This window comes from Ovis aries, chromosome 26 (assembly GCF_016772045.2).
Source record: "Ovis aries strain OAR_USU_Benz2616 breed Rambouillet chromosome 26, ARS-UI_Ramb_v3.0, whole genome shotgun sequence".
NCBI classification, from domain to species: Eukaryota; Metazoa; Chordata; class Mammalia; order Artiodactyla; family Bovidae; genus Ovis; species Ovis aries.
The window spans coordinates 35,766,954-35,831,823 of NC_056079.1; the positions used below are offsets into that span (position 1 = coordinate 35,766,954).

Here is a 64,870-nt window from a genome sequence, read left to right on the forward strand (position 1 = left end):
TGGGTGTGGAGCTGTGAAGTGCTGGCCGTGGAGTGGGTAGGTGTCGATGAGTATGTGCTGGAGCGATGTGCAGCAGTCATTTAAAATTAGCTTGTGGGGTGGTAGGTCGTTCTACCTGATTGCCAAGGCGGGATAATCAACAAAGATCAATGACAGTGCGCTTTGGCTTGATTTCGAACCCTCAGCAGGTTAGTGGCCCAAGTATGTTTCTTTAAATGCAAATTAAGGCCCCAACACACCTTATAAAGATGATTCCTAGATTAGTTTGTTTGTGAAATATCCTGTAATTGTTGCAGTTTGTTGTCGCCAAGTTATGAGATAACTCAGCCTGACACTAGATGGACACCTCCATGGTGGTTTGAGAAGATAGAAATTGAGCAAGTTGCCTGTTGGCTAGAGCTACTGAATGTGGTTTTTAAAATAATTTAGCATTACAGTTAACAGGCTTTTTTAGTACTTATATGAAATAGATCAAATGTTTCACTTTTAAGTCTCTTAGGGAAACTGACTTAATACTGTTTATGTGCTTTCGGATCAGAATGTAAACAGCTCTTTTGCCCCACACTCATTTGGATGTCACTTGATGCTTTGTTTAAAGGATTTAAAAGTCAAACTTCCAGCTCATAATTGAGCCAAGTCTATTTATGCAGAATCAGACATGAGCCTTCAACTCTGTGTGTGGTGGAACCTTTATTTTATAGTCTGAATACAGAAACGGTGCAGTTACAGTACTCCATGGATGGCTATAGGAAGTTGCTCTTGGCAAATTCTGGAGTCCCTTTCGTTTCTCTGACTTCGTGTAGCCCAGCACCACTTGTGATTCTTAGTACTATGTGTGTGTGTGCTTAGTCGCTCAGTCAGACTCTTTGCGACCCCATGGATTATAACCCGCCAGGCTCCTCTGTCCATGGGGATTCTCCAGGCAGGAATACTGGTGTGGGTTACCATTTCCTTCTCCAGAGACTCTTCCCAACCCAGGGATTGAACCCAGGTCTCCCACATTGCAGGCAGATTCATCTGAGCCACTAGGGAATCCCAAGAATACTGGGGTGGGTAGCCTATCCCTTCTCCAGGGGATCTTTCCGATCCAGGAATTGAACCGAGATCTCCTGCATTACAGGCAGATTCTTTATCAGCTGAGCTACCCTTGAAGTTTTTTTTTTTTTCTTTTTAAATGTTTGTGTTAAAACACTAGCTTATACTTGAAACTGTTTGAGAAAGCTTTGATTTTTTTTTAAGTGTGTTGAGATTAAATTTAAATTACAGGTTTAAATTTTCCTTGCTTTGTTTGATGGAAAATTGAAAGGTTTCTTACTTTGTTTCTCTACTGCTTAACCTAGAAATTGTACTGATTGCGCTGCCACTGAGGCTGAGTTTCCCTTTGTGAGAACGTCGTACTTGGCAATGTAATAGAGGGAGAAATAAACATCCAGCTGTTTTGTATGACTTTAAAGCATTAAACACACACACATTTGTACCCTTTAATTTGGGAGTAAGAACAAGTTCTGTGTGTTAACAAGTTTACTTTCTCACTGCCTCTGAGAACATAATACTTTGATGTGTAAGCTCTTTGTCGCCAGGACATTTCTTTAAAGCTTGATTCTTAACTTTAGCCAGCATACGGACATCTTAGGAACCCTTGGTGTGGGCAGAAAGAGAATTGAGTGAGCTATAATTGAGGCATTTGTTCCCTGCATCCCTTTAAAACTGTGTCTCTACAGCCGGTCAGTAGAAATTACCTTTGACTCATTACCTTTGATAAGCTTCAGCCTGATGCTTTCGGCAGGTGGTTCAACATGAAACAAAAATTCTGGGAGATGAGCCTGACTCCTATTTCCATTTAGACCGCCACTGTTTATTGGTCCAAATAGCTCTAACTTGACAAACCTCCAGATGTCAGGATAGCTGCTGTGTCGGTGTCCAGGCACCCAGAGGGGCTCGCTGACAGCCGTGCTTCATAAAGCCTGCAGGGCGTGGAAGCAAGGCCGGCGGTTGCCCTGCAGAGCCCTTAGTTTTGTGTGTCCTTGCCTTTACTGCTGCCTGTCATGCTTTTTTTAAACCTTTCTAAGATACTCTTTTTTTTTTTTGGCTGTGCTGCACGGCATGCAGGATCTTAGTTCCCTGACCAGGGATTGAACTGGGGCCCTCGGCAGTGAAAGTGCCAAAACCTAACCACTGGACTGCCAAGGAACTCCCATCTTTTTGGTTTTTTAATTAAACTGTTTTTTTTTTTAATCTTCACTTTGGATTTTAAAAAAAATTTTTTAATGGTTTATGACTTGCTTCCATCCTGTAAAGCATTGCAGTCGTGGAATAACTTTTAAGAATTAGTGTTTCTGGTAGGATCTGTAATTCCAAATCAGAAAGAAATCAAATATTTCTGGGTTGGGGACTTCCTGGCAGTCTGGTGGTTAAGACTCAGCACTTCCAAGGCAGGGGACGCAGGTTCAGTCCCTGGTCCGGAAACTGAGATCACATAGACCACCTGGTGTGGCTAAAAAAAAAAAGTTTCTGGGTTGAAACACCTAGTTTTTAATCATTCTATCCAAAGAAACATAAATAATTCAGAGAAGTTTCTTTTTCAGATCATAACACTGTAGATAAATCCAAGTGCGAGTGTTTGTAATTATTTGGACTTTCATGGTTTTACTGATGAATAAACAGAAGACCTTAAGTTTGACAGAACCAGGTAGAGATAACAATTTACCATCAACACTTGTTCACTGAGCAGGTCTCCTCTAAGTGTGTTCTGGGAATGGTGACAGGTTGCCCAGGTGACCGTTAGTGACACAGCACATCTTCAAGTGGGGGCCCTGGCTCCCACCTCTGTCCCCACTTTCCCAGCCCCCTTTAGAAACACTGCTGTTCTGGGAAATTTAAAGTAGCTCCTCTTAAAAGGCAGGTTGAGTCACTGCCACTTTAAGGTTTTCATGCCTTTGGCTCATTGAATCTTCACCATTTTCCACGTGAAGGACAAGGCAGCTGCCTCTTACCTAAAGGTTTTTTTAATAGCTTAAGGTTGATAATCTGTTAAGAAAGAATTATGTTCTTGGAGCATAATTTTGGAAATTTGGAAATGTTCTGTCTCAAAGTGTATATTAAGGTTCTTGGAGTTTCTTTCTGAGTCTGTTGCTGTGTAAAGCCTTCATAAAGGAAAGAATTAATATGTAAGTGGGTATTGGTTTTAGGAATAAGGGGGGTACAGTGTGAGAGCAGGCTGAGGATAAGGACAGATAGGTTGGGCTCTGTTACCTCCTGAGAATGATAGAATTGGGTGAGATGCTCTAGCTTGGGCCTTAAATTCCCATGGAGATTTGAAATTGACAAAGTACTGTTAAGGAAGGAAGGAAGGAAAGGGATACTGGAAGAAGAAAGGGAAAGCGGGTGATTAGAGAAAAGCAGATACGTCGGTCGTGTTAGCACACGTGTTAGGTGATGGCGTCACTGACTAGAAAAAGGTCATAGGCGCCCCTGGTAAGAAGAGCCCCGCGGTAGTGGGAGGTTTTGCCTTGTCTAGTGTGAGCTCTTAGTAACCAAGTAGTCACTGTAAAAGAGATGGGAAAGCATACAGAGTTTGCCCCTGTTGATCTGCAGGCAGAGTCCTTACTCCCTTTTTGGGCCTCAGTCGCTGCCAGCATTTAGCGACCTCGATTTAAGGTCGCCTGCCCTTTCCAGGTAAGGCAGCGTGCCGCCCCTCCTCGGGCGCCCCACGCTCTTCACGCACGCCTCAGTTGCACTGTTCAGTCGGCTTCTTGTGTTTTCACTGTTACGTGTCTGTTACACTCATGACTGTGAATGCCGTGAGGACAAGTCAGTGTCTTACTCATCTCTCTCCAAGGCCTGCCTGTGGTGATACCCGAAGGTACGAGCTCTGTAAATGTGAGTGTGGGAGAATGCGGGGCTGGAAGGACTGTGTTCTTTAATTAAGTTACTTGTGATTCAGCACAGAGGATCGGGCGACACCCTTTTCAGCCTGGACATAACACAGTGTCCAAAAGAAAGATGAAACGAAACAAGCACTGACCAGTTTCAGCAACTTAGATCCAGTTTGAATCACCTAAAAATTTGTTTGCCAACAGATAAAATGTTGACAAGACGGTGACCTAATTAGGGATCGCAAGCAGGAGTGACGTGGTCATCTTTTTTTTTTTTTTTTTTCAAAACTGATTTTAAAATTCTTTTCTCTGTACAGATTGATCGGCAGCAATTTGAAGAAACAGTACGGACCCTAAATAACCTTTATGCCGAGGCCGAGAAGCTTGGGGGCCAGTCATATCTGGAAGGCTGCCTGGCTTGTCTAACAGCGTACACCATCTTCTTGTGCATGGAAACTCATTATGAGAAGGTTAGCCTGCCCGTGTTTTCCGAATCTCTTACAAGCATTAAAAAAAAAAAAAGTTGGGTTTGTTACAGGTTATGTTTACATGGTGACGCTTGCTATAAAATTTAAAGGGCCTTTTAAAATAATAATAATTCAGATTTTATTGTTGCCTCTATGACCAGACACGCAGAAGAGTGCTGAGTTTTTATTTCCCCAAATTTGTACCCTCCATCTCCTCCTCCCACCTGAGTCCTTGTCTCCCCTCTGAACTGTCCACTGGAGACAAAGATGCTGGCTCCTCAACTCAGGGGTCCGAAAGTCAAGCCTCCCATTCCCCAGTTGGCTCAGCGGCACCCTGTCTTTTTCGCCCAGCATCTTCAGGTGGGGGTCGAGAAGAGCGAAATTGTATCAGTAGTCAGACCGAGCTGTCTTCCAATTGCCCATTCATTAACTTTATGACACCCTCTGCCTCCCCCTGATTTATGCCCTTGTGACGTCTCTCCTAGACCAATACCGCAGCCACAGAGCCTCTTTCCTGCCTTTCTCTTCCATTTCCAAACAGCTGCTGTGTCGTGAAACACAGCCATGCCTCTCCTGCAGCGTGAGGGGCTGTCGCAAGCCCTCCCCCAGCTCGCCTCCCCCAGCCCTGTCTCCCCCGTCCTCACTTTATCTTTTAGCCAGGTGCACCCTTTGAGAAGCCTTCCTCCCCCTGAGATGCCCTTTCCATGTCCGAATGGCCTCAGTCCTTCAGTCCTGCTCTCAGCTGACTTTTCACCCTGTCTTCTGATTGGATTCCTTCTCTCCCCTCTGTCCCCACAGCGCTTTACTGGAATCTGTTTTCTGGTACTTAAGCGCTCTTTGCTGAGGAATGTAGCATTTATATTCCTGTCTTACTTGCCCATCAAGTATGTGTTTTTCTTGTGATCAAGGACAGTGTGTCCCTCTTGATGCCTAGCACGAGGCCTTGGGCATAGGAGGCACCCCACTGGCCAAAGTCTCCTGGAGGCTGTCTTGTACTCCATGTGGTGGAGAGCGGACACAGGTGTGGCTCCAGCGTTTTGAGCCGTTGGCTGAACGTGCCACCGTGTTCTTCCTTACCATCCTGGTGTGAGTCCCCTGGTAAGCATTTAAAGAGCGACACAGGCAGTTTATGCCCTTCTCCTCGTCACACACTTTCTTTCCTGCTTAATGTTCGGCATCAGAAGTCACAGAGGATCCGTATCCACTTTCAGTCTGTTCTGTCTTAGCAGCTCCTCTTTAGTGATACATTTCGTGAGTGAAGGGACACGGGATCCATTCGATTAATTTTATTGAACACCTACTATGTGCTAAGCACTGTGCAGAGGATATAACTGAATGGGCAGACGTGGTTACTGACGTTGTGGAGTTTATAAGTCTGGTAAAAACTGATACTAAGGAACAAAACCCACAGAATTGTAAGTTGTGATAAATGCCTTAGAAAAAACCAAACTTCCCGAGGATAGACCAGAACCAGAGAGACTAATTTAGATGGGGTGGTCAGAAAGGGTCTCTGGGGTGCTAGCGTTCAGCTGCCACGTGAAAGATGGGGAGCCTGGGGCCTTTCAGAAGGCTGGAGGAGGATGTGCAGAGCGTGGGCCCCCTGTGCAGAGGAGGAGAGGGCAGAGGTGACAGGAGAGGTGAGGGGACCTGCGTTCTGCCCCATGGAGTGTGTGCTCCGTGGAGAGAGGCTTAGATTTTATTTCCATGCAGGGTAGGATCACTGAAGCTTTTCAAGCAGGAGAGTGGCAGGATCCGATTTTCATTTTAAACAGATTTCTTGGCTCTGAGGAAGAAAGGTATAAAAGTGCAAGTAAGACGCTTCGTAGAAGTCCGGGCAGGAGACAAGGAGAGCCTGGGCGGGGAGGGAGCGGCAGGGACGGCAGGAGGTGAGCGGATTCAAGGGGCGAGGTGGTGGAGGAGGAGGCACGCTAGGGAGCCACTGACCACAGGAGGGGGTGGGTGGGGAGGGCTGGGCCTGTGCAGGTAAGATACTCATGCCACGTGGCCGTAGAAGACGTGTAATATAGCCAATTTAAGGCAGAAATATGTCCTCCAGAGTGTTTTATTCACGCCTCATGGAATATTGCATGCTTGAATTGTTATTTCACTGTAGTTTTTAAATTTGTTGATGAAATTTTAATCAACTTATTTTTTCATGTGTCTTTGCTAAAATAGATACAGATACCTGCCTCTGGCATCAGTTATAGAGAGACTGATCACTGGGTGCCAGCCAGGTCATTTCCTAGTTATGAGTCATGGACAAGTTCATCTCTCCAAATCTGAGTTCTCAGTTGTAAGCGGGTCTTAGATTGGTAGTTACCAAGGAGTGGGGATGGGTGTTAGCAGATGCAGATGAGGAGACATAGGAAAGAAACCATCCTGGAACAGAATATGAAAGAGAACGTAGGTACATGTGCAACTGAGTCACTTGGCTGTATATCAGTGATTAGGACACGTTTGTTTAAAAAAACAAAAAAGGTAAATCCAAAAAAGAAATATAATGGATCTTTGAATTAATAAATTGCCTTACATATGGCAGGTGCTAAATAAAGTTTTCTTAAGATAGACTTAAAAATCGAGTTAGTGTGTGTGTGTATATATATGTTTTAATCAGATATGTGTGCACTTACATGTACAGGTTTTTTTTTACCTTGAGTGTATAAGTGTATAAGTCATCTTTTTTTAGCAGCTGCTGGTTTCTTTACCTACTAAAACATTTAGCAACTCTTAATTAAAGTCTTTTTTGATTAGTATTTGATTATTTTGATGATCAATTTCAGAAGGCACGTCTCAAATTATATCAGAAAATAATGGACTTGAGTTCATAAATAACATATAAGGTATTACTTTACAAGTCTAATTAAAGTCTCTTTTACAGAGTAAGTATTATAAAGCAAATAAAGACCCAATAAAATTAGTCAAGAAACCCAAATTTATGGCACATTTTATAAATGTGATTTTATATAAGAAATTTGGACATGAATTAACTAGATCATGCAAAGTACATAACTGGAATGGTCATAATAAAGATATAATCTCCATGTACTTTTAAAAGGAAACATTGTAAATGTGTATTTGTATTTTTGATAAGATGATAAAAATGTTAGAGTGCTCAGCCACTCCCTCTCTCCAGTTTGCCCCTTAGGAATTCCTGTGCTATTATTTTCTCCTTTATGAAGGGACAAAATTGAGTCATTTAGTCTTTATTGTGTTAAACACTAAAACTTCCAGTCTACAAACAGTAAGCCACGCATAGTGACACTTACACTTTGTCCTGTGGGTTAAATTTTTTGAGATTGTAAATAGGCCTTTTAAAACCCACTAGAACAATCGTGCTTTTTTTTTTTTTTCTATAATGTGCTATTTATTGATTTACAATGAAGATAAAGGCTTCAGTGTTATTCCCCTCCATTGCTGCCCATTATAATCAGGGAACAAATGGGCCTGTGGAACGTTCTTCTTTCAGGAGCAGTTGCTGTGTTCGTCCACCAGAGACGTCCCTGCTGCCCATGGGCTGTGATGTGAAAAGAGCGCAGTCAGAGAACTCAGATCTTTCTGGAAACACTAAGCCCCTGGGCCTCTCACTCAACCCCACTTCGGTTATCTTTCCTCAAGGGCTTTGAGAGGCTTATTCTCAAAGAGGACAATAGCCTTTCCTGAGGTCTGAGTGTTTAACTTTGTAAATACTATACAAACTGAGGTTTTTATTGCGGGTTTGAGGATAACAGATAATTTTGTTGGTATTATAGTTTGTTTTAACAACGATTCACTAAAAATAGTGAAGTATGAATAAAATGTCAACACAAAGTTCCTTGAGGGTGAGAACGGTGCTCTGTCCTGGCAGGAGTGAGGTACGAGTTGACTCACGTCCGTGAGCTGTCTGTTGCTAACAACACATCTGGGTTAGCATGGTGCCGCCTTCACTGCAGTGCTGTGGGAGGATTTGCAGCTGGCGCCCAAGGAAAACTGTCTTCTTTCTGAACTGAAACCCAAGTGTCCATGAGTGTTACCAAAGTTTAAACAAAAGCCTTGCACGACAGAGTTCTGCTTGAATCAAATAAAGCATGGCTGTGTCTTTGCTAATAACCTGCACTCGAGGAGGGGAGGAGAGCTATGTGAAGGAATCCTTTCTTTGAAACCAGCCATGCAGGCTGGTTTCTCAATGTCTGCCCAGTGTAAATGGACGGGGTGAGGGGAGCCTGGCTGTCCGGTTTCGAGCTCTGGCAGGTGAGCACAGAAGGAAATTGGAGCGAAGAGGGAGAATCCTGAATTGGGCACCATCATGAGTGACTTGCTTCCCTTCTTTTTAGCATGATTGACAGTGTTCTTGCCTGGAGAATCCAGGGATGGGGAGCCTGGTGGGCTGCTGTCTGTGGGGTCGCACAGTGACTTAGCAGCAGCAGCAGCATGATTGACAAATGCTGGTGGAAAGAGAGTGACTGAGATTTTTTTTTTTGCTCATAAAGACCAGGCACTGCTCAAATTCTTTGAGAGTTGAAAATAGGAGAATGACATATGTACTTTAGGTAATAAGGTGAAAAAGTCTTTTCTTTAGAAATAGTATTCTTACATTACTTCATAACCCTGCAGATGACTCTTTTAATAATATCATGCTCTTTTTTAAAAAACGTAAAACATGAGATTTTATTATTCCCCAGAGATGTAACCTGAATAGACTGTTTATTGTCCTTCAGTGAGAAAATCCATTATACAAGCAGCATAGAGTTTTAAATTCTAAATCAGTTTATGCCAAAGCAGCTACGTTTTATCATTCTAATATGTTGGTTTGTTCTGGTACATTATAGACCCATACTTAAATCAGATTTCTTCCTTTCCAGCTTTATTTTCATACAGTTCTTTTTTTCCCTTTATGTTGTGATCACATTTATCTGTGACTTTATCATATTCTGCTAGTGTGAATTTAAGGAAACATACAGTAATTAAAGAATTGGATCAAAGCGTCTTTGAAGATTAGAGCCAGCAAAGGATTATAATGACCTTGAATCTGAAAGAAAACATGTGACTCTTTGATTTTGTGTATCACTATTAAGATTTATTTTCTTCTAGGTTATCTGTCTCAGAATTGCCCTTATTAAAGCTTAAGATTTGGCAATTTCCAGAAGTTCCTTTTTATCCTATCTGGTTTTTGTCTATGTTTGCTTTGACTTTTACAACCTTAATACTAAACTTATAAATCGAGGTTCCCATCTAGGACTCAGGAGCAGGCTGCAGAGCAGCCTCCCATGCAGGCAGGAGATGATGGAGAACACTGGTCACCAGACCTCCATGGCAGCCAGCACAAACGTGCCTGGTGAAGGAAACAGATTTCTCAGTTTTAAATGTACTGGACTCCCTTCGTTATAGGCCCGCTTTGTATTATGACTTTAAATTGATGAAAATGTACAGTGGAGAAAGCAGTTCGTTCTTTCTTTATTGGGGTGGAGGGTGGGGGGCATGCCTCACAGTTTGTAGGATCTTAGTTTCCCTATCAGGCATGCAAATGGGCCCTCAGCAGTGACCTGAGGTCCTGGCCACTGGATTGCAGAGAAGTCCTGAGAACCATCTCCTGAGTGTCCAGGGGAAAGCCAGAAGCTGTTCCTGATATCAGAGGAGGTCACATGTTGCACATTTCCTGAGTAGGGAAGGGGAAGGCACGTAACGTGTATATGGTCACCTCCAAATTTCTCCGTATCCAGGATGGAGGGAAGGGGCGTGGCTCTCGTGCCGCCACCTGGCTGCATCTCTGTTTGGACTTAGGCTGTATGGATGTGCTCAGAACTGGGGCTAGGGGGCGGGTGTTGGGGACCCAGGGCATGAGCCACAGAGTCAGAGCTGTCCCTCCACGTGAACACCTATTTCTTGCTTTGAAAACTAATTCCACTGCCTGAATATTTTGAAGTTCAGCTGAATACTCAAAAAGAGAATCTGATGAAGTTGGTAAGAGAGCTGTGTTGTTTCTCTTTGGTCAGGTCCTGAAGAAAGTCTCCAAATACATTCAAGAGCAGAATGAGAAGATCTACGCCCCACAAGGCCTCCTCCTGACAGATCCCATCGAGAGAGGACTGCGAGTTGTATCTTTTCAGTCCAGATCATGAGGTCTAAATATTTGATTATGGCCGTCAGCCCTGGCCAGAGAGGATTTCCCTCCGTTCCCGAACCTGCCCTGGGCTCTGCTGCTGGAAGGCACTCCCTCCTTCCAGCACAACTCCTTCCCGGGTGGCGTGCTGGTCTCTGGAGCGTGTAGTGTTGGGGCTGCCGCTGTCTTGGTGGCTGTGCAGCATCTTGTAGTAATAATGGAGTGGGGTGAGTCATGCATCTCAGCTGCGGAGGCTACACCAAAGGCCCCTTTGAAATGCATGAACTCAGTGCGCGGAGAGCTCGTCGTCCAAATAAATCGCAGCTCCGTGGGTTCATCTGACTCGTTGAAATCAGTTACAGCTGCCAGATGTATCATTTCATTACCTTTGACATAACTGTATATTTTAGAGGCAGTTGACAACATCACGAAGTTTATTTTGGTAATTTGGTAAATAAAATTACAAAAAAATAATTTAGCTTGATAACAAGTAAAATAAATAACTGGATAAAATAAATTTTTTTTAAAACCTAGGTCAGATAATCCCAGGCCTTCCGGCTGATAATAATTTCAACGGCTTTATTATACTCGTATCAGTGTTTCTTAAACTTTTAGAAGTCGTGAGCTCTCTCACAAGAAAAAGTTTGCATACAATTTCAGGGTGTTTTGCACCCCTGACGTCATTACCTCACTATGGATGCTCAGTGAAGAGCCCCCGTTAGTTCTGCAATAAAGTATCCTTTTTCACATTCTTTTCTTCTTTTAAAAAATAAATAATATTTGGAGAGGAACTCTGTGGTATACCACAAGCAATGACATTTCTTGAATTTTTCAGCAGGGTGTGGCAAACACTGTTTAACTTAAGCAGGAGAAATTTTTAATGTTTTGAAATAAGTAAAGCAAATAATAATAATTTTAATTGCTTAAATAATAATTTAAGATAAGTAAAGGCAAGGGGGACTTTGCTAGCGGTCCGACAGTTAAGACTCCGAGCTTCCAGCTGGTGGGTCCAGGTTCAATCTTGTGTAGGGAACTGAGCTATCCCACAAGGTGCAGCCAAAAGAATTTTTTTTTAAAGTAAGTAAAGAGAAGTCCGCACAGATCATACCCATCTTCTCTCCGTAGTCCCTTTTCCTGTGTTGTGTTTTCCAGTGTGTTTTCTTAACAGTCATGCTGTTTAGATTGAAATTACCATTTATGAAGACAGAGGTATGAGCAGTGGAAGATAAACCATAGAATTAAAGGTAAATATGAAATTGTATGATTATGTGCCATTTTTGTAATTTTGTAGGGTGCATGAATTTTCTCGTCTGCATCATAAATACTGGCATACTGTCTGTACTGACTTGATATTTAAAATGTGTCATTAACCCAAATTCTGTTAACCCAAGTGATAGTTTAACCCTGATATTTTTTCTTCCCCCTTTGTTGTTTTCAGCCTCATTTTGTTATTACTTTGTTTTGGGGGGTTGGGGGGTCTTATTTTAATATTTCAAAACTATCCTGGACATTTTAATAGATGGGTCTTACACATAAAAATCAGGTCAGAAGATTTCCCTGACATTTTTTCCCCTGACAGATTTCCCTGTCATTAAAGCCATGACAGATGGCTGTAATAACCAAAGAAACGTTTCAGAATAGGGAGAGTCTAAATATTTGATGTATTTAAGTGGCTTCATAGCCCTTTAAAAGAAACCTTACCTCTAGTGGGTAGAACCATACATAAATGTTCACGCGCTTTAGAATGTTCATGTTCTCACGTATCCACATAATGACGCTGAACAACTGAGCAGCAAATTGCTGAATGCTGGTGGGAATGTGGAGGAAGAATCACCTGGAAGCCAGCGCACCTTCTAAGTGACCAGAAAAAAGGGCCAATTTCTGCCCGTTTCCGTCCTGCGCTCCACCTCCCAGTAGTAATTCTGCCGCTGAGCTTTCCTGACCACGTCCGCAGGCAGCTGTCCCTGACTCGCAGGAGGCTGCTCAGAAACAGATTCAGCCAGAGCAGACAGCCTCCTCCCCAGGGCAACAGCAATGATATTCGCTGCTGTTCTGAGGGCATGGCTGTGTGCTAGGTGTTACACAGACTGTTTCCAGTTCTCACAAGAATCCTGCCCAGTATTCCCCCCACATTACAGATAAGCAAACCAAGATAGGAAGAGATTAAGTGATGATCTCCAGGTCACACAGCTAATAGTCCAGGGTTACGAACCCGAGTCTGGTTGACCATAAAGCCTTGTCTTTTCACCGTACTTCCTATAAGTACATGCAGCAGCAGAGATGTGGAGAAAAAAGAGTCCATCGCATTATTCTAAATGCTTTTCCCCTTCATTTCTTTTCCAGTACCTTTTAAAAATAACATCTTGTCTGTTCCATTTGTTGAATGCTATTAATACATAGCTGTCTTCTCTGAGCGCTAGGGAATGTGTCCCCTGAGTTCTTACAAGACAGACCTAAATAATGACACCCTCTGCCGTGTGTTTTATTCTTTACTGAGACTTTGTTTTGGAGCACATAGTGTTACCTGTTCACACGCTTTCTCACGTGCGCTTTGCAAACTGGTACTTCTCAGAGGAGCAGCCAGGAGCCCTAAGTGTGGTTTTGGTGGCGGGCCGCTGGGACGCGTTGGTTTGATCAGTTGCAGCTGCGCTGCCTTGGCACAAGCCGTTTGTCATGACGCACTTTGCAGCTCCTGTTGCTCTAACACACTGTTTTCCTGAGGTGGCGCGGGACTTGGAGCAATCGCACACCAGAGAGGAATCTATCAATATTCAACAACAGCGAAGTTTTGAAATGAGATTTACGTTAGGAACTTGTGGTAATTTCATGAATGCAAATATTTTCGTTCAGTGTAATTTAGTTTTCAGAGCTGTGTGTTCCTCAGACCTGGGATCCTGTGTGGGCTGAGGTCTTAGAGGAAAGGGGAAAACTCTTGAAGAATAATGAATTCAGTTCTGTCATTTTTCTTAAGCATACATGGTGTCTGCAGCTTGACGCATTATATGGGAATTAAAATTAATGACTTAAGAGCACACAAATCATGGAGATGGCCTTTATTTTTTTAAAAGAGTGTTATATTTTACTCCTTTTTAAAAAGTTATAATTTTTTTGATACCTTTATTATTCAACAAACTGATGGTTGTTTTCTCTCTTAAGATTAAGATCGTCTTCTTTACTTAAAAAACAGAATGTAGCACTAACCTATCACGATAAATAAGTGATAATAAAAACACCCAGCGCTTGTGGGCACCTCCTGCGTGCCCGCATCATTCATAGCACCCTCTGGGGTCTGTGGCAGTGTCCCTGTTTTTCAGAAGAGGGGACCGAGGCCCGGAGAATTTCAGTTATTTGTCCAGGGCCCCAAACCGGCAGGTCGGCAGGAGGCAGCCAGGCCTGGATTGGCCGCGCACTCCTGTTCTGTGCTGCCTCTCGAGACATGGTTGGTCAGAGATGCAAACATACAGGCTTGGATCTCTGGACCCTCAAACCATGGACCCCCTTCGGCAGATGAGACAGATCTGGGCATCTCAGTAGCCGGAGCCTGGGTTAATGGAGTGTAGCCCACACGTGGGGAGGTCACAGCAGCTGCTCTTGGGAGGTCAGTCAGTGTCGCTTTCTAAGCCTTTGCTTCTCCCTCTAACTACAGATCCCACGTCCAGCTGGGACCCTCACCTGTCCACCGGCCGACCGCAGAGCGTCCCCCTACCTCCTCTCCAGAGCATCATTCCTTCGTATCTGCTGCCAGAGCCACGGTGCCATTCACTCCAAGGACTGACTTTCTAAAATTCCGCACCTGGAGTGACCTCTAGTCGCTCAGCATCCACTTTGTGTCTCCAAATCGTGTAGGACTCTGCAATATTTTGATCAGTTTCAGAGAAAATGCCATGAAGCGTTTCACTTTGTTCATTCAAAGCCATTAAACAAATATGCAGTTGGTCAGCCCAGCAGTTTATTTCTCACCTGCTGCCAGTACCAGTGGTTCTCATCATTCCTTGGGCTTCAGCATGTTGTATCCTAGCCAGTGTTCAGTCTTACTCCCCCCAAATTCATGAAATGCTTTTCTCCAGGATTTTGGTGAAGGGTGGGCTGTGTCTGGTTTTGCTAACGCATCTCCCAGATTTCAGAAAACTACCAGTTTTGCTGTGACTCAGAGCTTAAAGGTCTAGTTCTGCTGTTTAATTCCCCAAACCGAAGCTCATTGGAAAAATAATGTATTATTTTTCTTGTTTTATTATATCAGTTTCCTAATTAAAGCAGTGTTTAATGCATTTTCCAGGTTTGGGTTTTTTCAGAATTCTGTTGGTACCGCATCACCTCGAGCATTGGGAAGACGTGGTCTGTGTCGCTTGTTCTTATAAGAATGAGTAAGCACAATAAAGTGGATGCTAAACCATCAAACTCAGATGTCCCTGCTGTGTCCCTGAATGTGTAACGAGCAAGTGTAATAAATATTTTAATTATAGTTTTGTTATAAATGTAACTTAAGAGGAAAAATTTGATAGGAATAATACTGTATATTGCTAATTTTTAACTCTCCCTGCTGGCAGTCCTTATGGTTCATAGACTTTATCATATACAGTATTCCACGCACAGAAACATGTATGATTGGTTCAAGTTCAGTAAGATAAGTGATTTCCAGCTAAAACTGTCAAGTCCTGAGTCACTGTTTGGAGTTCTTTTTTTGGCTGTATGTTCTTAGCATTGGGACTTCCCATACCCTTCACCTTTGGGGTTTGAGAGCACTGTTTTTGGGAGAAGGATAAGACATGTATTAGGAGAGAATGAAACAGTTAAAAGTTTTACTTTCAGAGATGTTGTAGGTGCTAATACTGGATTTAACCTTTCAGATTTAATTTCTTTTATGAGTCTGTTAGTTATTCAGTAAATCCCATAGTTCTATGTAATATTTTAATTGTATAACTTGTTACTTTATAATAGCCTATAATAGTGTGTCTGTCTGCCTTTTCAACCCGTTGCAATAACTTTGCTGAAATATTAACACATTAGTAAATCTTTTCTTAAACAAATTGTCTCTGTGTCATATTTGGTGTGATTTGATGAAGTGTAAATGATACGATATTACATTTGGCAGATAGACAATACTGCGAGAACCCCTGGTTCAGTGCAGCTTAGTATTTTTAAACATCTGACGTTCATACAGTTTGTCACACTCAGCAGCTTTTTACATGCTGTATCTCTTAAATGAAGATACATTAGCGACAGGGCTCCAAACCGAGAAATAGTCCCCAATAGTCAAAATGTATTCAATTAAATAAGAGATTGGAATGTTTCATTAGGGGAAGAGTATCACAGTATCATGACAATCTTAGATCGTCTGATGTCTCTGTTGTGTGTGTGTGTTTTGTTTTTTTTTTTATGAAGTGCATTTGCAGAGAGTAACAGCTTATAAAATAGAGTCTATATTCCAACTTAAATTCCTTCCATATTCCATTTGGCCTTGGTTCCTAGATAAGTCAACACTTGTCAAGTAGCACAGGCCTTGTTGCTCGTTTCAATCTCATAAAGGAAGCTGGAGTCTTTGTGCCATGTTTGGTCTTCATACTTACCTCCCCTTCCCCTTGCCACCCCACCCAGCCCCTCAGGTCCCTGAGAGCAGGGCTGGTTTCTCTTTCCCCTCGCATCCATCCCTGACCCAGCATTCCACAACACTGCTACATGTACTGTACCTGGCACTCGTATCCTTGTACATAAATGCACGCCATGTAAGAGGAGAGGTCATTAACGGTTGCTTTACTACATCTTGATTAGGAAGGCGTTTGGCTTAATAGTGACTCGTAAACTCCCTGGGGCTTCCCTGGTAGATCAGCTGGTGTAGAATCCACCTGATGGGTGGGAGACTTCCTGGCTCGGGAAGACCCCTGAAGAAGGGATAGGCTACCCGCTCCAGATTTCTTAGGCTTCCCTAGTGGCTCAGACAGTAAGGGATCCGCCTGCAATGAGGGAGACCTGGGTTCGATCCCTGGGTTGGGAACATCCCCTGGAGGAGGGCATGGCAACCCACTCGAGTCTTCTTGCCTGGAGAATCCCATGGACAGAGGAGCCTGGTGGGCTGCAGCCCGTGGGGTCCCAAAGGCTAAGACATGACTGAGCGACTAAGCACAGCACACAGCACAGCAAACTCCCCTTTATAGAAGTCTTGTTCTGAGAGACAGTATCTGTGCTCAGATTCCACTAGAGGTGGACTTTTGCCTCAGTTCAGTCACTCAGTCATGTCCGACTCTGCAACCCCATGGACTACAGCACGCCAAGCTTGCCTGTCCATCACCAACTCCAGGAGCTTGCTCAAACTCATGGCCCTCAAGTCGGTGATGCCATCCAACCATCTTGTCCTCTGCTGTCCCCTTCTCCTCCTGCCTTCAATCTTTCCCAGCATCAGGGTCTTTTCCAAAGAGTTGGTTCTTCGCATCAGGTGGCCAGAGTATTGGAATTTCAGCTTTAGCATCAGTCCTTCCAATGAATATTCAGGACTGATATTCTTTAGGATTGACTGGTTTGATCCTGCAGTCCAAGGGACTCTCAAGAGTCTTCTCCAACACCACAGTTCAAAAGCATCAATTTTTTGGTGCTTAGCTTTCTTTATAGTCCAACACTCACATCCATACATGACCACTGGAAAAACCATAGCTTTGACTATAGATGGACCTTCATTAGCAAAGTAATGTCTCTTCTTTTTAATATGCTGTCTATGTTGGTCATAGCTTTTCTTTCAAGGAGCAAGCATCTTTTAATTTCATGGCTACAGTCACCATCTGCAGCGATTTTGGAGCCTCAAAAGATAAAGTCTCACTGTTTCCATTGTTTCCCCATTTATTTGCCATGAAGTGATGGGACCAGATGCCATGATCTTAGTTTTCTGAACGTTGGGCTTTAAGCCACCTTTTTCTCTCTCCTCTTTCACTTTCATCAAGAGGCTTTTTAGTTCTTCTTCACTTTCTGCCATAAGGGTGGTGTCATCTGTGTATCTAAGGTTATTGATATTTCTCCCAGCAATCTTGATTCCAGCTTGTGCTTCATCCAACCCAGCATTTCTCATGAGGTACTCTGCATGTAAGTTAAATAAGCAGGGTGACAATATACAGCCTTGACATACTCCTTTCCCAATTTGGAACCAGACTGTTGTTTCATGTCCAGTTCTGTTACTTCTTGACCTGCGTACAGATTTCTCAGGAGGCAGGTTAGGTGGTCTGATATTCCCATCTCTTTAAGAATTTTCCACAATTTGTTGTGATCCACACAATCAAAGGCTTTGGCATAGTCAGTAAAGCAGTAGACATTTTTCTGGAACTCTCTTGGTTTTTCGATGATCCAATGGATGTTGGCAATTTGACCTCTGGTTCCTCTGCCTTTTCTAAATCCAGCTTGAACATCTGGGAATTCACGGTTCACGTACTGTTGCAGCCTGGCTTGGAGATTTTGAGCATTACTTTGCTAGCGTGTGAGATGAGTGCAGTTGCGTGGTAGTTTGAACATTCTTTGGCATTGCCTTTCTTTGAGATTGAAATGAAAACGGACCTTTTCCAGTCCTGTGGCCACTGCTGAGTTTTCCAAATTTACTGGCGTATGAAGTGCAGCACTTTCACAGGATCATCTTTTAGAATTTGAAACAGCTCAACTGAACTCCATCACCTCCACTAGCTTTGTTCATACTGATGGTTCCAAGGCCCACTTGACTTCACCTTCCAGGACGTTTGGTTCTAGGACTTTTGCCTAGAGACAACTATTCTTGATTCCAGTGAGCTTTTCTCTCTGGATCAGGAATTCCCAGGGAAATGAAAGGAATTGCTTTCAAAACTTCTGAGAAACTTAATGAAAAGAATGGGCCTCATACTTCGTTCTTTTGTTATTCTGTATGTCATTGGCATTGCCAGTGTGTTATGTTAAATCTATGTGTGTGTGTGTTAATCGCTCAGTTGTGTCCAACTCTGTGACGTCATGGACTGTAGCCTTCCAGGCTCCTCTCCTTGGGATTTCCCAGGCAAGAATACTGGAGTGAGTTTCCATTCCCTTCCCCAGGGGATCTGTCTGACACAGGGATTGAACCCAAGTCTCCTGCATTGCAAGCAGATTCTTTACCATCTGAGCCGCCTGAGAATGATTAAAACTAGGAAACACTTTCAAGTATTGTAACATTTTTCTCCTGAATTCTTTAAACTTCTTTAATCTGATAAACATTCACTTTTAGAAAGTTTCCACTTTTCAAAGTTTTCTGGAACCTTGTAAAGCGTAAATGATAGTTTGTATTCATTTACAATTTTACTGACTAGACTTCTCTGTACAAAGTTCCAAGAAACTGGATGAAGAATGTGCTTGTCTTTCATTTAGCAGTTAAAATGAACCCAACAGGCTTGCAAATCACTTCTTAATGGGATAAATGCTAATTGATATAGGTCAAAGTGATCCGCATCATTTGTCCTTGGCTGGAGGATAAGCATCAATAAATGAACCATTACACAATGACCAACTTTAATCTGCAGATGTGTAAAATGTGAAGACTTTTTTTCTTCCTCCCACCGAGTTTTGGTTTTATAGGAGTTTTCTGCACACCACAAAACTTGGAAACCTATAGAGAACAGCAAATGTCTCAGCACCATCTTATCTGCCATGAATCGTGAATGCCAAAATATAGCTTGCTAAGTGACTTCAGTCGTGTCCGACTCTGTGTGACCCCATAGACGGCAACCCACCAGGCTCCCCCGTCCCTGGGATTCCCCAGGCAAGAACACTGGAGTGGGTTGCCATTTCCTTCTCCAATGCATGAAAGTGAAAAGTGAGAGTGAAGTCACTCAGCCGTGTCCGACTCTTAGCAAACCCATGGACTGCAGCCCACCAGGCTCTTCCGTCCATGGGATTTTCCAGGCAAGAGTACTGGAGTGGGGTGCCATTGCCTTCTCCAAAATATAGCTTAAGACCTCCCAAGTTCAAGGATAGTTAGGAGTACAGTGGTACATATATGCTGTTCCAAAATGAGTGAACAGAATTCTGTGATCAAATAAAGGATAGGGCTCTTCTGTGCCGTATCCTAAGCTCTTCCCATAAACCTTCAGTGGTGCAGATGGGAAGTTCTGAGAAATTCTGCCTAAAACTAAGAAACCCTATAGGAACTTAATGCCTACTTAAAAAAAAAAAATCCTTAAACCTCCATTTTGCAAAAAGGAAATAATAAAGTGAACAAAGCCAAAGATCTTTGGCTAGGGGTCACTGTCAAGTTAAAACAAATTTACGCCAGTGGAATTTTCAGATTTTTTTTTCATGGAATCTAAGTAATAAGTATTTATGGACCTTGTCAAGAATTTAACTTTGTACTGTCACTTTTTACCTTGGCAATGAAATCTTTAATCTTCAAATTAATTAAGTCACTTTGTCTTTGAAGAATTTCCTTTTGTTTTTCATACAAAGAGTTTTTTTGTTTTTTTTTAAAGGCAAGTGGAGGCATATGGTGGGGGGATGGCAGCAAAAAATCAGTCCCTTGGTTGCCAGACCTGTTGTTCTTAATGTTTCTGTTCATGTATATATTCTGTTACTTCATATTTTCACAGACCAAGTTATTGCCAGGAAATGAACATCATAATTTTTATTCAAAATGTTTTGGCAATTAGTCTTCTGGGAACAATCAAATAAATGCCAAGCAACATAACTATAGGAGCTCAGATTCTGTGATATGCAAGGACTCAGAAACTTAGATGATTTATGACCTTTTCTTTCCAATTAAAGGATTAGTGTGCACAATTTTTGCACATCTTTGTGCACCTCATATAATGTACAAATATTTTATTTAGTCTAATTCATATTTTCTCAGATATTCGAAAGATTATGGAAAAGGAACATTATTGTAGATGTTCTTGTTTAATTTAAAAACAAGGAGTGCTTCAGTTAGATAGTCAGGAAAGGAAAAGCCTGATAGCATGTTTGGGCATTTTTAATATTGCAGAGAAAAATCTTTGCTTAATATCTAATGATTTGGAAGCACTGCTTGAGGATAGGAACAATCATCTATAAGTAACCAGAATTCCCAACAGCAATCATATTGACAATAGCCACTTTACCAACTCCTGCCAGCAAGGGATATGCATTAAAAATAATCAGATCCCTGACAGAAACAAAATTCTGAAGAAAAGGAAAAGTTGCTTGTGTACATTTTCTGTCCCCAAATTCTACATAGATTTTGAAGTGAACACAATATTTCTGTTTATTAAGGAAACTGTAGTGTCTGGATAAAATGCAGCTACATATTACCCACGTGTGACAGAGGCAGAAGGTGAAAATGCCTCTGAAACCGGGGTGGGGGCGGGGCGGGGCAGGGAGGGCAGCATTAAGGCTCACAGGGTAAAACTAACCTAGTCAGTTCACTTAACAGACCAGCTTATTAGAAACTGAAGAACCCACTGGCCTGGTAAAGTCCCTGTGAGAGTTGTTTGGTTTTCTGTTTGTGTTTAATGGAACCTGACATGCTGGTTCTAGGAGAAGTGAAGTCGTGCCTTATAGCTAGCGTGACATGCAGAGCTGTAGAGTTGAGGTGTGTGGATTTGGAGCAAAGGGGGGCTCGTGGAAGACGGCGCAGAATGGAGAGCTGGCCGTCGTCTCATGTGCAGTGGGCGGGACAGTGTCTTCGCCCCTCGGATCCTTTCTCCTTCGGTGTCCTCTCTACATTCTGGAAACCTGGACCTGTGCACAGCATCACTTTGGTTCCCTGGTTCCCGGGCTTCCGGGAGGTTCAGCCTGAGGGAGGGATGCTCAGAGCCTGATCTGAGCATGCGCACTGATTCGGGGCATGGCCAGCTGGTCACCCACGCCTTGTGAGTGCCTTTCGGAGAGTATCCCCTGCAGAGCTTCTTACCGAGAAAGGGGAGAGCACTTTACTGTCGGCCAGTTCATCCCAGCCCCTTGGTGCTTGCTCTGTGGGACCACGTGAAATGGTTCTGGGACAGAGGGGAGTGGGGTGGGCAGCATGTGGCTCAACCACGTGGACTTCACACCCAATCTGTCCACCGCCAGGGCTGAGTGCTTGCTCGGCTGCGGAGGCCGATTCAAAGCCCCAGTATGGGACCCCTCTCCAGGGGGCTTCTGATGTTAACAAGACATCTTAATGAATGAATTGGGACTATGCTTTGTGACTTAAAGAGATCATGGGATTTTCTTTTTTTTCAATCGAAGAGTGACCAGCAATCATGGACCTTCCTCAGTTTTCATCCAGTGACAGGGAAGATCTGTATCCAACAAATGAAATGTCAAGGGACAAAAATAAAGTTGCTTTATGACTGCATTCTGTGAGTTATCTTGGTACACAAACACACAGAGTTTTTGTTGTTATCATATTTTCTTTGGTACAAACATATTTGGTAAAATATGTAAACATACCTGGAGTGTGGAATGCCAGGCTGTTACCTTTGGAGGGGAGAAGGGTGGAGTCAGAAAGAGGAACACAGGGCCTGAGACTGAACTCCTGATATTAAATGCCTTGTTTTCCATACTTCATCAAATGCCTAAAAAGTGTTTGTGACAAAAACAATTATATGTCGTAAATCAACTATGCTTTAAAAAGAAAGGGTAATACTCAATACTCTGTAATAACCAATGTGGGAAAAGAATCTAAAAAAGAATGCATATATATATATATATTTATATATGAAGTACTTAATCACTTTGTTGTACACTTGAAACTAACACAACATTGTAAATCAATGATATTCCAATATAAAATGAAAATTAAATAATAAAAAAGTAAAATAAAAAGCTACACATATTTTCCAACATAAACTACTGTAACCTAAATATTCTGCACACCAGCTAACATCTTCAGGATCAGAATGGGCTTTGATAATTTTACACACTACCTCTCCCACTCCCCCCCTCCTCCGGATTTCACAATCACAGGTTTCTATTTGTGATTTCCTCCATGCATTCCGGCCAGTTGGTCTCTTCAGTTTCATTATCAAGAGACACTAGCCTCTAAGTCCTGCTAGTTCTAATTATAATCCACCACCACCACCACCACCCCCCAAAAAAGTGGAAAAATACAAATAGCTTTTTCCCACTTACAGATATGTGAGTGAGCATCTGAAAAAAAAAAAAAAATGAACTGAACTTCCAACCTAGAAGCAGACTCTAGCTAAGGGTAAAGTTCAGGGTCAACCTGAATTTCTCTCTTAAAGTAAACACGTCTAAGACGAAACAAAGAGGGTGACTGGGAAACGTATGATCTCACTTCACCACCAACAGGGAAAAGTACAAAGTAATTTCAGCCTTCACAGAGCTCCTCGGGTCACATCCAGGTTTTATTGATTCTCGCTGAGTTAGCAGCACACAGGTTGACAGCTCCTTACGGCAAGATCACCTCTGACAGACCAACCAACCCAAGGTTTCTGGTTCGTTTCCCAAGATACCAGCAATTAGAACTTCATGACCAAAATTTCAGTATTTTCAGCTGAAAAAATTTTTATATCTGACTGAACACAGCTTAAACTGGAAAATCTAATTTTTTGCATCCCTTTTGGATATTCCAAAGGTGGAATTATTACATTATCTTTTCTAACTAATTTAATATTAATATACCCAGTGACATGGGACATAATTAATCATGCTATTCTTTAGCTGTCTGATAGAGGGTGAGTATTGAACTCAATAAAAATATTTAGTTTCGCCAGTGAGAAACTTGTAAGAAGTGTTACATGAAGAAATTTAGACAAAATGCCAAAAGTGTTTAATATGTCACAAATTTTTAAATTTCACAGTTTTCTACTAACTCGAGCCTCTTATTCCTTATTATTTCAAGTACTGACACCTCAAGAGATGTATAATTTATAGATGCTCCATGTAGGAATGAAAACAAAATGGTAACAATTACAATACAATTCCATCTCTATAACTCTAGTTAGAAAGTTTGGAACTGGAGAAAATTTTAAAATAAATCTTATTGTATATTGTCAGTTCAAGGAAACCATACCTATATATAGATGAACTTGACTGTATTCTAAGAGTTGTCTCTATGCAAATATATATATATATATTTTTTAAATAAATTTTAGTCTGAAGTGGAATGACCCATTTCATTCATAAGGTGAAGTTTTCAAAATGGTTTTATGCCTACAATCCACTAATCAAAGGAAGGTGACTTTTTACTTTTCTTGGTCACACTGTGGGCTTGTAATACCTTAGTTCCCCAGCCAGGGATTGAACCCACCCTCTAGGCAGTGAAAACACAGAGTCCTAACCACTGGACCACCAGGGAATTCCCTGGAAGATGGCATTAAAATGAACAATGAATGAAATTTTGATACAGGGTACATTCTTTTCTAAATTTATTTCATTGAAATATAGTTGATATATAAGATGTTAATTTCTGCTGTATGGCAAAGTGATTCAGTTATACATATACATCTGTGTATATTCATATAAACACACACTCTTTTTCAAATTCTTTCCCATTATGGTTTATCACAGGATATTGAACATAGTTCCCTGTGCTGTACAGGAGGACCTTGTTGTTTATCCATTTTCTATATAATAGTTTACATCTGCTAGGCCCAAACTCCCAATCCGTCCCACCATAAATCTCCTCTATGTCTCTGAGTCTGTTTCTGTTTTGTAAATAAGCTCATTATATCATATTTCAGATTCCACATGTAAGTGATATTGCATATTTGACTTTCTCTGTCTGACTTCGCTTAGTACAATAATCTCTAGTTGTATCCATGTTGTTGCAAATGGCATTAGTTCATAATTTTTTATGGCTGAGTAGTATTCTATTGCGTATGTGTGAGTATATATATATACACACACACACCACATCTTATCCAGTCATCTGTCAATGGACATTTGTGAGTACTCTTGCGAGCAGTGCTGCTATGAACATAGGGGTGCATGTATCTTTTTGAATATAGTTTGTTCTGCATATATGCCTAGGAGTAGAATTGCTGGATCGTATGGCAACTCTATTGTTAGATGCTGAGGACCTTCCCTACTGTGTTCCACAGTGGCTGCACCAATTTACATTCCCACCAACAGTGGAGGAGGGTTCCCTTTTCTCCACACTCTCTCCAGCATTTGTTATTTGTAGATGTTTTAATGATGATCATTCTGACCTGTGTGCGTTGGTACTTCATTGTACTGTTGATTAGCATTTCTCTAATAATTAGTGATGTTAAGCATATTTTCATGTACCAGTCCAGGGTACATTCTTGAGCAAGGCTGCCCTTTAGCTTTTTCCTATGACTGTGGTCGAAACTTTTCCTATAGCTATATATATATTTTTTAAAAGAGCATTGCCCTAAGACATAAGCATGTAGAAATACTGAGCTTGGCCTGGTTTTCATTTAGACCTAGACACATTTCCCTAGAGTAAATTATGTGGACCTAATCAACAAGAGGGCCTGCCCAGCACTGAGACACAGAAGCTTTTCATCGGAGGTTCATGACACAAAGGCACACCTATTTCTTGATGGAAAGGTCACATTTCTCTTTGCTTGAGTCTTATCCAGAAAATCATTAAGAAAATCATCTTACTTGGTCTGATAAACGCTATTCAGGCATAGTTTTTCAGAAGATGGGTTTAATGTTTTTTTAAAAGGAAAAGTCATGGTCATTGCGTATTCTGCAGCGAGCAAGTAACTGCACAGCCTTTGGCTCTGCTCACAGTGCCGCACACCCATCTCCTTGAAGCTGACTCATGCTTCCTGCAAGCACTGCTCACATGTCAGCTCCTCAGGGAGTGTGCTGTAGGCTGAATGTTTGTGTCTCTTCAAAAGTCGCATGTTGAGACTCTAACCCCCACCCAAGGGGATGGTGTTGAGAGGTGGGACCTCTGGGAAGCAATTCAGTCATGAGGGTGGAGCACTCGTGAATGAGATTAGTACCCTTACAAAAGCAACCCAGAAAGCTCCCCCTTCCTCCCACATTATAAGGTCACAGTGAAAAAGACAGCCATTTGGAAGCAAGCCCTCATCAGACACTGACTCTCTCAGCACCATGACCGTGGACACCCCAGCCTCCAGACCATGCGAAATAAATGTCAGTGCTTTATAAAACACTTAATTTATGGTATTTAACGGAAGAGGGCAGGGCAACCCACTCCAGTATTCTTACCTGGAGAAACCCATGGAAAGAGGAGCCTGGAGGGCTACAGTCCGTTGGGTCGCAAAGAGTCGGACACAACTGAAGCGACTTAGCACAACGCATGGTTACAGCAGCCTGAATGGAGGAAGGTGTCTACCCCAACCAGATACACTGTCCTTACTCTTAATGTTCCCTGTGTGGTACCAGCTTTATTTTATCACCAGCTGACATCAGTGGATACTGGTTTATCTTCTGTCTCCCATCACAGCGTCTGTGTTTCCTCTTCACTGATCTGTCTTCAGCACCTACACAGGGCCTGGCAGTAGGACCTCAAGTATCACTGGATGCTTGGAAATGTTTGTGGAATGAAGAAATGAAGGTGTGCAGAAATGATGGGTGCTGTACCAGATTTGGAGATACCCTCAGGGAATTCACAACTTAACAGGAGAAATGGACATGCCTGCACTGCCGAATGTGCTGTGTTTAGTCACTTGGCTGTGTCCAACACTTTGGGACCCCATGGATTGTGGCCCGCCAGGCTCCTCTGTCCATGAGGATTCTCCAGGCAAGAATACTAGAGTGGGTTGCCATGCCCTCCTCCAGGGGATCTTCCCAACCCAGGGATCGAACCCAGGTCTACCACATTGCACATGGATTCTTTGCCAAGTGAGCCACCAGGGAAGCCCCTGCACTGCCATATAGTGTGATAAATGCTATATCAGAATAGTGTCAGACATGTGTGTGCCGGTTGGTCACTCGGTCGTGTCCAACTCTTGCGACCCCGTGAAATGCAGCCCACCAGGAGCCTCTGTCCATGGGAGTCTCCAGGCAAGAATACTGGAGTGGGTTGCCATGCCCTTCTCCAGGGGATCTTCCCAACCCAGGGATCAATCCCAGGTCTCCTGCATTGCAGGCAGGTTCTTTACCATCTGTGCCACCAGGGAAGCCCTGTCAGGTGTACCAGTGACCTAAATGGCAAGGATGATTTTTCAGATGTAGAGGTCCTTCAGCTGAGTTCTGAAGCTCTCTTTTCAGGTGGTTAAAGGGAAAGAGAGAAGCCTAGAAAGAGAGCACAGCAGGGGCAAGGAAGAGACAAAAATCCCGCAGGTCCCTGAGTAGTTGCAAGTGAATGGAGCGAAGGGCGTGTAAGGGGAGAGACCTGAATGACAGGAAAATCAACAGAGCTGATTTCAGAGCGAGACTCAAATCACAGAGCGCCCGATCCCCTCCTTCCTCCTCCCAGGGAATTCCCTCTAGCTCCAACAGTGGCCTCGTGCTTCTGAGAGCAGTGGTCAGCCCGAGGGCCATGAGGAGCTGGCCAGGAGGCGTCCTGTCCACTCCCCTCCAAGGAAAGCTCCAAGGACGTGAACCAGCAGCAGTGGGACACAAGAGTATCGTCTTCCTCTCCACCAGCCTTGGTGGGCCTCTGCCTCTGCTTTCTCCCTGACCAGGTTGAGGCAAAGTGGGGCGACGGCACCCACAGCTCTGCCCAGGTAGGGAAGCCTTCCTTAGAGCTGAAGTCAAAGCCAGACGCTGTATTTCCTGAGTCAGCTTTCTCTTCCTGGGATGGCTACCCCTCCACAGCAAACTGACTCTTTCTGGTATTCCCGAGGTTTGTCCTGGACTTAGGAGGGAAAAGGCATCCTGCATCAAAGAAGTGAAAGTCGCGCAGTCGTATTTGACTCTCTTTGCGATACCATGGACTGTAGCCTACCAGGCCCCTCTCTCGGTGGGATTCTCCAAGCAAGAATAATGGAGACGGTTGCCATTTCCTTCTCCAGGGGATCTTCCTGACCCAGGGATCAAACCCACGTCTTAGCAGGCGGATTCTTTACTTTCTGAGCCTCCAGGGAAGCTCATCCTCGCATCAAATATGAGGCAACAAGACACAGAGCTGGAGGGTGTGTCTGTGCCGGAAACTAGAGACACTTTAAGACCAAACTAAAGAAAGAAAGACCTCACCGGGCTCCTCCAAGGGAGCAGGTAGGAGAACAGAGCTTTAACATTTGTGCTCACTTGTTTTTCTTTTTGGTTTAGTTAAACAATATTACCAAGCCACATCATTCTTGAAACCATGATCTCAAAACTTAGAAGAGATTAGAAAAATTTTAATTTTTATTGGAAACATACAGGGGTTAATTTTTTAATATTTATTTCTATTTATTTATTTGGCTGTGCCAGGTCTTCCTTGTGGCGTGTGGGTTCTAGTTCCCCAACTGAGGAATCAAATCCAGGGCCTCCTGCATTGGGAGCACAGAATCTTAGCCCCCGGACCACCGGGGAAGTCCCTATATGGGTTAACTTAATGTGCTTAAAGGCGGGGTTTGGATAAGGGACAAGGAGCTAAAGTCTGAGAGTAAAAAAAGAAATAGAAATATCAAGCACTGCCCAGATTTTACATTTTTCAGGGCTCTGGCCTCCTGAGTTTTCCAGCATCTCAGTCACACAAGTGGGTGTGGGGTTTTACCATTGGCCAGAAAAATAGTTACGAATTCACCAGTCAACAGCTTTCTTTGTGAGGCTAAAACGATGCTGCACTTGAAAATGCAAGTTTCCTAATCTTTTCCTAATCTTCATTTCCTAATCTTGGTCCAAGTTTTCATTCATTCAGACGATCAGGGGTTATACTCTACTTAAGGAATACACTCGCCAAGCCTTCATGCTTTTCTTCTTACAGTACTGAAAACAAAAATTCAGAGGAAGGAAACATTGAGAAACAGCTGTTGACCAAATGAGCAAGGGCAGTGATGATATCTGAACAACACTGGTGGTATCGCCTTGTATTTAGAAAGTGTCTTTCTCCAGAAAAGATCACAGTACTGTATAAACATGTATATTTTGTCTTTTATCCTTAGTGATTGAAAAAATTAGGTCCATTCTTATTAATGTGTGTTAATGTATGGCTATTTCTTATATCTATTTTGGCTGTTTCCATTTGCCATGCTTTAACTGCAATGAATTCCTTCACTGAGCAGTATCTAGAAATTGCACTGACTTTCTTCATCTGTCTAGGGTCCTATTTTCTATATCCTCTTCACCTTTGGGCAGTACCTTCTTTCTGCTTTTGCTATGTTGGTAGCTTCATGTTTTACCAGTCTGAATTCACGTTGGCATCTTCATCTTTTTCTTCCTTCCTTCCTCTCTTTCTTCCTTTTTGGCTGCATCGGGACCAGTTGTAACACACGAGATCTTTTGTTGAGGATCAAGAGCTTCCCTTCAGTTGTAGTGCATGGGTTCTAGAGCGTAGGCTCAGCAGATGCCACACACAGGCTTAGCTGCAACCCCAAACCCCACATGTGGGATCTTAGTTTCCTGACCAGGGATCCAACTAGCATCCCTTGTGCTGGAAGGCGGATTCTTAACCACTAGACCACCAGGGAAGTCCCTCATCTTGCTTTTGGAATCATCAGAACTTGCCTATAAATTCTGTCCTCCAGTTCCATGTTTCACCACCGAACTCCACCCTCCTGCTACGGTGACTTATGTGACTCCCTTTTTCACGTGATCATTTTCATGAAAGACGTTCCATCTGCACAGTTATGTAATTATTTTTTAAATAATTATTTTTTAAAGCTCCTTGACACTGGGGATGCATGCACCAGATGTTCCTGACTTTTCCTTCTACATAATGTAACTTAAGACGTGTCTTTTTCTCCCATCTTCCTGAACGTCACAGGCCAACTGTCCCACCATAAGTCTGTACTGCTCCTTCAGATTCTCTTTGGATGGCTCCTTAAATGCTCCTCCTTTACCCATCAATAGAAGAAATCTTTCTCTGGGAACTCATTTTACTCTAAAGTTATTTTATCTGATGAATATCAGTTGGAATCAAAGATCATAGATGCAAAAGGGGGCCCCGATTTTGTATCTTTCCCTCTGCCTTCTTGTTCTCCCTTAGGCAATGCAACTGATCGAAGCCCAAAGAAGTGATGTGTCCCAGGTCACGGCTCTAAGAAGTAAGGAAGCAGGAGCTGGATACCAGCTCCCCAGAGGAGGTGCCGTGGGACTGGGGAGGCGGCTGGCACCAGAGATGAGAAGTCTCTGAGTAAGCAATTGGTACTTGCACGGAAAAGTTATTGGCATGCTTGTACCCCAACCCATAATAGTTAAGGAATATTTTAAAAGACCATTGAAGGGAATTCCCTGGTGGTCCCTGGAATTCCACTATTTCACTGCAGAGGTTGAGAGTTTGATCCCTGGTAAGGGAGCTGAGATCCTGAAATCTGCACTGCTTGGCCAATTTTTTAAAAAATTACTGTTGAAAAGCTATGTAGGAATGAGAATTATGGAAGAGTAGGATTATGCTCAGAGACTATTGTTCCAGTCACCTGAGGCTGATTAAAAACCACCCAAGGGGACTTCGCTGCAGGCACAATGAATGAGTTTGCCTGCCAATGCAGGGGAGATGGCAGGTTCAATCCCTGGTCTGGGAAGATCCCACATGCTAAGCCCGTGTGCTACAACTACTGAGCCTGTGCTCCAGAGCACAGGAGCCATAACCACTGAGTCCACGTACCTAGAGCCCGTTCTCCGCAACAGGAGAAGTCATTAAAGTGAGAAGCCTGCACATTGCAACTAGAGAAAGCCCATGTGCAGGAATGAAGACCCAGTGCAACCAGAAAGAAATAAAAAAATAAAGAACCCCCTCCCCAAACTTAGAGCCTTAAAACATCCCTATTTTGCTCACAAATCTGCAAGCTGAGCAGAGTCCTGCAGGGATGTCTGGTCCCTGCTCTCTCAGGGTCAGCTGGGGTCACTCAAAGCCTAGAGCTAGAACAACCGTCTGAAGGCTCACCCAATTTGGAGTTCCGGAGGACAGAACAGCTGGGGCTCCTCACACACGTCAGGAGCTATGTGATCTTTGCATGTGGACCTTTCACGGCAGCCACGGGAAAGCCAGACATCCTACCTGTCCCTGTCCCTTCCCAGGGGACACAGCTCAAGAAAGCTGGTAGAAGCTGCACCAACGGTCATGACTCACCTCCAGAAGCCAGGCTGCATCACTTCGGCCCTGTTCTCTCGGTCCAGCAGGTACAAAGTTCTTCCCAGCCTGAAGAAGAGAGATCACATCCACTCCTGGGCATATATCTGGGCAAAATGATGTTGAAAAAGATACCACATACCCTTACTTTCATAGAAGCACTATTTGCAAGAGCCAAGACATGGAACAACCTAAATGTCCATTGACAGATGATTGGATAAAGAAGATGTGGTACATAGATACAGTGGAATACGACTCAGCCATGAAAAAGAATGAAACAATGCCATTTGCGGCGACACGAATGAACCTAGAGATGATCACACTAAGCAAGTCAGACACAGAAAGAAACACCATGTGATATCACTTATATGTGCAGTCTAAAATGAGACTCACACACATAGAGAACAGATTTGCCAAGGGAAAGGAGGGGTGTGGGAGTTATGGAGTGGGACTTTGGAGTTAGCAGATGCAAACTGTTATACATAGGATGGATAAACAGCAAGGTCCTACTGTATAGCACAGGGAACCCTATTTAATATCCTGTGATAAGCCGTAATAGAAAAGAATATGGGAAAGAATGCATGCATAGGCATAACTAATCACTTTGCTGTACAGCCGAAAGTAACACAACATTGTAGGTCAACTATACTTCAACAAAATAATGACCTTTTTTTTAAAAGGAGGAGAGATTCCAAACTCCATCTCTGGATGGAGACACGTCAGCAGTCATGTTGCTGTAAAAAGACTTCAGGATGAGATGGATATCAGAGCAGCTCTCTGGGGAAAACACAACCTTCTACAACTGAAAACCACTGAATCACCAACCAGTGAAACACAGAGTTGAAAGGGACTTGGGAAAGGTCATCATGGGTCACTAACAGAACTCATTCTGTAAGACACAGCTCAAAGGGCCCTTCGCTTGGAATCCGTCTTTATGTATCTGTATGTGTATGTGTGTATGCGCGTGCTTTTGCTTCAGTCAAGGCAGAAGGCATAAACTGTAAACGTCAACCTAGAGAGCAGCTGGGATTGTCTAAAGCAATGGCTCTCCAAGGTCATCTGCGTCAGAATCATCTGATGAGCCAAGTCTGTTGAACTCCCCCCACCCACACACCCATTTCTGATTTCACAGGTCTGGGTTGGCCCTGGGAACTTGCATTTCTCAGGGGTCCCAGCCCGATTTGTTGCTGGTGGTCTTGAACCGCATTTTAAGAACCACTCGCCTAAAGGCTTTCAGAGCCGGGGTAGTGGCCATAGCCGCAGCCCCGGCAGAGACGCGGGAGCCAGAAGGGTGGAGAAGACGACCCTAGAGGTGGAAGCGGCCTGATCTAACACACACAGCGCACCTCCCTGCCGCCCGGGCTCGGCCAGAGGACACGCGGGCGCCGGTGCGGGGTGGCGCGAAGGCTCACGCCGCCCGAGTCCTCAGCCGCGGGGGCCGGGCGCCCCCTGCCGACGGCCCATGGGCTGTGCGAGCCGGGGCCACACGCCCGACCCTGGCAGGGGTGCTCTGGGCTCAGCCGGACCCGCCCCCCGCCGCCTCCACTAGGGAAGGGGCGGGGAGAGCGGGCCGCGGGCACGCAGGCCCCCGCCCCCGGTGGGCGGGGCCTCCTGGCCGTGATTGGACGGCGTCTCTAGTGCGCGGTGACGTTGTGCCTAGACAGGAAGTGTCCGAGAGGAGCGCGGGAGCTGCGAAGTGAACGCTCTGGTCTGTTTGGGAAGCGGCTCGCGCCGAGCGTTCCGCGGCCGGTTGCTCTTCTGGCTGCTTCCCGCGAGCATCCGGCCGTCGCTGCCCGCCGATTCAGAGGGCCTCGCAGCCTGCCCCGACCCTGGTGAGCGTCCGCGTGGGCCCACTGGAAGGGCTCTCGCCGCGTGTCTGTGTGTGTGTGTGTGTGTGTGTGTGCGCGCGTGCGTGCGTCTCGGGGTAGGCGGTGACCCTATGCCCGCGACGCCAGGAGGGGAGCGGGGAGGAATGTGCTTTCGGAATCCCTGAGGCTCCAAGAAAGCTGAGCGCTGAAGAATTGATGCTTTTAAAGTGTGTTGGAGAAGACTCTTGAGAGTCCCCTGAACTGCAAAGAGATCCAACCAGTCCATCCTAAAGAAAAGCAGTCCTGAGTGTTCACTGGAAGATGCTGGGAAAGATTGAAGGCGGGAGAAGAAGGGGAGACAGAGGATAAGATGGTTGGATGGCATCACCAACTCAATGGACATGAGTTTGGGTGAACTCCGGGAATTGGTGATGGACAGGGAGGCCTGGCATGCTGCAGTCCATGGGGTCTCAAAGAGTCGGACACGACTGAGCGACTGAACTGACTGAATTGACTGAGGCTCCAAGGATGCCACCTCGTCTCCATCACCCATCTTCCTAAGCCTCTGGGTCACTGACTGGCCAGGTCATTGTATCCCCAGCCTTGAGAGGTGCCACGATTAATATTAGAGCCTAAGCCAGCGCAGCCGCTGCAGAAAGGACCTCCTTCTGGAAGGCAAACACATGTGATTGGTGCTCCATTCAGCCAGCACGTGGAAACCCTTGTAAGGACTGACCGCTTTGAGAAATTGATCCCTGACCTAAGATTTGAAGGAATAGGCAACCCATTACAAAACCAAAGCCAGTGAACTCTCTGGCCACTGCCAAAGAGCGTCTACAACCCATGTAAACCTTTCTTTTTCCCAGGTACAATAGTTGCGTGTTCTTGCAAATAAATACAAACACACAGCATAGTATGGGTTCTTTTATTTACCAGGTTCCTGGTTTCAGAGAATATGGCAGAGGAAGCAGACCTCTTGGGACAGGACTCTGATGGGGACAGTGAGGAGGTGGTCCTGACCCCTGCAGAGCTCATTGACCGGCTGGAGCAGGTAAGCAGCCCACACGGAATCCCCCTGCTGCAAGCACAGCCTCTTAAGCTAGTCCAACGCTGCAAATGTCAGGATTCAAGAAATGAGGGGATGGAATTCAAGGCTTCTTAGAAGAGAAGAGACTGCGTCTTACCATCTCCACAGAAACAGGAAGTATAGGCACAGCCAGATAGAAACTTCATAATGTCGAGCACAGATTCCTCAGGTGGGTCCAGTAAAGGTTGGCTTTGGGGACAGTTACAAGAACGGTTCACAAAGCAAGGATCTACTTGGTATTTGTGGGGACTACAGAAGTGCTTGATAGAGACTTAAAAGTTCTAGAAAATGCTGAAACACCTTTAGGAGAAAACTGGTCTCATCCTTCCTTTTCCTCCAGTTTCTTTTGCCAACCATTCTGTACATTTCTACTGCTTGCCTCAGATCACTCCTGGGGTGTTTCTCCTTTTAGTCATAGTCACTGTGGTTTATTGAGTATTTCTTGTGTGTCAGGGTTCTTTATATTTCTGGTCTCATGAAGCCTTGGTAGTTGAAGGGTTCAGACTGTCTGTGTTTAAATCCCTCCATGCCCCTGGTCTGTTTTACAAATGTAGGCAGGTTGCATAGTTTGTCTCTGGCACGCCCTTGACTATAACCTGGAGGTAATGGTAGTGGCTACCTCATGGAGTTGTTGTGAGGATTGAATGACACAAGGTGTGTGACGTACTGAGTGTAGACTGAGGCATGTGAAGGGCTCACTGAATGTCACCTGTGAGCAGTAATGCTCTTCACAACCCCCTGAGGGAGGTACCGTGTTATCTCCGCTTTAGAGATGAGGAAGCTGAAGCTTCGCAATGAAAGGTGTAAAGGAACTTGCCAGGGTCACACAACAGCATCAGAGCCAGGATGTGAACCAGGTCTCTGATTCAGTCCACCTGCTGCCTTATTCCTCTCCCTGCAATTGCCCCTTTCAGAACTCTCTTGCGTCTGCTACTTTACGATTCTTCATTCTCATACTTTACGACTCTTCTTCAGTACCTGCCCTCCAGTATTCTTGCTTGGAAAATCCCATGGACAGAGGAGCCTGGCGGACTACAGTCCATTGGGTGGCAGAGAGTCAGACACGACTGAGCGGCTGACACTTTCCCTTTCATACCACGGTGGATGTGTAACGTGGTACTGTCACTTTAAAAAATAACATCATTTTCTGTTGAAGAAGGCACACATATCCCATGGCCCAGTTATTACTCTTCTCAGGTGCATGCCTAGAGTAAGGCATATACACATAAAGAGGGGGGAAAAGAGTAGGAAAACGGATAAAAGCTCCTGCCGCTGCCTGGATAGCTCTCAGGAGCATCATGTAGCAGAGCAAACGATGGTTGCTAAGGAAACTGTACAGCTCAGACCCCTGCCAGGCTGTTGTCCAGGGCGGAGCTGGCCAGCATGGTGGCCGCACAGGCCGAGGCTCCGCAAGGGCCTAGATGCTGCCCCCCCCACCCCCACCCCCTGGTCCTCGGGGACAGCGGGGCCTCAGACCGATGGCTTCTGAGTGTCCTCAGGGCTCCTCGGAAGGCAACCCAAGGACGGCGGATCTGACGGCCTCGGCAGGGGGTGAGCAGGAATTGCACCCGGGGCTCGAGGCTCTCCTGCAGTGATGCCCTGTGGACAGCCGCTGGGAGGGGTGGCCTCGGGGGTGGCCCGACCGGCCACTGGTGAGCACGGCTCCAGGAGCCCGTGTAGGATACTCCTGAATGCTTGTGGAAAAAGAGGATTTCAAACTTATTGCCTAAAACGCAGTTCCCCGTCTTCACGGTCATGGTCGTGTGAGTTTGCTAAGGCTGCCTAAGAAGTACCGCGGGCGGGGCGGCCCCAGCAGCGGAAGCGCGCCTTCCGCCTTCTGGAGGCTCCTCTGGCGAGAGATCGGGGCTGACACGCTCGGTCTCCCCTGCGCCCCGCTCCTGGCCTTGGGGGCGCCTGTCTCCGTGTCCTCGCGTGCTCTTTCCTCCCCGGAGATAATTTCACACAGAGAGTGAACGTCCACGAAGAAGAGAAGGCGACTACGGACTGACCGTCGAGTCGCTCGGAATCCGCCTGCGGCTCTTCTCCTGCAGGGACACCGGCCACGTTGGATTAGGGCGCCCCCTAACGACCTCATTGTAACCTGCGCAGTTTGTCCTTCCGCAGCTTAAGTCTTGCCGGATCCTTCTCCGGCTCCTGCCTGTCTGCCTTTACCTCCCAGAGTTTGCTCAGAGTCGTGTCCGTTGAGTCAGTAACGCCGTCTTAACCGAACCTCTTTACAGCGCTCATCTGCAAAGACCTTCTGAGGCGCTGGGAGTTAGGACTTTAACATATAAACTGAGCAGTGGAGGCGGGCACATTTCCTCCCAGTAACACTCACTGACCAACAGATTGTCGTTAAAATTTTTTCAAAGTAAGTCATTTCAAACAACTGGATTTTCAAGGTCTGAACTTAAACGCAAGATTCTCACTAAAAATTTTGACAAGATTTTATCTGGACATTTTGTACTAGTATAAACTTCCCCTAATGTTATGTATCTTTATTACCATGATTTCATACTGTACATGAGAAATCTCCCCAAATCTCCTGCCTTTTACCCAGTGTACCATGCAAACATTGTCTTTTCTTGGAGTGCCCTGTCATGGGAAGGTTGTTAAGCACCGTGTAGAGATACAAACAGATGTAGTGAAATGACAGAAAATTAAACCCTAAATTCAGGTTAATGATCACCTTTGAGGAGGGAGGGAGAGAGGCAAGGGGATTTATAAAAAGATGGTATTCTTTAGTAAAGTTATGTGCGCTCAGCTGTTCATCACTGTTTTTTATGTATTTCATAAATTTTTTTTTTACCTATTCAGTATATATTAAAGTCAGTTAAAAGAAAAACTCCTGCTGTAAGTCCTTACTGACAGTTTGATCTTTTCGCATTCATTATGCTACTTGAAAATACAGACCCTCTTTTTGGTTAGTTTTATATATCTGCAAACTATTCCAGAAGCCAAACACCTGAAAAAAAAAGAAAAAAGAAAAAATTTTGCTGTAGTAGCAACACCCAGTATTTAATAATGCTTCTGGATGGTGATAACTGGAGAAACGGAGGCTGGAGGGTGTCAAAATGAATAAATGGAGATTGCCTGGCCTGTAATTCTGAGCTATGCTAAAACTAAATTTTTTGTGATTGAAAGATAAATGCAGGCTCTTGAGTCCCCTGTGGATATTTCAGTTCCCTAAGCCTTGGTGATTTCTGGAATGTACGAAGCATCTGGGCCAGAGTCATAAATTAGGGATTTAACCTCTTCTTCCACAACTGCATAACAGATGAGTTTCCATTTTCGTCTGTGATCCTTTGTACTCTTATGCAATTAGCAAATAACATAATCTGTATTTTTCTTGTCAACGAGATAAGGATAACTGAATCCTTTTCCTCTCAGATATTGTAGTGATAATTGAAAAAGTATTTGTAAAGTGCACCAAGCTTCAGGAAGGAAGAGATGGGAGGTTTATAGAGCTTAACTTCATCTTTCAGAATGGAAGGGTGCTAGTGCCCCCTGGTGGGCAATATCGGGTATAGACCTGTGGACACCACATGAGATTATTCTCAGCTGTAGGTGTGCTAAGGACACAGCCTTCCCACTAAAGGAAATAAAGAAGCCATCATTAAACATAACTTGTCTTCAGAGCATTCCCAGTATTTCTAACCAGTCATTTTCTTTGCTGAGGTCGCTGTGATTTTAAGGGTATGTGGTGACTCACAGGGTTATTTTGCTCCATGGTGAGCAATGCTCTGTTTTGGCTTTGTCTCTTAGGCTTGGATGAATGAAAAGTTTGCCCCTGAGCTGCTGGAAAACAAGTCTGAAATCGTAGAATGTGTCATGGAGCAGCTGGAGCACATGGTAAGCGGTGCCTGCCTCAGGGTCCAAAGGAGAGACCCTTAGGAGGTGTTTGAGCGCAGTGAAAGTCTGACAGTGAATCTGTTTTGTTGGGCCCAGCCTAGTTTGGGGTTTTTTGTTTTTTAGTTTTTTTAATGTTAAATTTCTTATCTGTGTTTACAAAGCCTAGGAGCTCCTGGGAACATCTGGACGTCAGCTTCCCATGATACCCCAGGGATGTCAGCTTCTGAAAACCTGTTCTCAGCCTTCCTACGTTTGTGCATGAGAACAGCTGACAAGCACAGGGCAAGGGCTACCCCTCCCAGCCTGCCCTCCAGGCCGCCAGCCCGTTGGCACCCTCCTCGCTATGTTCCTTAGCAGCCTGGCCCTGTAGCCTCTAAGTGTGTTGTGTTTAACCACAAAGTCGAATCCGACTCTCTTGTGACCCCGTGGACTGTAGTCCACCAGGCTCCTCTGTCCATGGGAGTGGGTTGCCATTTCCTTCTCCAGGACATCTTCCCAACCCAAGGGTCAAACCCATGTCTCCTGCATTGGCAGGCAGATTCTTTACCACCACGACACCAGGGAATCCCTCTGAGTGTGTGGTCCTTGGCTTAGATGAGCCAGTTTGAGCCACTGCCAGCCTCAGGCTAGCTTTAAAACGTTGGTATTTTACAGTTTCTGAACTGGTGTTTTCACACTGCTTTTAAGACCCTTTAGACATTTCTTATCTGCTGTATTATCTAGTTTACACTTGGGTTGGAGTTCTTCTGGTTGGAGTTCTTCTGGGACCTTCTGACTGACCAAATTCAGATTCTATTGAAATGGTCTTTTTCTAAAAGTAAATGAGTAGTGCTTGTACTATGTCATGAGTTTGTGGTCACGTATTGTTTGTATAGTTAAGAGATGAGAAGAAGATGAGAGCTCTTACACAGGGAGTATTTTGTCCTCCTCTGACCTAAATGTAGCCTCCAAATCCTCAGTGTTGCCAATGATGACGGTCCTTGTGGCCCGCGGGCAGATTGAACAAAAAAAATGTTCTTAGTCTTTGACTCTTGTGTTTTGTTTTCTTTTTTTCAAACTTCTTTTTCTCTCTGAACAGGAAGAAAATCTCAAGAGGGCCAAGAAGGGGGACCTGAAGGTTAGCATCCATCAGATGGAGATGGAGCGGATCCGCTTCGTCCTGAGCAGCTACCTGCGCTGTCGGCTCATGAAGGTCAGGGAGCCTGTCGTGGGGGCTGAGGGTCCTGGGTAGGGGCTGGGAGGGTCCCAGGCCTGGAAGCACTGCCCAGACCCCACTTCAGGGGAGCCAGAGTCAAGACGGCGACAGATTGTCCTGGAGGAGCGGATGCAAGGCTTGGGTGGCAGTAGGCCTCCTCCTCCGGGGACACTTTCAGTCTGTCTGCTGCGAGAATGGCGCCCCCTGGAGTGACCGCGGGGCAGTGCTGAGGGTGACGGTGTTGGCAGCGGCTGAACAAAGACTACTGGCCAGAGGGGACCTAGTTCTGAGAATTGTTTTACGTGCCGTTCAGGCAGTGTCGTGTGGACGGTGATAATCACATTCAGCTGTATCTGACTTACCAAAACGGAACTGCAAAACATGCTTACTCAGTGTTTTGTATGATGTCTGTTTTAACCCTGGGAGGTTCTTACCTCCTTGAAGATTCTTCTCATTTGGTTCCACTTGCCCTCTTAGTTACGCAAAGCAAATACGGCTGATTCTTGACCAGCACAGGTGTGAACCGCACCAGTCCACCAATACACGGATCTTTTTTAGTAAATATGTGCTATAACGTGGTCCACAGTTGACGTGTCTGCGGGTGCAGAGCCTTGGATACGGAGCACCGACTGTAAAGTTACTCAAGGAGGTGGGGTCGAAGGTGTGGTTCCCCCAACCCCCCTGTTGTTCAGGGATCACCACGATCCCTGATGTACCATCTTCCACGTGCGGTCACTTCCGATTCTGAGGACTGCTCACAAAGGCTCATCGGAGTCCTCTCAGTTAAACATTTCAGCCATTTATTTCCCTTAACTCTCCTGGTCTCTTCCCTAAAACATTTGTCAGTATCCTCCTTAAATTATCCCACCTGTAACAGAACATGGACTTCCTCTTGGCATTTGGTCGCCTGTGTGAAAAGCAGGATGGTCACTTCCCTTCTCCTGGACATGAGACTGGGAGTAATGCCACCCAGGGTCACATGGCGCCTCTGGTGGCGACAGCCTGGGTTCATTCTGCACTCACCGTGAGTGCCAGCCTCTTATGTAATTTTTCAGCTGTCGTGATTATTGCCCCTTCCTGTCACTGTCCTATGTTTGCGTGGCTTGATTATTGACCCACCGTGTGGGGCTCAAAACTTGTCCCTCTTAAGCTTCTCCTCATTAAGTTGGGCAGTTCGCTGGTCTCTGGATCTCGATCTTGTCACCTAGTTTATTCATTACCTCAGCAAGTGTGATGAGTGTGTCATCAGAGGTCTTACCTGGCTTGTTAATAGGACTGGGCCAGAGTTAGCCTGTCCCCTGGGCCTTCCCCGAGGGTCAGCATCCGTCACTAAACTGCTGTTCAGTCGTTTACGAGTCTCTAGTCTGTACTGTTACCAGTCTCCCCGCCCCTGCTCCAGCCTTTCCACAGAGGCATCAGAGACAATGCCGGATGTTTGGAACAGGCTGAGACACACAGCCTGCTTCTCCCCACCTTCAGCTGCCAGGCCGCTCGGTTTTCTGTGTGTGTGGTTGGGTGAATCCTCTTCACGGTCACCAGTCACTTTCCTTTGAGTTTACAAACCATCTTTTCCAGTATGTATTCAAATACGACAACTCGTACGACGTGAAGGACCCTGAAGGAGGGGGATCTGTGTTGACGATCCCCCTCCTCCTTTGTATATTTGAAAATCAGGAAACACGCCTGCCTCTTATCTTTCCCATCCCTTCTGAGCTCGGGGACTCTGAGATTCTGAAATGGCAAGCGTTCTAGTGCAGCAGCAGTGGCGGTCAGCGTGAAGACGGGAGACGCGCTCAGGCCCCGTACACGTGGGAATTTAACTCCTCCTGCAAGGCCGTGGTCCTGAGCCGGAAGACCTCATCCCTTTGAGGATAAACGCTGCCTCCTCTCGGCCTTCAGCTCCTCCTCACTTTTGCTCGCAAGGCGTTTCCCTGGCCGAGGTGATCTTGACAGCCTTGACTCCGAACAAGAGGCTGCCCTTCCTGGTTCCTGACCACGCACCTCTCTAGCTTTTGGCTTTGTTGTTGTCCTGTTTCCTGGTAGTCCTTAGCGTTTTTCCAAGCCTCACCCGTTTGTGGACTTTCTCCTTGCCAGTTATATTCTTTGATTCAAGTGTCACTCCTCTGCAGCTCGTTTGTTCTGTGTCTGTCTGTCTCGCCCCTGTGTCTGCTTCATCTCGCAGACGGACACCTGTACAGCTACACAGAAATGCTGGCTGACAGCCCCATCCTGCCTCTTAAACTCCATTTCCACTTGTCTCTCCAGAGTTTCCTTCATGAAACCCTTTCACCCTTTTTAAACTGTCTTCCTTTTTCCAGCCCTGGTCTTCCCTCCGAATTCTCTGAAACCTGCCTTCTTGAAGTGTGGCAGGTAGGTCTTATGATTAGCAAGAGGCTCAACCATGAAGACCCACCTTTTTTTTTTTCTGCTCTTTTTTTGGCCGCACGTGGTATACCGGATCCTAGTTCCCCGACCAGGGATCGAACCTGCACCCCTTGCAGTGGAAGCAGGAGTCTTAACCGGTGGACCACCAGGGAAGCCCCCAGTCTTGCCTTTTTGGTGACTTATTTTTGACTCTGCTGGTTCTTCACCGCTGTGCAGGCCGTTCTCTAGTTGTGGCGACTGGGGGCTGCTCTCCACTTGCAGTTCGAGGGCCCCTCATTGCAGTGGCTTCTCTTGTCGCAGAGCAAGGGCTCTAAGACTTGAGAGCTTCAGTAGCCCGTGGGCTCAGTAGTTGTGGCTCCCAGGCTCTAGCACCACAAGCTCAACAGTTGTGGCACCCGGGCTTAGCTGCCCTGCAGCATGTGGGATCTTCCTGGACCAGGGATCGAACCTGTGTCTCCTGCATTTTGGCAGGCAGATTCTTTACCACTGAACCACCAGAGAAGCCCAAGACTCATCATTTTTAAAGTCACTTTCTAGATTAACCTCCGCCTGTTTCAGGAGACTTGTCTGTGTGCCTCTGGAATCAGACAAGACCTTTGATGACCCACTTTATCAAGCTGACTGATAGCATGCAGCGTTGACAGGTGTTTCCTGTCCCTGCAGATAGAGAAGTTTTTCCCTCACATCCTTGAAAAGGAGAAGACCCGCCGAGAGGAGGAGCCTTCCATCCTTTCTCCGGAGGAGTTTGTCTTTGCCAAAGAGTGAGCAGGCGTGGACCCGCCTTTGTCCCCCCCGGGCTTGGGAGTGTGGGTTGTGTGGTTGTGTCCCTGAGGCCGGTGGCAGGGCCCCTGTTGTGGGTCTGATGGCCCCGGCGGCTCCGCCAACGGCGTTGGGTCTGTGTGTTTCAGGTTCCTGGCTAACACAGAGACCTATCTGAAGGACACGGCCTTAAAGCACATGCCTCCCAATCTACAGAAGGTGGATCTCATGAGGACAGGTGAGCAGAACGTTCGCTTCTCTCTCTTCCCTCGAATGAAGGAAAATAAATGTGTAGACAGATGAGCAGAAAAGAGACAGAGGGGAAGGGTTCTGGGTTAAAAACCAAGAATCGTTAAAAGCAGGTACCAGGGTAGCTGTTTGCGGCCATTCGAGCATCACTTTTGTGTTCTTCTGGTTCAGAGGAAATTCTCCAAATATAGACTCAGCCTCGTGGCATATTCAGTTACCTCCTGAGCGTCCACGCTGTGCTCGGCTCTTTTGGGCATGGAAGCGGCCAAGGTCTCTGTCTTCTGGGCGGGGGTGGGGTGGGTGGGAGGGGCAGCAACCCCTTCACAGATTCCAGCTGTGCAGGGCCTGTCTCCCCGCTCTGGGGGTGAGGGGGGGATGTTAGCCAGGAGGCTACGAGGCCTCTGGGGGTCCCTCAGGGCTCCTGATCTTTATTTGTGAGCAATTTCCAGGCTGTGGAAAGGGGAACAGGACTGAGGTGGAAAGAGGGGAGGCACAGCCATCACCTCTTCACTCAGTCCCCCCAAGAGTCTGCTGAGCCGAGGGGCAGGGGCCCTGGCGGTAACTCCTGAGGTCGGCTCAGCCAGCGGGGCCCCTGGCACAGATAAGAAGAGGCACAGACATCCGAGTGTGTGTGTGGTAGGGGGGCAGGCAGCCACCTGCCGGCCAAGGGGAGAGGCCTGGGGGGCCCCGCGCTGTCAGCACGCCTTGACCATCGACTCTGGTGTGGCACAGTCCACACCTCATCTTTGCCGGCTCCCTGTCTTCACGCAGGACCTCCCATGGGGCCTGGAGTCCAGGCTCACAAACTGAGGCTAGGATAGCCCACCCTTGAACGTTCCCCCCCAACTACGTCTCTCCCCAACCCAGTCTGGGGGCCACGCTGTGAGCCCTGTTCCAGGTGGCTGGTGACTTAGCTCTGGCCTCCATACTCAGTACTGCCATCAGGGTGCCTGAACAGCAGGCTTGTTTTCTCACGCAGATCCAGAGGCCAGAGTCGATGGTCAAGGCGTGCTGACAGCGCCGGGCCCCCCAGGCCTCTCCCCTTGGCCGGCAGGTGGCTGCCTGCCCCCCTACCACACACACACTCGGATGTCTGTGCCTCTTCTTATCGGGACACCAGTCAGGTTGGATTAGGGCCCCACCTTAACAGTTTCATTTTTAGCCCTTTAAAGGCCGGGTCTCCAAATCTATTCTGTCCTGAAGTTCTGGGGCTCAGGGCTTCAACATGTAAATTCGGGGGGACACAATTACAGGAGCAAGCCCAGCCCAGGCAGGGTTTGTGGAACTCTGAACTGGTCGTTTTGGAAAACCTGCCTGAGGGACACAGAAGGCCCAGTCCCTGTCCAGTTCGCCTCTTTGTCTGTACGTTTGAGCGGAGTGGGGGCCACGAACCTCATCCCTGCCCAGTGCTATCTGTCGTATCCATTGGATTCAAGCAGCTGGGAACCGCCGATGGGCCTGCATCGATTCCTGAGCTGGCCCAGGACGTTGCCCAGGAGCTCCTTCTACTTGATTCTGGTCAGCACCTTCTGACACTCAAGCGTTGCTTGCCTTGGGTCCCTTCCAAAGACCAGAGCGAGGCTCCTAGGACTGGAGCTGTGCAGGGGCCAGCCTGCCCTGGGGAGATCAGAGCCTGGCTCACTTAGCCCAGATGCCCCGAGTTCCTTCAGGCCCCTGAAGCATGGAAACCCTGCTGGCAGGGTCGGGGAAGGTTGTCGTAACCTAACATCCTTTGAGGGTTTCCTCGAATCAGCACCTGCCCAGTGGGCCCAGCTGACTCTGCTGAAGTTGGAGTCTCTGGAGGTCCAGAAACCAGGAGCAACCCAGGGAACCCGCGCCTGACTTTTGCAGCCAGTTATTCTCAGCCCCCTCAGTGGATGGGGAACCACAGGCAGCCGCACACCTGAGCTGGGCCCTGAACGCTGAGTGGTCCAGCAGGTTCTCTGGCCCCCACTGCGTGGTAGGGCCTCCGCTGGCAGTGCAGGGCTGGAGGAGCAGCCGGCTCTGGGCTCTTCCTGACAAGGTGTGGCTGATGGAGGAGGAAGGGCAGCTTAACCTGTGATCAACGGAGGGACATGGAGGGGAGCTTCCAGCGGTGGCCTGGGTTCCTCAGCCTGACGTCCAAGGCTATCACCGTGTGACCCCATCTCCCTGACATCCTGGCCTCCCGCCCTCTCCACAGATCTACTTTCTGGCTCCGTTCACATGCTGTGTCCTCCTGAGACTCTTGAGCGTGTTTCTCTCCAGTGGTCCTTGCTCCTTCCTCCCAGGCTTCCACTCATCTCAAGACCTCTCCACTTGTCCAGCGAGCGGGTGCTGAGTGAGACTTTGTGGGAAGTAGGCTGATTCTAGAAGGAGCCCAGATCTCTCCTCAAATCCCTGCAACAACCGCCCCCCTACCATGCTTTCTATCAAGGGTCCCTTCATGATTGAGGCAGTTAATCTCAGCAGCTCTTCCCTCTTGCTCTTATTAGCTGAGCATTTGCTGATGACATTACCATTCTTCTGGCAGTTCCCAAACCAGACCTAGACGCATACGTGTTTCTAAGAGTGAAAGAGCGACAAGAAAACATCCTGGTGGAACCGGAATCAGACGAGCAGAGGTGAGTGACGCCTGTGCTGCGGACAGTGGGAAACAGTCCCACCAGGGCTGCCGCCGAGCTGCATGGGTACAGAGTTCCCTTCCTTTTCCAGGGACTACGTGATCGACCTGGAGGAGGGCTCACAGCACTTGATCCGATACAGAACCGTCGCACCCCTGGTTGCTTCTGGGGCCATACAGCTAATTTAAAACCAGAAATAACTACCCGAGAAATGAGGCCATGGGACCTTAGAAGACACATTTTTGGAAACCCTGCATGCCACCCCGTGCCAAGGACAGCAGCAATCTCGACGGTGCCGTGGGTCCCTGGGCCATGGAGATCTGCTCAGAGCATCCCCCTTACTTGTCCTCAGCTCTGCCACTCCAGCCAGAATCAGCAGATGATGCTGCCGCTGTGCTGATCTTGCTGCCGGAGTCACTGAAACCCCCTTGATGATGATGTTTGAACTGAGGAAAGTGAGGCCGGGGCAGTTCACAGAAAGCCATCACTGTCTGTGATGAGGGGACCCATGAGCCTGACCCAACAGCGCCAGGAGCATGCGCTCAGCCCTCCTGGCAGGAAGAGTGTAAATAGCTTCAACCGCCTGGCCGCCCTTTGTGGAAGTCACTGACTCGTGTAAACTCACCTTCTGGAACCTCTCCTCTTGGACTTAGAGCTAACCTGTGTCACGCTTAGCTGAGCCTCACAACCCAACCAATAAACTATTATTAGATCTGGGTTTTGTGGCAGAAGGAGCCGTAGGCAGTTCCCAGCGTGTGGCCTGATGAGGTGCATCCGAACCGCAGCCTCGGCAGGCCAGCCTGCGGGTCATCTGCCAGCTTGGACTTGGTCAGAGCAGCAGCAGTGCTCCTGTGACCAGCGTTCACTTTCTCCAGGGAAATGGACGGAATGAAACTCAGCGAATGGGCAGTGTCACCTAGAGAGGGATGTACAGACAGCAGATGAATTGTCTTCCCTTGAAATGTGATGCAGAGGAACTGGGTTCCAGCCTTTCTTGCTCCCCAAGAAGGGAGGTTTCCGTCTGCACAGTGTAGCCTGGTAGAGTAACCAGTGCGATGCTGCTGCCATCTCCAAGAGAAGACGTTCAGTGAAAGCAAGGGAGAGTGTTTTTTATTCATTAGTAAAAGCATTTTATATCTCATGCAGTACCTTATTTTCTCCAAAGCATTCTCACCCTTCTCAGCCATTCACTGAACAAATGTTCGGTGAGCAGAGTGTGCTGGGTACAGTCCAGTGCACTGGGGTTCCACCCAGAACGAGAGGGTCACTGACTGCTCAGGTGGGAACAGCGCCTCGTGGAGAATCAGAATAGCGGCTCACCAGCATGCTTAGATGGGGTGCTCTGAGGGGCTGTCACTAATTTCAGCTAGTCTCACTCAGTTAGGCTGAGGTTTGAATAACAAGAAGAGGCCAGAGACAGAGCTCAGAGGGAAGGGCTTTCTAGGCAAAGAAAAGGCAGCTTGTGCAAAGACCCTGTGGCAGAAATGAATTCTGCCACAGTCAGTGAGGCTGGAAGGCAGTGGCACAGTGGAAAGGCTGCACGTGAGGTCTGAGAGGTGGTCTGGGCCCAGATCACTTCCCACTTTGTGAGCAAGGACCCCCTGTCCTCCAGCAGCCTAAGAAGCAGGCAGGGCTGCTGTTGCGGCGCTGTGCTGGGCTTAGTCGCTCAGTCATGTCTGACTCTCTGCAACCCCGTGGACTGTGGCCCACCAGGCTCCTCTGTCCGTAGGGGTTCTCCAGGCAAGAATACTAGAGTGGGTTGCCATGCCCTGCTCCAGCGGCTCTTCCCAATCCAAGGCTCGAACCATGCCTCCCGCATTGCAGGCAGATTCTTTACTGTCTGAGCCTCCAGGGAATAGACGGAAAAGAGGGTGAGCATCTGGCAGCGAGTCTGCACCCAGGTCTCCTTCCTCGGGGTCACCTGCCTGCTCCTGTCCCACCACTTCCGCTGCTCTGGAGAGGAGAGGACGTAGCTGTGTCGTGTCGCCCACTCCTTCCCACAGTGCCAGGCACACGGGAGGGGTACAGCTTGTGTTGCTTCACTTCCTAGGTCACCTCTTCAAAGGCAGCCTGGTTTAGATAAGTCATTTCAAAATAAAGGGGAAGTTGAATTTCAAAACCAAGTGTAGGGAATCAGTGTGATTTAGTGTGACATTTGTCTCTAAGGTTTTCAACATGTGGGGAGCATTTTGCTTTATAGGTAAAAGCTCGTCACCGGAAGCATGACGGGACACCGATTCAGGTAACGGCGTCACACTCTATTACAAGCTTGTCACCAGCGAGGTCCCTGAGAAGTGCTTACAGGTCCCTGTCTGAGTTTTCCAGCTGCAGCAAAAGCATGTATCAGCTGTGACCTTGCAGCAAGACCCTGGTTCACTCTGTCCAGCATAGGCTTCCACGCCACCCTGCACACCCCTGCTGCCTCTGCGAGGGACACAAGTGGACCATGAAGCTCTTGGGGGACTGTTGAACAAGCGCGTTATTCACCAGTACTTCAGAAAGATCTCCTATGGTATCACCTATATGTGAGATCTAAAGATAAAAAGAACTTATTTCCAAAACAGAAATAGACCCACAGGCATAGAAAACACAGGCTACCAAAGGGGGAAGGAGGGTGGGGGAAGTGATAAATTAGGAGGTTGGTATTAACATATGCTTATTACTGTATATAAAATAGATAGCCACCAAGGACTGACTGTACAGCACAGGGAACTATACTCAATATTTTGTAATAGCCTATTAGGGAAGAGAATCTAAAGAATGTATACATATATAAATACACACACACATATATATATAACTGAATTGCAGTGCTTGTACACCTGAAACTAACACAGTATTGTAAGTCAACTATTTCAATTAAAAAATACTTCACGTGGTATTGGAGAAGACTCTTGAGAGTCCCTTGCACTGCAAGGAGATCCAACCAGTCCATTCTGAAGGAGATCAACCCTGGGATTTCTTTGGAAGGAATGATGCTGAAGCTGAAATTCCAGTACTTTGGCCACCTCATGCGAAGAGTTGACTCACTGGAAAAGACTCTGATGCTGGGAGGGATTGGGGGCAGCAGAAGAAGGGGACAACAGGATGAGATGGCTGGATGGCATCACTGACTCGATGGACATGAATCTGAGTGAACTCCAGGAGTTGGTGATGGACAGGGAGGCTTGGCGTGCTGCAGTTCATGGGGTCGCAAAGAGTCAGACACGACTGAGTGGATGAACTGAACTGAGTGATTCAATGGAGAAGGCACTGGCGACCCACTCCAGTACCCTTGCCTGGAAAATCCCATAGATGGAGGAGCCTGGTGGGCTGCAGTTTATGGGGTCACTAAGAGTCGGACACGACTGAGCGACTTCACTTTCACTTTTCACTTTCATGCATTGGAAAAGGAAATGGCAACCCACTCCAGTGTTCTTGCCTGGAGAGTCCCAGGGATGGGGGAGCCTGGTGGCTGCCGTCTCTGGGGTCCACAGAGTCGGACATGACTGAAGCGACTTAGCAGCAGCAGCAGCAGTGATTCAACATCTCCTATGCGCTTATTGGCTCTTCCTGTGTCTCCTTTGGAGAAATGTCAAGTGCTTTGTGGCTTTTTTAAATTGGGTTGTTTTCATTGATATTGAGTTTTAGGAGTTCAGTTTATGTTCTGGATATTAATCCCTTATCAGATATATGATTTACCAATGCTTTCTCTCATTCTGTGGGTTGCCCTTTTACTCTGTGGATAGTATCTTTTATGCACAATCGTTTAAATTTTGTTCTCCTTTTTCAAGATTCTTTGGTTATGTGGGCTCTTTGAGATTCCATATGAATCTTAAAAGGGGAGATTTTAGGATGGGTTTTTTTCTCTTTCTATAAAAAAAGATTTTTATAGAGATTTCTTTGAATCTGTAGATCTCGGGTAGTATTAACATTTTAGCAGTATTATCTCTTCTGGCCCATGAACATGCAGTGTGTTTCCATTGATTTATGTCTTCTTTCTTTCAGCAGTCTCTTGCTGTTTTCATTGTACAAGTCTTTTACTGTCTCAGTTAACTCCTAGATATTTTAGTCTTTTTGATGCTATTGTAAATGGAACTGTTTTTGTAATTTCCTTTTCAGATTGTTCATGTATAGAAATGCAATTGGATTTTGTGTGTTGGCTTTCTGTCTTGCTACTTTGCCGAATTCATGTTTTAGTTCTAACAACTTTTTTGTGGAGTCTCTAGGGTTTTCTATATATGAGGTCATATCATCTGCAAACATAATTTTACTTGGTGGTAGCGGTGGTGGTTTAGTCGCTAAGTCATGTCCAACTCTTACAACTCCATGAACTGTAGCCTGCTAGGCTCCCCTGTCCATGGGGTTTCCCAGGCAAGAATACTGGGGTGGGTTGCCATGCCCTTCTCCAGGGGATCTTCCCGACCCAGGGATTGAACCTGGGTCTGCTGCATTGCAGGCAGATTCTTTACTGACTGAGCCCCCAGGGAAGCCTAATTTTACTTCGTCCTTTCCAGTTTGGATCCCCTTTATTTTCCTTGCCTAAAGGCTCTGCCTAGAATTTCCAGTACTATGTTGGAGAAGTGAAGCCAGGCATTGTGATCTTAGGTGAAAAGCTTTCAGTCTTTCACTGTTGAATGTAGTGTTTGGTGTGAGTTTTTACATATGGCTTTTATTACATGGGGCTAGTTTCCTTCTCTTTTCATTTTGTTGAGTGGTTTTACTATGAAAGAGTGTTGATTTCTGCCAAATGCTTTTTCTGCATCAACTGATAAGTTGTTTTTTTCCTTCACTTGCTATTATAATAATTGTAAAGTTATTACATTGATAGTTTTCATATGTTGAGCCATCCTTGCATTCTAAGAATAAATTTCACTTAATTGTGTTTAATCCTTTTAATATGCTGTTGAGTTCAGCTTGCTAGTATTTTTTTGAGAATTTTTGCATCGATGTTCATAAGGAATATTGGTCTGTTGTTTCCTTTTTTGTTTTATTATTAAAGTATAGTTCATTTACCATGTGTGTTAATTTCTGCTGTACAGCAGTGTGACTCAGTTGTGCTCATATATACATTCTTTTTTATATTCTTTTCCATTATGGTTTATCCCAGGATATTGAGTATAGATCTCTGTGCTCTAGTTTTCTTGTAGTGTCTTTGTCTGGCTTTGGCATAGGGTTATGCTGGCCTCATAGAATGAGTTAAGAAGTGTTCTCTTCAGTTTTTTGGAAAAGTTTGAGAAGGATTGGCATTAGTTCTTTATCTGTTTGGTAGAATTCACAGTGAAACCATCAAGTCCGTGGCTTTATTTGGTTGGGAGATGCTTGATTCAATCCCCGCAGTCGGTATAAAATCTATTCGTATTTTCTGCTTCTTTGTGATTTAGTCTTGTGGTTTGTGTGTTTCTAGGAATTTGTTCCTTTCATCTAGATCATCAAATTTCAGGCACACAGTTCTTCATAGAACTCTTAAAATTCTTTTTATTTCTGTAGAATCTGTAGTCATGTGCCCACTTTCATTTCTGATTTTAGTAATTTGATTCCTCGCTCTTTTTTTTCTTAGTCCATCAAGGTGCAGGTTTGTCAATTTTTTTCTTTCTGAAGAACTGATTTTTGGGTTCATTGATTTTTCTCTGTCGTTTTTCTATTCTCTATTTCGTTTTTCTCTGCTCTAGACCTAATCATTTCCTTTTTTCTGCTGACTTTGGGTTTAGTTTGTTCTCTTTTTTCTAGTTCCTTAAGTTATAAAGTTGAATCCGTCTGCAATTTGGGAGACTTGGGTTCAATCCCTGGGCTGGGAAGATCCCCTGGAGGAAGACAGGGCAAGCCACTCCAGTATTCTTGCCTGGAGAATCCTCATGGACAGAGAAGCCTGTCCCAGCTACAGTCCATGGGGTTGCAAATAGTTGGACCCAACTGAGTGACTAAGCACAGCACAGCACATTGGTGTCTTTACTACTGAGCTTGCTACTTAGCATGCATGCACCATCCTAACGACATACCATCAAAATGCATAAAGCAAAAACTGACAGAGTTGAAGAGAGAAATAGACAAAAAATAGTTAAAGACACGAGTGTGCACGTGTGCTAAGTTGTTTCAGTCGTGTCTGACCCTGCAACCCTATGGACTGTAGCCTGCCAGGCTCCTCTGTCCGTGGAATTCTCCAGGCATGAGTACTGGAAGTGAAGTAAAAGTTGCTCAGTCGTGTTGACTCTTTGCAACCCCATGGACTATACACTCCATGGAATTCTCCAGGCCAGAATACTGGAGTGGGTAGCTGCTCCCTTCTCCAGGGCATCTTCCCAGCCCAGGGATCAAACCTATGTCTCTTATGTCTCCTGCATTGGCAGGCGGGTTCTTTACCCCTCGTGCCAAGTGGGAAGCCCTCCATTAGGGCTTTATAATTGCTATATCTTACTGCTTATAATTGTTGTATCTTATTGCTTATAATTATATCTTATTGCTTATAATTGTTATACCTTCTTTTACTAATATATAGTGTCCTTTGTTTTGTAAACCTTTTTGATTTAAAGTCTGTTTTGTCTGATGTTGGTATAGTCACCCCTGATCTCTTTTGGTTACTATTTATGTGGAATGTCTTTTTCCATCTTTCCCTTTTCACCCTCTTGTGTTTTGCATCTCAAATGAGTCTTTTGTAGACAGCATATAGTTGGACCATGTGTTTTTATCCATTCTGCTAATCTCTGTCTTTTGACTAGAATGTTTAATTCATTTACATTTAAGTTAATTACAGATAAGAAGGGACAGACTTTGGTCATTGTGTTCTTTGTTTTCTATATGCCCTAGAGCCATTTTCCCCCTCATTTCCTACATTCCTGTCTTCTTTTCTTTTTTTGTTGATTTTTTGTTGTGAAGTGTTTAAATTCCTTTTTCATTTTCTTTTGTGTGTACTCTAGCCATTTTCTTTGTGGTTAGCATGAGGATAACATGATAAAGTTTTAACACTTTCATTTGAATTTATATCAGTTTAACTTCAATAAGTCTTTTATAAAACTGCTCCTCGGAACTTCCCTGGTGGTCCAGTGGTTAGGACTGTGTTTCCAATGCTGGGGGCCCTGGTTCCATGCCTGGTTGGGGAACGAAGATCCCCACAACCTGCAGCAAAGCCGTAACAAAAAAAAAAAAAAATCAAAACCACTGCTTTCTTACAATTCTGCCACCACCCCTTTCAGTGGTTGATATCATAAAATTGCATCTTTACGCACTGTATGCCCAAAAACATAAATTAAAAATTCATTTAAATGTGTTAGTCTAGATTTAGAGTTACAAACTAAAGGTACAGTAGTATTAGTTTTGCACTTGTAATTGATGTGATATTTTTTCCCTTAAAAATGTATAGTCTCTTAAATCACGTAGAAAACAAAAAGTGCAGTAACAAACCATTGTTACAATGATACTAGCTCTTATCATTGCCTGTGTGTTTGCCTTTGTTGAGATCTATATGTCTTCATGGGACTTTAAATTACTGTCTGGTGTCCTTTCATTTCACCCCAGAGAACCCCCTTGAGCATTTCTGCTGTTGCAATTGCTGTCTGGGTGGTGGAGAGACAGCTTCCTGGCGCTTCCTGCTCTGCCATCACAGAATCCTCTGAGAACTGATTTTTTAATGTATCTAGTCAACTAGACCTGAGAGTACACTCATCTTGTCAGAAAAATAAAAAACTTCAGTTCCTTCAAAAACAAAATTGCTGTTCTTTAATTAATATTTAACAGACTTGACCTCAAATAACTTTGCCCTTAAAAAAAAAAAATCGAATCTCCCTTCCACAGCAGAAAAACAGCTACCAAGATTTTCAAAGTAATGCAGTATAGACATGAAGGCAATAATGATAGTAATATCCAGTGTTTATCACTTATTTACTGTGAGCCAGACTCTCATATGCTTTAAGTAGATAACCCCTTAAATCTTTACAACAACCTATGCAAGGAAAAACTTAGTTTTTTGCAGTGAACAAAAGAGATTACTGGATATCCTTTCAGTGGGATGGCTTGATCCTTGCAGGGTGCGTCCGTGTTTTTGAATCGGCTATTTTACAACTCTGTAGTGGTAGAAGTTAATTAATAGAAAACCGATAGTGATGTGAATATTTCCTAACAATTGCTATCAAGTGATTCCTATCCATGGCAATGCAATTGAATTTTGTTCTGTAGAGAATAAAGCCAAATCCTTATTTGAGCTGGTTTTAACATTCTCCGGGTTCTTTCATTAAATAGTAAGTTAAATAAAATCATTGGCATGTGTTCATTTTATATCTGTCTGAGAATCAACAGTTTCTACTATTAAATACATTTCTGTTTATTTTTAAAAAAAAAAAACAATTTCATTTAGTAAATACAAAGTGTGCTGACTGCTACCAAGGAAATAAACATGGCATGCGATAGGGGAGCCATGTGTTAGGAGATGATTCTGTAAATGGAAAGATAACGGTAACTGGATTAAGTATTTACAGTGGAAACAGAAACAGGTCAGTGGACTTAAGGACAGAAGCAACGGAGCTTGCTGATGGAATGGATGTGGGGCTTGATGAGAAGGCTTGCATCAAAGATCTTGCATATGCGAGATACACAATCCATATCTTTATATAAACTCTTCTTGATTTAATGTAAGGATTATGTTCTAAAAGAATGGCCTAGTCCATTCCATGTGAAAATGCACTCTGGCTTAACAAAAACTTATATAAGCTTCTCAGATTTAGATCCTCAATATCATTTATTGTTAAATTTCTATGGAAAAAATTTATTGCACCAAACATGGAAATCTACAATTCTTTCTGTAGATTTTCTCACATTTAAAGTGAGCCTTTCTTTCTTTTTTTACCCCTCTTCAAAATTTTTATTTTTATTTTTTTTTTTTAATTTTAATTTTTACTTTATTTTACTTTACAGTACTGTATTGGTTTTGCCATACATTGACATGAATCCGCCACGGGTGTACATGAGTTCCCAATCCTGAACCCCCTCCCACCTCCCACCCCATATCATCTCTCTGGATCATCCCCGTGCACCAGCCCCAAGCATCCTGTATCCTGTATCGAACATAGACTGGCGATTCGTTTCTTACATGATGGTATACATGTTTCAATGCCATTCTCCCAAATCATCCCACTCTCTCCCTCTCCCTGAGTCCAAAAGTCTGTTCTATACATCTGTGTGTCTTTTGCTGTCTCACATACAGGGTTATCCTTATCATCTTTCTAAATTCCATAGATATGTGTTAGTATACTGTATTGGTGTTTTTCCTTCTGGCTTACTTCACTCTGTATGATCGGCTCTAGTTTCATCCATCTCATTAGAACTGATTCAAATGTATTCTTTTTAATGGCTGAGTAATACTCCATTGCGTATATGTACCACAGCTTTCTTGTCCATTCATCTGCTGATGGACATCTAGGTTGTTTCCATGGCCTGGCTATTATAAACAGTGCTGCAATGAACATTGGAGTACATGTGTCTCTTTCAGTTCTGGTTTCCTCGGTGTGTATGCCCAGCAGTGGGATTGCTGGGTCATAAGGCAGTTCTATTTGCAATTTTTTAAGGAATCTCCACACTGTTCTCCATAGTGGCTGTACTAGTTTGCATTCCCACCAACAGTGTAAGAGGGTTCCCTTTTCTCCACACCCTCTCCAGCATTTATTGCTTGCAGACTTTTGGATTGCAGCCATTCTGACTGGTATGAAATGGTACCTCATTGTGGTCTTGATTTGCATTTCTCTGATAATGAGTGATGTTGAGCATCTTTTCATGTGTTTGTTAGCCATCTGTATGTCTTCTTTGGAGAAATGTCTGTTTAGTTCTTTGGCCCATTTTTTGATTAGGTCGTTTATTTTTCTGGAATTGAGCTGTACAACAAAGGAAACTACAAGCAAGGTGAAAAGACAGCCTTCTGAATGGGAGAAAATAATAGCAAATTAAGCAACTGACAAACAACTAATCTCAAAAATATACAAACAACTTATGCAGTTAAATACATTTTTAAATGTTTTGTATATTTGTAAGGTAGGTAATATTGACATCCACATTTTATAGATGAGAAAGCAGATTGATCCACTGAAGGCCACATCCAGCTACTTGGTAGAAGAGGTGGATTCAAACCCCAGTGAGCCCAGAGTTCCAGATTCCATCCTCTTTATTCCCTCCGCAAAAGGAAAGAAGATCCAAAAATATTTTGAGCAATGGTAACTTAATGAGTAAATGCAAGTCTTCCAAAAAGACTCCTTGGGGGAATAACTGATACTGATCAGGGTTCTTGGCCTTCCCCAATCAACTGAAATTGACCAGAGGCCAGACAAGGAATTCAGGCAAGACTTGATTGGAGCCCCTGATGCAGTGGAATTTGGAGGAGCCAGAGCGAGAAACAGGTTCCTTTGCTTGTTCCCAGAACAGGGCGCAAGCTTGTTCCTTAAATGGGGTGAGGGTAGGGGCACGTCTGGGCTTCCCTGGTGGCTCAGTGGTAAAGAATCTGCCTGCAAATACAGGAGCCAAGAGTTTGTTCCTTGGTCCAGGAAGATCCTCTGGAGAAGGAAATGGCAACCCAGTTCAGTATTCTTTGCCTAGGAAATCCCTCGGACAGGGGAGCCTGGCAGGCTACAGTCTACAGGCTGGCAGAGTCCTACATGACTTAGCGACTGAACAACAGCAGCGCTGGGTATGTCCGCAGGCCAGGCTGCAGGGGTGGCTGGGGTGCTTCCCCCCTTGGTGGTGCTGAGTGCAGGGGGCATGCTCAGTGCCCTCCCTTTGCTCCCAGTGCTCAGGTTTTGCTCCCGGCTCTTCAGAAATGGCAGTTGGGTTTTGTCTTTTTGTACCTTTTGGTCCAGGATTTGCCCCAGCTTCTCATGCATGTTGTTATTTAGTCCCCTATCATTTCTTTGCACTTTGTAGCTGGAGGAGGGGTGTGTTCAGCTGCACACATCTGCAGCACTGCAGCAAAGGGCCCCAGACCTGTCTCATAACCACTACCATTCGCATTCCTTTAGAGGAGATGGCATTTTTCTTAACATGGGAGTTTTTTTCTGCTTTAAGCAGATCATGTTCTACACATCACGATGCTTACATATTCTCCTGGCTTGTTAAGGAAAAATATTCGATATCAATTCAGCACATGTTTACCCAAGCCTGGCTTCTTATCCAGTTCTATTAGGTTCTGCGAGAATCAGGACAGAAGTAAATAACTATTTCTGCCCCCAAGGAGTTTACCAGGAATCCTAAGAAGTCTTCCTAAGTAAATCTGAAAATACGAGATTGGCTCAGAAAAAAATTTGTCTTAACAGCCATGACTACAAAGGTTGAAAGGAAATTATTTTCTTGGGTTCAAAGCTTTTATGAGAGACGGTTCAGCCTTTTAAGTGAGGTACTGCTCAAGATCCGAAGTTTTTCCAAAGCTCAAATGTAATTGTTTTAAAAGTTCAAATAACTGCTTCTGTTATCCATGAACCTACATTTTCCCCAAGTGCAATTCTAACCATGTCATTGCCTTTCTAAAAACTTCTGTGGCTACTCATTGCCTGCAGATGAAGTGGGTAAAGGAAACTTTTTTTTTCAGGCTGTGGGATCTTAGTTCCCTGACCAGGGATCGAACCTTCCCCCTCTGCAGTGGAAGTGCGTAATCTTAACCACTGGACCACTAAGGAAGTCCTAGAAGATTAATATTTTTTGAGCATTTGTGTCCTGGACAGTGAACTGATTGCCCTCCACAAGTTATTTTGTTTAATCCTCGTAACAATCCTATAAAGTAAGCTCTAGTCTTGGCATTGTACTCCAGCTTCCTGCTTAAATTGTCCTTTCTCATTCCCTAAATGGTTCCTAATTTCTTTTTTCATACTTACATGTTTACTAGTTAACCTTTATTCAAGTTCCACCAGAATTCTTTGGGCAAATTAAGTAAGATATAAATAATTCCACAGTAATTGCGTTGCAGAGAAGCCAGTTCTGACCCCATGTTGGAACTGTTTCTTTGACTTGCTTTTCATTGCTTCTGTTATTATAATCATACAGAAGGGCCTGCCTCAGAGAATCCTGCCTCTCTGCCTGACTGTTAAACTAAAGTGCCTTTGTTCAGAACCCTGTCCACCTGTAGCTGGCAGGAAGGAAGATATTAATACATACTCCTGCCTGAGGCCTGCCATTCTAGGAGACGTTTGCAAGATGAATGGAAACTTTACATTGCTTCTTCACGTGCCCCCATCTCTGATCTATAAAAGAACCTGGCATCCAGACCTCTCTAATATGGTTATTTTGAGGCACTAGCCTGACATCTTCTTGGTCAGCTGGCTCTCTTATTTGAGTATCTTCCTTGATTCAACCCCTTGTCTCTTGAATTCATTGGCTTGTCGTGTGGTGAGCAGAGTGAGTTTGGACTTGGTAACAATAGCAACTGGTGCCAACAGGTGGTTTGGGCATGTTGTTGTTCAGTCGATCAGTCGTGTCCGACTCTTTGTGACGTCATGGACTGCAGCACGCCAGGCCTCCCTGTCCTTCACCAACTCCCAGTTTGCTCAAACCTATGCCCATTGAGTCGGTGATGCCATCCAACCATCTCATCCTCTGTCATCCCCTTCTCCTCCTGCCTTCAATCTTTTCCAGCATCAAGGTGTTTTCAAATGAGTCAGTTCTTCAGATCAGGCGACCAAAGCATTGGAGTTTCAGCTTCAGCATCAGTCCTTCCAATGAGTATTCAGGACTGATATCCTTTAGGACTGACTGGTTGATGATTTGGGCATGACTTCAGCCTAATTTCCAGAACTGATCATGAAAATAAATTCAGTTCAGTCACTCAGTCGTGTCCGACTCTTTATGACTGCGTGGACTGCAGCACACCAGGCCTCCCTGTCCTTCACCAACTCCCGGAGTTTACTCAAACTCATGCCCACTGAGTCGGTGATGCCATCCAACCATCTCATCCTCTATCGTCCCCTTCTTCTGCCTTCAGTCTTTCCCAGAACCAGGGTCTTTTCCAATGAGTCAGTTCTTCTCATCAGGTGGTCAAAGTATTGGAGTTTCAGCTTCAGCATCAGTCCTTCCAATGAGTAACCTAAATGAAAAATGGCATATGCTTCACCTGACTTCATCTGTTAACAAACAGCAATAGCTTAGCTCTGTGTGCAGGCGTGGCTGCCCTCAAGACAGAGTCGTTGGCTTTCAGTCTGAATGAGAGTGTAGCCTCCCTTCTTTATTTTTATAAAAGATCATAAAATCTGTCATCTTCTAGTATCTAAAACTTTTCGATCTCCAATCAACCACCTCGAATCTGCATTTTGTGGACTCAGATCATGAACAGGCTGCTATCCACGGCATGCCCACAGTTTAATAAAGGAAACAAGAAACATATTAAGGGCAGTGCCATCCATCTGTCTCTCTCGCTTCTCAAGTTTTATTTCCGTATCAAACTTGAGCCCAGAAAGCGACGGTTATTGTTTAGCCAGTTGTATTATTGCTGGCCAAAATCTCGGCTTTCTCTGCCCACTGAAGCCAAATAAAAAATACAGAGACAGAGTTTGGAGGAAATAGAATAGTGGCTTTTATTCTCAGCTAGCAGAGAGTGGAACACAAAAGGTTCATACCTCAAGAACCGTGTGCCCACCTCCATGAGAAATCTAGGGGCTCATATAAGCAAGGGCTGGCTCTCAGGAGTTGGTGATGAAGAACAAAGGTGGTAAGATCTTGATTTCTTCCTCTTGTGCTGTTTCAAATATAGTCATAAACATTCATTAGTCAACATTTCATGTTGCTAATGAAAACATGCGTTTGCAGGTGACATGCCCCACCCCCATTTGGAAAGCTCAGCAGTGGCCACAGGACTGGAAAGATCAGTTTTCATTCCAATCCCCAAAAAAGACAATACCAAAGAATGCTCAAACTACCACACAATTGCACTCATCTCACACACTAGTAAAGTAATGCTCAAAATTCTCCAAGCCAGGCTTCAATAGTATGTGAACTGTGAACTTCCAGATGTTCAAGCTGGATTTAGAAAAGGCAGAGGAACCAGAGATCAAATTGCCAACATCCACTGGATCATCAAAAAAGCAAGAGAGTTCTGGAAAAACATCTACTTCTGCTTTATTGACTATGCCAAAGCCTTTGACCATGTAGATCACAAGAAACCGTGGAAAATTATTTAAAAGATGGAAATACCAGACCATCTGACCTGCCTCTTGAGAAATCTGTATACAGGTCAAGAAGTAACAGAACCAGACATGAAACAACAGACTGGTTCCAAATTGGGAAAGGAGGACGTCAAGGCTGTATATTGTCACCCTGCTTATTTAACTTATATGCAGAGTATATCATACGAAATGCCACGCTGGATGGAAGCACAAGCTGGAATCAAGACTGCTCAAAAAATATCAATAACCTCAGATATGCAGATGACACCACCCTTATGACAGAAAGTGAAGAAGAACTAAAGAGCCTCTTGATGAAAGTGAAAGAGGAGAGTGAAAAAGTTGGCTTAAAGCTCAACATTCAGAAAGCTAAGATCATGGCATCTGGTCCCATCACTTCATGGCAGATAGATGGGAAACAGTGGAAACAGTGGTTGACTTTATTTTGGGGGGAGTTCCAAAATCACTGCAGATGGTGACTGCAGCCATGAAATTAAAAGACGCTTGCGCTTTGGAAGACGTGTGATGACCAACCTAGACAGCATATTAAAAAGCAGAGACATTACTTTGCTAACAAAGATCCATCTAGTCAAAGCTATGTTTTTTTCCAGTAGTCATTTATGCATGTGAGAGTTGGACTATAAAGAAAGCTGAACACCGAAGAATTGATGCTTTTGAATCGTGGAGTTGGAGAAGACTCTTGAGAGTCGCTTGGACTGCAAGGAGATCCAACCAGTCCATCCTAAAAGAGATCAGTCCTGGATATTCTTTGGAAGGACTGATGCTGAAGCTGAAACTCCAATACTTTGGCCACCTGATGCAAAGAACTGACTCATTTGAAAAGACCCTGATGCTGGGAAAGATTGAAGGTGGGAGGAGAAGGGGATGACAGAGGATGAGATGGTTGGATGGCATCACTGACTCAATGGACGTGAGTTTGAGTAAACTCCAGGAGTTGGTGATGGACAAGGAGGCCTGGGGTGCTGCAGTCCATGGGGTTACAAAGAGTCAGACACGACTGAGCAACTGAACTGAACTGCCCCCATGGGGTCTCTCCCAGATAAGCCCGGCCTGAAAGTGGGGGCGGGAGGCCTGAGCCTCAGTGTCCCCTTGTGGGAAATGGGGGACCAGGTACCCCCTCAAGGCTGTTAATGAGCACCTGCTGTGTGCCAGGCAGGCCTCTCTAGCACTCAGGACCCAGCAGGGAACAAGAGATGACCTGGCCTGGAGGAGTGACTGGTGGGTGCTGGTCGCCAGGATCCCCCACCCTCCACAGTCTGGTAAAGGGAGCGGTCACTGACTGGCATCAGTAATTGGCAGTTGGGTGGCTCAGTGGCCTTCTTTCTGATGTGTAACTACAAGAGGAAGGGTGTTGTAAGTGTAAACACCAGATAGGGGATATATTTAGCATAGAGTCAAAGGAAAAAATGTGAATTGTAGTTCCTGCAGGGTTAGGGGGCAGAAAACCAAACTTACAGACATGCAAGTTTTACGCATTTTACAGTTAAAGTAAAAACTAGGAAAATTCAGTCCTGCTCACTGTTCTCTTTATCGTCTTTATTCTCAGGAAGGAAAAGAGAAAAACTCTCCTCTTTTTTCCTTTTCACTGCCAGAGTGTCCGACTCTTTGCAACCCCATGGACTATAGCCCTCTAGGCTCCTCTATCCGTGGGATTTCCCAGGCAAGAGTACTGGAGTGAGTTACCATTTCTTACTCCAAGGGATCTTCCTTACCCAGGGATCAAACCCGTATCTCCTGCATTGGCAGGTGGATTCTTTATCACTGAACCACCAGGGAAACCCAGAGAGCAACATCCCTGAGCTAATGGATAAGTTCCTTGCTTTCAGCAAAGACATAGCCCTGTGAACAACATCTTCCTGTCTTCTGAAAATTACAATTGAAGACATTGTCAATCACATGGGGAAGGAAATGGCAACCCACTCTAGTATTCTTACCTGGAGAAAATTCCACGGACAGAGGAGCCTGGCAGGCTACAGCCATGGGCTCACAAAGAGTTGGACACCACTGAGCGACTCTCACTCACTCACTCAGTCACATGACCCATTCTTTTCTTTATGAGGATCCATGCAATACATTTTTCTTAGAATTTGGTGCCATAAACATTTGCCTCTTCAAATGTATATGTTTCTTTTTTATCACATAGATGAGTCCTATCACTTCCCCTTTCAGCCTTCCTAACACAAGACTCAGAGGCAATTCCTGTTTCACTGTCTTACCTCAGCTTCCTGTAACATTGGCCTGGATCTTTCCCTAAATACTGATCTCCTTTTCATACCTCCAGCTTTTCTATTTTATTTTGTCTTAATTTAAAAAGCGACCCCAGGGAGAATTAAGTAAAAAATAAACAAGCGCAGCATAGTCATTTATGAGCAACCTCAAGTTCCTAATTTTCAAATTACCTATGTGAGGGGGCTTCCCTGGTGGCTCAGTGGTAAAGAATCTGCCTGCAAATGCAGGAGACACGGGTTTGAGCCTTGATCTGGGAAGATCCCACTTGCCGCAGAGCGACTAAGCCTAGGCGCCACAACTCCCGAGCCTGTGCTCTGGAGCTGAGGAGCGAAACTGCTGAGCCCACGTGCCATAGCTGCCGAAGCCTGTGTGCCCTACAGCCCATGCTCCACAATAGAGAAGCCACCGCGATCAGAAGCCAGTGCATCGTAACTATAGAGTAGCCCCTTTTCTAGAGAAAAGCTCTCTCAGCCATGCACAGCCGTTAAAAAAATATATACCGTAAGAGAATGAGCCGTTTCACAGAACACAAATTCCTAAGTGAGGCGCAGGAACAAAAGTGGTAATAAAGACAAGAGTTGTAGAGTCCCGTCTCTTTAGAAAGAGGGGAGAGGTCAGATCAGTGAGGCAACCCATATAGTCGTTGCCAAGTGTAACTCCATTCAGTTGGTCCATGAACCCACAGGGCCAGACACTGGGGTGTGTAACCCACTTGTACCCTTGTGCATTCAGAGCAAGGACGCCCCATGACCCGAAACAGCCTATGGTCTAGTGAGACAGACCAACCAGAGGGCAAATCACAGACTACACGCTTTTACAAACGTAAGAACGGGCAAGGAGTGTTAAGAAAGAGCACAGAAAGACCTCCAAAGATGAAGAAATAGCAGAAGTTTCCCAGAAGGGGGTGATGCCCTGAGCCAGGACTTGAAACTCTCAAGGAGTTAGCCAGGCCAAGAGGGGAAAGAGGTGATGGCTGTTTCAGATGGAAATGCCATGTGTAGAGGCACAGGAGCCTCTAAGCACACAGATCATTCTGGGCCCCCGAGGAGCGGGGCTTGGTAAGAGCATAGGATGAGAGTGCCCGTCTCCTAGGAGACTCTGTAAGACTTACGTGACATAGGAATCTTACAGGGGTCTGGTTTACTGTGCTCAAAATAATCTGAATTTTTGCACTGAAACATCTGGAAGCTTTTGAAGAAACTTAAGAACTGATATGATCAGATTTATATTTTTAGAAATCTGATCTGCATTTAGAAAAATCCCCCTGGTGACTGCAGAGAATGGAGGCCAGACTACAGGGTTAGAAGCCAGTGGCCGTGCTGGCCATCTAGGCGAGGAGAATAAGGACCCGGCAGCCCATAAAGGTGGAGACACATGGCGATGGGCCAGCATCTCCGGGGTCACCTCTCATGCTGAAGACAATTTACAGATCAGACAAAATAGAGAAAGCATCTTTCTAAAGACATCAAATGACTAATGAGCTAGTGAGGAATTGTTGCACAAGATCCGGGGGGAAAACAGGTCAGGACAGGTGAGTCCAGTGTTACCAAGGCAACGTGGTAGCCATGAAACAGCAGTGCTTCTGGCAGCAGAGGCAGTGACCCTAAATCTGGGGTTCATGAACCCGGTGAAGAAGAAAATTTCGACTTTCTTTTCACTCACCTCTAAATGAAACTTGGATTTTCCTTCTACTGTGAGTCTGGGCCACAAGCCTCACGAACATTTGTATTCCTGCGATTTTGTCACCAATAGAAATCAGCTATTTTCACACTGTATTTATAGCTGTCTGTATCTCAAAATGTCATTTACATTCATCACTATTTCTAAATTACAGTCATTTTTAGACCCGTTGCTTGAACTTGCTGTCTAATGCTTTAATAAGGAAACCCATGTATGACTATCACAAGGTTTTTTAAATGATTTAATAACTATTCAGTATAATGGGCTTCCGTTGTAATGTCATATATTTTAATTTTCGCCCCTTTGATTTTTTTCTTTTTTTAGATTTTGTTCTTTACGTATTTCAGGTTTTTAAAAACATTGTTTTGAGAAGGTGTCCGCGGTTTCATCAAACTGCCAAGGAGACAAAAAAGGTTAAGCAGCCCTGACCTGGTGGAACCACGGGGAAAAAACTGGGCCTGTGAAGGCTGAGAGTTCTGATAAACCACCCTGCACTCAGGATCAGGCTCTAGAAGCCTGTGAAGGCTGAGAGTTCTGGTAAACCACCCTGGGCTCAGACTCAGGCTCTAGGCTCACAGGTGAATTAAGATACCAGCCCCTGACACAGAGACCTTAGCAGCTTGGAATCCAGTAGATGGTCCTGAAATTTTCAAAAATGGAAATTAGATTAAAGCAATCCAGGCACCTGACTGCACTAAAATAATCTCTGAGGATAGAGAATATTCTAGGCCTTAAGTAATTTCTATGCATATGTGTGTCACTAAGTCACGTCCGACTCTGCAGTCTCGTGAGTTCTAGCCTGCCGGGGCCCTTTGTTCACGGGATTTTCCTGGCAAGAATACTGGAGTGGGTTGCCATTTCCTTCTCCAGGGATATTCCTGATCCAGGGATCAAAGCTGCATCTCCTGCATTGGCAGGCAGACTCTTTACCACGCTGCCACCAGGGAAGCTGAGTTCTATGCATGATTTTTATTTAAAAATATTTATTGATTTATTTGGCTGAGTTAGGTCTTACATGCAGTATTCAGGATCTTTCATTATAGCCTACAAGCTTTTAGCTGTTCCCTGACCAGGGACTGAACCTAGGCCCCCTCCACTGGAAGCATGAAGTCTTAGCCACTGGACCGCCAGGGAAGTTCCTATGCATAATCTGTCCAATACAGTATCTAGCATAGAGATAACTGGGCGTGTAAGGAGGAAGCCAATAGAGGGAACAGGTAACAGAGATTCACATCCTCCAGATGGTGGAATTAATAGACTGGAAACCAACCATCCTCATGAGGATAAAAAAAGATGAATGCAAACCTTCCAGGGAGGATCTAAAAGGAATAGAGAGTAACGTTGGAGATTTGAAAAAGAACATTAGCAAAGAGCAAGTCTAAGGCAGGGGGATGAGCACTTAGATTGGAAGTGGGCAGAACTAGAGTGAAAAAAAGAGGCTAACTACACATCTGATCTGGGATAACTGCGAAAACAATGCCATTCATTGATACGGGATGGATAACATTGAGCAGATTTGTAAGGTGGAAGTGAGTAGAGAAAGTGATGATGCCGTGAACATCATGAGCTTGATGATTTCATGGGATATGAAAGAGGAAGATGCTGTAGGAGCCTGAGTGTCTGGGATGGAATTCAGGAAAGAGGTCTGGTCTGGAGTGGGATATGGAATTCATCAGCACTCAGGTGAGGCTGACATTCTGGGATGGATGAGCCAACCATGAGACAAGGGTAGAGAATAGGGATTCTGGTTGTAAGCGATAAAAGTCACCCTGAATTAGCTTGAGGAAAAATGAGATTTGCCGGCTCCTACAACTGAAAACAGCAGCTGGCTTCCAATGATCAGCAAGGTCCATAGATTCCAACACTTCTTTGAGAGGCGAGTGCATATGTGTGTTTCCCTTCTAAGACTGTCAGATTCCAACTGTGTGTGTGTTTCTTGCTTGCCTGTCCATTCCCATTAGTCTGTAAATTTGTTTCAGTCCTAAAGTCATACTGATAAAATCAGTATCAAAATGATAAAATCATATGAATAGCTGTTAGTTTTTAAGTTTAATTATTTAAATTACTAAAATATATGTGTCTGGTAAATAGTTTGAAAAGAAAAGCTGAGAGAAGAAAATGGAAATTACCTAAAATCCCACCATCCTAAAATAAACACCAAGAAAATATTTGTGCATATGCTTCCCTTTCTCTGTTAGAAGTAAATGATTGAGTAAAACGACCAAATGCGTAGAAAACAGGCCATAATAAGGAAGGGAACTGTTTAGCTTAAATAGTGAACACACACACACAATATATATCCCTAAAATAAATAATTTTTAGAGTAATGCTAAATAGTAGTTCATTCTTTAAAAGGACCAGACAATAATAAAATTATATTTTAAAAGAAATGTTCTCTGAACATAAGGAAGTCTCTGAATTACAAAGATTAAAAGTAT

The 64,870-nt window shown here is 45.0% G+C and overlaps 2 protein-coding genes across 4 annotated transcripts in view; both read left to right on the forward strand.

Annotated features, from left to right (window-relative positions):
- The window catches only part of GOLGA7 (golgin A7), a 16,802-nt gene extending 1,357 nt beyond the window's left edge, over window positions 1-15,445 (forward strand). For both annotated transcript variants that reach the window (XM_012106001.4, XM_004021795.5), the window contains exons 3-6: window positions 4,193-4,345; window positions 10,312-10,413; window positions 11,600-11,662; window positions 14,065-15,445. In XM_012106001.4, the coding sequence (XP_011961391.1) occupies window positions 4,193-4,345; window positions 10,312-10,413; window positions 11,600-11,647 (303 nt within the window). In that variant the 3' untranslated portion in view covers window positions 11,648-11,662; window positions 14,065-15,445. The remainder of the gene's footprint in view (window positions 1-4,192; window positions 4,346-10,311; window positions 10,414-11,599; window positions 11,663-14,064) is intronic.
- A 16,681-nt stretch (window positions 15,446-32,126) lies between these two features.
- Window positions 32,127-52,579, forward strand: GINS4 (GINS complex subunit 4). 2 transcript variants are annotated; one of them, XM_015104630.4, is made up of 8 exons: window positions 32,127-32,300; window positions 33,213-33,327; window positions 37,129-37,215; window positions 38,294-38,407; window positions 41,459-41,556; window positions 41,704-41,792; window positions 44,316-44,406; window positions 44,498-52,579. In XM_015104630.4, the coding sequence occupies exons 2-8, from the start codon at window positions 33,232-33,234 to the stop codon at window positions 44,592-44,594; spliced, it is 672 nt and encodes a 223-aa protein (XP_014960116.1). In that variant the 5' UTR covers window positions 32,127-32,300; window positions 33,213-33,231; the 3' UTR covers window positions 44,595-52,579. The 2 variants fall into 2 exon arrangements, with proteins under 2 accessions (XP_014960116.1, XP_060262909.1); XM_060406926.1 differs by having other exon boundaries at window positions 32,127-32,297; window positions 33,210-33,327.
- The last annotated feature ends 12,291 nt before the right edge of the window (window positions 52,580-64,870 follow it).

What these genes read in the sequence shown, in the direction of transcription:
- GINS4 (XM_015104630.4), top strand. Translation starts at nt 33,232, where the DNA reads ATGGCAGAGGAAGCAGACCTCTTGGGACAGGACTCTGATGGGGACAGT. An exon ending in GAGTTTGTCTTTGCCAAAGA is followed by an intron (nt 41,557 to 41,703) that starts GTGAGCAGGCGT and finishes TGTGTGTTTCAG; the next exon opens with GTTCCTGGCTAACACAGAGA. An exon ending in CCGGAATCAGACGAGCAGAG is followed by an intron (nt 44,407 to 44,497) that starts GTGAGTGACGCC and finishes TTCCTTTTCCAG; the next exon opens with GGACTACGTGATCGACCTGG.